Source organism: Lithobates pipiens, unplaced genomic scaffold (assembly GCF_037356315.1).
Source record: "Lithobates pipiens isolate NorthernLeopardFrog02 unplaced genomic scaffold, aLitPip1_a1.2 Scaffold_13, whole genome shotgun sequence".
NCBI classification, from domain to species: Eukaryota; Metazoa; Chordata; class Amphibia; order Anura; family Ranidae; genus Lithobates; species Lithobates pipiens.
Genome location: NW_027507718.1, coordinates 287,968,146 through 288,036,875, shown reverse-complemented (window position 1 = coordinate 288,036,875; position 68,730 = coordinate 287,968,146). Strand labels below are relative to the sequence as shown.

The following is a 68,730-nucleotide window of genomic DNA, read 5'->3' as shown; positions in this document are numbered from 1 at the left end:
TTAACTGTGCCTTACTGTAATGCACCAATGTTAATGGGTCTTTTAGGGGTAAACAGGCTTTCAGTTTTTGTCAAGTGGGCCATATCTCTAGTGCCCCCCTAGCCCCTTGTTCTAAGACTTTATCACCTTTCACCAACCTTGGCTACTAGAATCATAGATCAATAACTGTTCTTAAAAAAGTTCTTTCAAATCATTTGTCTATATCTTTATCTTCACTATCTAATCACATTGTAAACATGGCAATTAACATTTGAAGCAGTATTTATCACTTCACCAATATCTCTGTTTTTTCTGATAGCTGTCAAGCATTGCATGGATGGGGTTGCCATACATTGTATTACTGATGTGCAGGCATGGTTGTGGGCTGGGCTTTGATGGATTAAAAAATGGGATTTTTATATACAGCTTACCTGTAAAATCCTTTTCTTGAGAGTACATCATGGGACACAGGAGCTTCATTACATAGTGGGTTATATAGGCACCTCTGGTGATTGGACACTGGTTGACCCCAATTAAGGAGAATTCCTCCCCTATATAACCCCTCCCATCTGGGAGGCACCTTAGTTTTGTAGCAAAGCAATAAGAAACCATGTAAAAACCCAAGAGGGGCGGGAGCCCTGTGTCCTGTACTCTCAAGAAAAGGATTTTACAGGTAAGCTGTATATAAAAATCCCATTTTCTTGATCATACATCACGGGACACAGGAGCTTCATTACATAGTGGGATGTCCCATAGCAATGCTCAGATTGAGGGGAGGGAGACACAGATCATAAATATAGACCGCCAGGGACCGGAGGACCTAAACTGCAGCCTGCAGTACACTGCGCCCGAAGGCGATATCCTCTTGCCCTCTGACATCCACCTGATAGAATCTGGTGAATGTGTGGACTGATGACCAAGTCGCAGCCTTACAGATCTGAGCCAGGGAGGCCTGGTGATGCACTGCCCAAGAAGCACTAACAGCCCTAGTAGAGTGCGCTTTCACCCGAAAAGGAGGAATCTTCCCCTTTAAACCATAGGCCTGAGAAATAACTTGCCTGATCCACCTAGAGAGAGTGGATTTTGACGCCGCCTGGCCCTTTCTAGGGCCTTCCGGCAGAATAAATAAACAATCAGTTTTCCTTATCTGAGAAGTTGCTTGAAGATAAATACTGATTGCTCTAACCACATCCAAAGTGTGTAAAGATTCTTCTTCTGTGGACTGAGGGTCCGGAAAAAAGGATGGTAGGATTACATCCTGATTCAAATGGAAACCCGAAACCACCTTAGGTAGAAAGGACCTGTTGGGACGCATGACCACCCGGTCCTTATGGATAATTAAATACGGCTCCTTACTGGAAAGAGCTGCCAACTCTGATACTCTTCTAGCCGTAGATATGGCTACTAAGAAGACCAGCTTTTTAGTCAGGAGAACTAAAGAAGCCAGATGCAAAGGTTCAAATGGTTGCCCCTGTAAGGCCGAGAGAACCAAATTCAGATCCCATGGGCATACCGGAGGTTTAACTGGCGGTTTTGTCCGCATAGCCCCCTGGATAAAAGCCCGTACTAGGGAATGTGATGCAAGCGGCTTTTGAAAAAATACTGACAGGGCCGAAATCTGCACTTTGATAGTGCTTATGGCCAAATTCATTTCTAGGCCTGACTGGAGAAAGGCCAAGATTCTGTTAATGACATACTTTCTATGATGCCATTTCCTGAGTTCACACCAGGAAACATATGTCCTCCAGATCTTGTAATAAATAAGCCTGGAGGCCGGCTTTCTGGCATTGACCAGAGTAGAAAGGACTGGCCCCGAAAGGCCACGGTCTCTCAGAATGTGGGTCTCAGCAGCCAAACCGTCAAATTCAGACTGCGTAAAGCAGGATGGTAGATTGGACCCTGTGAGAGCAGATCTGGCCGGAGAGGGAGGGTCCATGGCCTGCCTACTGCCAACTTCATGATTTCTGCGTACCATGGTCGCCTGGGCCAAGCCGAGGCCACCAAAAGGACCGACTTCGTCTCCCTCTTGACTCTTCCCAGGAACCGCGACAGAAGCGGGCTCGGGGGGGGAAGGCATAGATCAGGTTGTACTGATCCCAGGGAACTGTCAGAGCATCTGACCCCTGAGCAAGTGCATCTCTTGTCCTTGATACAAACTTGTCCAGCTTCCTGTTGAACCTGGATGCAAACAGATCTACGTCTGGAGTACCCCACTTGTGACATATGTTCTGAAACACGTCGGGGTGCAGAGCCCATTCTTCTGGGCACAACTGCTGGCGGCTGAGAAAATCCGCCTGCCAATTCTCCACTCCTGGGATGAAGACTGCAGAAAAACACGGAACATGCTTTTCTGCCCAGACAAGTATGCGATTCCCCTCTTTTTTGGGCCACCAGACTTCTGGTACCGCCCTGGTGATTGATATAAGCCACTGTGGTGGCATTGTCGGACTGAACCCGAATCGGGAAACCTCGCAGTCTGTAAGACCACTCTATGAGTGCCATGTAAACTGCCCGGATCTCCAAGATATTTATGGGCAGTAGACTCTCGGTTGCAGACCATTTCCCCTGCGAGCATGTTTCCTCCAATACAGCTCCCCAGCCTGTCAGACTGGCATCTGTTGTGATAATCTTCCATGGGAGAGGAAGAAAAGTTTTGCCCTTCAGCAAATTCTTGGTTTGTAACCACCAGACAAGACTCTTGCGTGTCCCTGGGGATAGACGCATAGGAAGATCCAGAGATTGGGGCTTCCTGTTCCAAGCCGCAAGGATGCATCCTTGCAGAGGCCTTGAGTGGAACTGGGCGAATGGGACGGCCTCGAAAGAGGCGACCATCTTCCCTAACAGTCTCATGCACAACCGAATGGAGGAAGATCTTCTGCCCAGAATCAGGCGCACCAGATCCCCAATGGCCAAGGCTTTAGCCTTGGAAGAAACACCCTGCCCTGAGCGGTGTCGATGATCATACCTAGGTATTCCAACCTGGTAGTCGGTTGTAGGGACGACTTTTCTAGGTTTATGATCCAACCTAGGCGTTCTAGGTGTTCTAGCGTTTTGGTGACCCTGTGACTTAGGAACGCTGCAGTTTTCTCCATGAGAAGCAAGTCGTCTAGATAAGCCATGACGGCTATGCCCTGAGCTCTTAAGATTGCTAAGAGAGGGTCCAGAATCTTCGTGAAGACTCGAGGGGCTGTAGCAAGCCCGAACGGCAAGGCCACAAATTGAAAATGGCGCCGCTCTACCGCGAACCTTAGAAATTTTTGGTGTGCGGGAAAAATTGGCACATGGAGATATGCATCCTTGATATCTATTGATGCCATGAATTCTCCCCCTTGCAGGGAGGAGACCACAGTGCGGATTGACTGCATTCGGAAGGACCGGATGTGTAAAAACCGGTTCAGATCCTTCAGATCCAGGATAGGTCTGACACTTCCATTTGGTTTTGGAACGGTGAAGAGATCTGAGTAAAACCCCGAACCCTGATCTTTCGGGTTCACTTCTACTATCACACCCTGGGATAGTAACTGATCTAAGGCCAGAAATAGCGGTTTTTGCTTTACTGGACCCCTGGGGATCCTTGACCTTAGGAAACGAGAAGGTGGAATCTCCTGAAACTCTAGCCTGTAGCCCAGAGATATCGAAGGGATTACCCACTTGTCCTGGATCTCTTTCCGCCAGGTTCCTGCAAACTGCAGGAGCCTTCCCCCCACTCTGCCGAGCGGGGGCGCCCCTTCACAAGGAAGATCTTGTGCTTTGCTTGGCAGGCTTTCGCCCCCAAATCTTTTCCTGCCCCTGGGCTCTGCCTTGAGCCTTTCTAGTAGAGGAGGGCTGAGAAGGCCATCGCCACTGCTTAGAGCTTGATGCTTCGGGAGAGAGAGCACGCCTGAATGACGGACGTTGGCTCTTTTTGATTGGAAGGAGAGTAGATTTTACCCCCTGAAATATTTTGGACGAATTTATCCAATTTTTCTCCAAACAAACTTTCCCCTTTAAACGGGAACCCAATCAAATGCTTCTTGCATGACAGCTCAGCTGCCCAATTCTTTAGCCATAGGGCCCTTCGCATGTGTACCAACATGAGGGACAAACGTGATGCTTGTTGGACAGAATCCAAAATCGCATCAATCATAAAGCACAGAATATGAGGCAGTTCTGCATAATTTTCTACTTCCTCACTGGGAAGGATCCCAAGCATCTGCTTAACCTGTTCCTTGAGGAACTGACACAACCCCACGGCTGCGACTGTAGGTTGCACCACAGCGCCAGTCATGGAAAAGGAGGCTTTTTAATAAGGTTTCCAGCTTCTTATCAGTTGGATCCTTTAAATACCTGTGCAATATCCAAAGGACAAGTCAGGTTTCATTCACGCAAGAAACAGCCGCATCAACAGATGGGACCCCCCACTTCTTGGTGAAACTTTCCTCCAGAGGATAATGCAAAGAAAACCTTTTTAGGAGGAGCAAACAGTTTATTGGGATGTCCCCAATCCTTATACAACAATTCATCCATTAAGGGATGGATTGGAAAGGAATAGGCAGTCTGTGGGGCTTTCCTGACTCCCAGGGAAGAAACAGAGGATGTAGCGACTTCAGCAGCAGGCATTCTGAATGTGGTACGCACCAATTCAGTATAATACTGCACCTGTTTTCTGAGTGCCTGGGAGGAGGGGACTCTCTCCTCTTCCTCTGATTCATCCGACTGCTCATGATCCCCATCCTAAGATAGGGATCTCTCCTCATTTTCAGAAAAAATCATCTGAGAGAGGAATTTCAGCAGAGGGAGGGGATCTACCCCTTTTCTTGCTATATTTCAGGGAAGCAGAAATAAAAACTCATTATTTTCTCTTCAAAACCCTCCAATGTAGCCCTGAGGGAGTATCTCAGTGACATAAACTGGGGCTGACACATTAGGAGAGGCTGCAAACCTGACAGGTGCACTGACTTGTCTTGAGAGGCTGGCTCCAGTCTTGCGGGGGGGATGGTAACTTACAGGCACTCTTTTAGAACCCCTGGACCTAGGCGGTGATTTACCAGTGCCTTTGCTACCTCCCCCTGAAACCCTCATACGAGGAGACATAGTCCTAAGCTATAAAGCAGAGGTACTAGTACAAGTGCAATCACTGTTGTGCTTAAAGTCTCACAATAATATACATGCTTAAACTGCACAACCTGATGCTGAGTAGGTGTCTAGGTTTGCCTGGATCCAATTCCATGGATACTTACTGCCCACAGCTCCTGTGTCTCCACTTACAGCCCCCTGACGCTCTGGACTTTTTACAAACTGCTGCCTGGCGCCTGTGCATTACAGCGCTGTGCACACTAACGTGCATGGCTCACAACCACACTCCCCCCTCCTCCATTAGGCCGGGAACGCTCCCGGTGCACGTGCACACTCCCGCGCGCGTGCACGAGGACTGCGGGATCCAGGGGGGAAGGAGAACCCCAAACAGGGCTGCGTGGGACCCCCAAACTACGTGGGACCTCTGTTTACCTTGATATGGCAGGGACTGTAATGGAGACGTGAGTCAGCTGGAGAACCAGGCTTCACTGAGCGTGTGTATTGAAAGGCATGTAAGTATGCATCAGGCTGCTCTTACTCCCTCTAGTGGTGGAAACCAGGTAAGACATACAACTACTCACAATGAAGAAATCCATTCATATATTTAAATATACAGGATGACTTCCTTTACCTGTCCTCGCCGCAGGAATTGCTGAACCAGACAAATTCCAGCCTTCACCCATCACGGCGGGTATTGTTAGCCAACCTTCAGGTTTATTTGGGGCTCCTTCTCGGAAGAACCTCCCACCTGGGCCATGTAGAAAGCTCTGCCAGAAACTTTTGTGCGCTCTGTATAAACAGTACACCAAGTCTGGTTCTCCCAGAGCCCAGTCTTCCAATGGAGAGGACTTACAGGCAAAACCTTGCTTCTTCGGCTGACGAGGCCCGGGTACCATACCATTTTGGGAGTCAAATATCGGCCCGAGGTATGGATCCGGTTTGTTGTAGCCCTTCGGCCCTCGCAGGGACCTGCATAGAGCTAAAGTTTTTACGTGACCATCACCATAGACACTGGCGAAAAAACTGAGGTGCCTCCCAGATGGGAGGGGTTATATAGGGGAGGAATTCTCCTTAATTGGGGTCAACCAGTGTCCAATCACCAGAGGTGCCTATATAACCCACTATGTAATGAAGCTCCTGTGTCCCGTGATGTATGATCAAGAAACAAGATTAAATGGTGTCTTGAATTTAGATGTTGGAAGTGCTAAGCTTATTTACTTTAAAGCTGGTACACCTGCTTTAGTCACATTTATCAACATATTTAAAAGATGAAGTAAAAGAAAAGCCGCTATGAATGATACAGTAACAAAGTTCGAAAACATATGTGACCCGTGGGCTAAATATATTGGTATATCCCTTAAATAAAGGGAGCTTCAGGATATTTCAGAAATCTCGGTTAAGATATCCTCTCTTCCATCCCCTTCCCTTCTTCCCCTATTCTCTCTCTCTTTTCCCCCTTTACTTTTATTTTCCTCCTTCTTTAGGGGATCCTGGTAATGGCATGAGGGAGATCCTCATTCCTCCTATTTTAATCTAATATTTTCAATAAATGTGAGATTTCATATTTCATTTTTTTTTTTTTTTTTTTTTGAAATTAAAGCAGGTCCCTTCTCAGAAGTAACTTAGGGACTCTTTATACTCAAATGAGAGAATTTAGTTAGAAGTCCCCCCCCCCCTTTTTTTTTCTCTTTACACCATTTTTTTATGTATTTATGTAACTCCCTTAATTTATATTTACTGCTTTAATACCTAATTTTTTTCCTTGTTCACTTCTCTATATTCAAGTGTAAGTATTTTTTCTAAGCTGGCATTTACCAGGCATTGATACTTGTAATTTATTTCACATTGTACTAAAATGTATCATTTCATTCTTGAAAAAATAAAATACTTTGAAAGTAAAAGAAAAGCAGCTAACTAGTTGAGAAAAAAATCGTAGTACTGTGTGATAACAAAAATGTGGTCTGTACAATACATATCTTAAATTATATTTGTTTCCATGCTTATCCAAACACTACTGTAGGAGAACATAAAGCTTGAGAAGGCAGCTGCTGATTAGGAGACACTTCAGGGGTACTTGTTAGCTATTATGGGAACATGTGGTTCAAACTATTCCTGGTATGCTGTAGGTAAAGGGCATCATTGAATTATTGCAGCTACACAAACAGCAAAGATACAGCATGTGAATTGAGCTGTAAAGTCTGGGAAATTTACACTTCTATGCTAACCAATGGAACATGGTGGCTGTCTGTGAAATGGATTAATCACAGTGTTGTTGCTCACATATTCCAGGAGGGTGAAGAACCCTATAAATCACTGGTGTTCATGCATCAGTACAATTAGGCCGTTTTGTGCTGCAATGCAGCTCCTGGGTCTGTTCTATCTGGCAGTGGTATAACTCAGGGGTGGCAATCTGCTTAGAGGGTGCCCTGTGGCAGCATCAGGTGACCTGTTAATTGAAAATATAGGAATTTACATGGCCTTAGGAAATAACACTGGAGGTGGGTGGGACCAGCAAACTGTGAAAAGTATTGTTATCCTTATTCTGCTAAGAGGTGAACGTTTAATGGTGTGTGTGTGAAGGAGGGTAGTTATTTTTACAGCTTGCCACCAATGCTGGAGGATTAAGGTTACTACCACTAAACACCAATCAAAGTGGGATTATTGTGACCATTTACACCAGTGCTGGGGTTATTATTGTGACCAATTACACCAATGCTGGGTGGTTACTATCATTGCCAATGAGACCATTGCTGGGCTTTATTTACTCCCACACTACAAGCCATACACCTTAAAGCGACACTCAGTTTATTGGCCACACCTTCAGGTGTTGGGTAGGCGGCATGCTCCTAACTTTAAGTTGCATCATGTTGATCAAGTTGTGTTGAATTATGGCTATTTTGTGGTCGTCATGCAGCTACTGATGTAAACAGCAACGAAGAAGAGATATAGCATATGACAAGAACCTATAAACTGCTTCGTGAGATTACTTTGGGAAGTGCTGTATATTTCTTATGTTTTGTACTTTTTACCTAATTTATTTTTATTATTTAAAGAATTCTATAAAGGTTACTTATAATTACTTACATATTACCAGTAGTGAAGATTCCTATGAGGGATTTTACACCAAGCCTATTCAGAGACTGGATATGGCAGCCATGGCATTACCCACAAAGCATGTTTGGCAGTCATTGACCAAAGCATAACACAACAGATTATGCCAACTGAAGCTTCCTATAGGAGAAAAAAAAGGTTTAGCCCTTGTAAAACACATATGATCTCTGACTTGTTGGAATTGTTTTTGGAATTATTCTTCAGAGCCAAATCAATATTCTCTGTCCAGACTACCACTGCCTTCGATAGAGAGGCAAGAGCTAAGGCAAATTTACTGGCCACACTCCCCGAAATGCCTTCTTTTTTTATTTGGAAAACTATTTTTATTCCACATTTTTATAAACTATACACAAGGTACAAATACAACAATCATTCATATACCCCCCCCCCCCCTCCTTTTCCCCGTAGTGCAATGTCCCATAAATTACAGGTAGCCAAACAGGACTAATCACCCTTGCAGCAAAATCTCAGGAACTAGAACTGTGTAAACCAGATGAGAAAATATAATAGTAAACATTTGATCGCATCTAATCATGTCAGGCTATTCTAATATGTGAATATTCCATTCATGCATTACTCAAACCTCTTATTGCAGAGTCTCATTGGCTCAGAGCCAGTGTTTCCATATATTTTTAAACTTTTCAGGACAACCCCTACTCAAGTATGTGGCCTTATAAAAAGACAGCGCCTTATTAACTATGCCCATCCATTAAGCTAAGGTGGGAGCCTCAGGCTTTTTCCAGCAAAGCAAGATAGCCTTCCGTGCATAGAACAAGGAAAGGGATAGCAGGGTCCTTTGAGCCCTGCGGGGTTCCACCTATTCCACCAGACTTGGCAGACAGACTGAAATCGTCAAGGGGACAGGTAGAGAAAGCAGGCCTTGAATGGTTTTAGTGACCCCCCACCTAGAACTCCCGTATCTGCTGCCAATGCCAGAATATATGATTGAAATTGACTGGGACAGTGGTACAGCATCAACAGGCTGCATCACCTGAACCATATATATTGGATATTCTCGCTGGGGTGTAATAAACTCTATGAAGTATCTTAAATTGAATATACCAGTCATGAGCCGACACCAAGGCCCTGAATAGTTGATCCCACATATCATCCCAATCATCCCCCTGAAAATTGGGGACTAATGAGCTCCATATACACTTACACTTGCTGAGTGCCTTTGGCCTTTCAACAAACAGATCTTAATACACTTCTGACAGCGTCTTTTGCATGGATTCATCACACAGCAACTGCTCCAGAGGAGAAGACTGAAACTCCAATGTATCAGAACCAAACTGTGTTATGAATGCATGCCTCAGCTGAACATAACGGAAAAGGTAACAGTTCAGGAGGCTGAGCAGTCTCCCCCCCCCCCCACTATGTTCTTCAATTGTTTGATGCCGACCCAGGCCCATATTATTGGGTCCGGAATTGCACCAAAATGGCATAATCTAGGATTAAACCATAAGGGAGTGTCTGGTGACAATACCTCAGTCTCAGAGCGCATTAGCACCTTTGACCTGTCCCATGCGCTGATAGCAGTGCGTATTGAGCCAGTCAACGGCAACGACTCTTGTGGACCCCTAGATATCACGTAATAAAGACTCTCATAGGATCCCATAGGATCCCATAAGTGCGGCCTCGAGTACTGTTGCTGCATCTCCATCATCTCGCAACAGCCAGCCCCTGGTAACCACCATCTGTCCTGCTAGAAAATACGTGAATAGGTCTGGTAGAGCTAGTCACTGTCCAAGGGGTTCCTGTGGTGTACGAAGACCTATTCTGGGGTGACCTGAAGATCATAGGAAGGAGCTAAACAGGCCATTTGCATACTTAAAGAACGAGCATGGGATCCAAATTGGAGCGTTGTGCAAAAAATACAAAAAAAATGGTAAAATCTTAATTTTAAGGAGGTTCGCCCAACCAATTAAGGAAAGTGGTAAATGTCTCCAGGCATCCAGCTGATTCTTAACTTTGGTGAGAAGCACATTAAATTAAGTAATAGATAATCGCATACTCTGTGAGCTACACGTATACCCAGATATTGAATTCAGATACCAAGCTATGGGGACCAAGTGCCACGCTCAAGCCCAAGCTACATCATCAATAGCCCTGGCATTAGACTTCTCCCAACTGACCTGTAGATCTGAAAAATTAGCAAAAGTGTCCAGAATCTCGAACACCGCCTCTAGAGATGATCCTGGTATATCATCCACATATAGGGCAGTACATTCTCGAATACCTCCCACCTGAAGAGCCTTCACCTTTGTAGACATTTGCAGAGCAATAGCTATGGGATCAATGGCAAGAGGGAATAGGACTGGGGAGAGTGGACACCCCTGACGCATCCCCTACTCTCCACAAACTGCACAGAGACCAATGTGCCTATCTTTATTGTCACCTTGGGCCTACTATAGAGCAGGGAGCTCCAGATGAGAAGCACATTTCCAAATCCCATGTACCATAAAACCATGGGAATATAAAATGTCAGTCCATGGAATCGAAGGCCTTGGCCATATCGAGGGACACTATAGCCCCAGGGTTGGTATGATCAATTTGCAAGTGTGCAAATAGCCTGCAAAGATTGGTGTCTAGATATTTCTGGGGAATGAATCCCGTTTGATCTATGTCTACCAGCATGGTGATTACCTTTGATAATCTTGTGCCCAGTATTTTTGTTAGGATCTTGATATCCTGATTGAGAAGAGCTATTGGTCTATCCAATGAACAGCTCAAGGGGTCCTTGCCCGGTTTGGGCAGCAGAACCACCTGAGCCTCCATGAGAAAATGTGGAAGAATCTTATTTTCTAAACAGAAGTGAAACAGAGTCCTAAGTCTCGGGACAAGAGCTTCTAGATGTAACCTACACCACTCTATTCAGAACCCATATGGACCTGGGGATTTGTGGAGAGGGAATGATCTAATGGCAGTTTCAATTCCCTTCTCTGTGATCTCTACCTCTAAGCTGTTTTTGTCCGTTGCAGAGAGCACTGGAATGCTTAGGTAGGAAAGTAGGGATTCCAAGTCCTGTTCATTATAAGCCGGGATAGGTGCATAAAGTGCTCTATTATATTCTACAAAGGTGTCTAGAATGTCATTCGCATTAGTGAGCAAGGTTCCCTGGGAGTTGGTAACGCAAGGGATATTAGTCTGAATCCTCTGTTCCGTGACCAGAATAGCCAGCAATTTTCCGTTTTTATCTCCTTGTTCAAATAGGGATTCTGCCCTCCACATCCAAGAGGTGTGTTAGCTCAGTGTAATGCAAAGCTAAAAGACGGCGTACTTTCAGCAGTTCAACATACATAAAGTCTGACTGATTGGTTGCATGAGCCAGCTCACACGCTCTCTCTTTAGCCTCAAGTTCCTGTGACAAGACATTAAATTCTTTACATGCTTGCTTGATAGCTAATATATACTGACCTCGCATACACGTCTTAAAGACATCTCAAACTGCAAAGGAGCCGATGGTAGGTTGTCCTTCAAGTAGCCAGAAAAGACTGGTGCCACCTGGGAATCCACAGATTCCACCCATAACCAAACTGGGTTCAACCGCCTTACACCCCCTCTGATCTGTAAAGGTAGACCAATATGTACCGACAGAGGTGTGTGATCTTACAAGCCCTGCAATATAATTATCTCCCCTCACCAACTGCATCACTGAAGCATTTGCGAAGGCTAGATCAATCCAAGAGGAGGACCTATGAGTTTTAGATAACTGTGAAAAACTCCTGGTGGTAGGATTCTTCCACAACTTCCATGAAGGAAGCTGTCTCCGCCAAGGCCAACAATTCTACAGATGCAACTCTCCTTGAATTAGAGGAGTCTAGGTTGGTGCTCAAAATGGCATTAAAATCACCTGCTATAATGAGAGGCAAATGCATGAGGGGAGCCAACTTACTTAATAAGTCATATAGCACCTGTATCTGAAATGGGGGAGGCACATAAACAACAACCAGCACAATTTTATACGTATATATATCAGCTACAGTAATCACATAACGGCCCCCTTGATCTGTTATGACCTGATGAATGGTACAGGGGACAGCTTTACTGATCAAAATAGCCACTCCCCTGGCATACGTGGAGTACGTAGCATGCATGGCATGTTGGATCCAGGAGCGCTGTAAAGTCAAAACTTTATTGCCATCTAAATGTGTCTCCTGTATGAAGACTATATGGGGCTTAAGTGGCTTCAGATATCTGAACATCAGGGCTTGGCGAAATTTATCGTTTAAGCCTCTAATGTTCCAAGACATCAAATTAAACATTGTTCCCACCATTGGTACACATTATAGAAATATATATCTCATAACATAATATTACTAGAGATTCAAGCGACCAATGACCACTTAGGGCCTCAGATAATTTACAGCTCCCATGAGGCCAAGGGTATAGTATGAAACATTGCTCAGACCAACCTACAGTTCTTCACAGTCCCATATAACTCCCTGCTGCTGTGTAAAACATTGGAACAAATACACGCAGCATAGTCACAAAACTGTCAACATTTTTTCCAAAAAACAGTGACCGCAAAAATAGGTCTAAAACATTCTACAGAAATGAGAACACAAAAAAAGAGTCCTCTGGTGATAGAAGGTTCAAAAGAAAAAATGTAAGTTCCTGTGTGATCTCCGTTCCGTACCCCAGGAGTGATGGTTTCTCCGTACTCCAATAATAAAATATCTCCAGCAGGAAAATTACCTTGCAGGTGCCCACCAGGAAGTTATGGTCCTGCAAGCAACACAGTCTAGGAGGATTCTAAAGCTGGGGAGTTAAAGTGCACTGTTAGCCCCCAATAAGAACACCATCATCAACCCTGCAGATATCAGGATCCCCCAAATCTCCAAGACAAACGAGACCCCAGCCTCAGACTCACAGACTATTGATCCACTCACTGGCCTCCTCAGGCGTATCAAAGAATCGGACCGTGCCCTTGTGGGGGATCCGCAGCCGGCTGGGATAAAGTATACTATACTTGATGTTTTTGTCCTGAAGTTGATGTCTCACCTCATTGAAGGATCTGCGGCGCTTTTGGACATCTGCCAAGAAATCCTGGAAATGCATTAACTTGTATTTTTCATATGGCAATTCAGGATGCTTTTGTGCCTCCGCCAAAATCATATCCCTATCCCAGAAATTCAAGAGCCAGACCAGGAATAGTCTAGGAGGTGTACTCTCTTGGTGTTTTGAGTAGGCACCCTGCTGCACCCTTTCAACAACGTACATAGGCGGCATATCAGGCAGGTTCAGCAGTTGTTTGAACAGGGTTTCAGCAAATATAGCAGGGCGCGAGCTCTCCGCTCCTTTCCGGCAAGCCCACTATGCAAATGTTATTACGCCCCTGCCTGTTTTCTGCATCGTCCACTATATTTACAAGGGAACTCACCAGCGATTGCAGCTCCACAATTTGTGAGGTGTGTGAGCTCTGCTGATCCTCCACCATGCCAATCGGATCCTCAGCTTCTGTAATCCCCCCTCTCATTTTGTCCAGATCATGGTAGACCAGGGTGCATTCTGATGCCAAATGATCTAGGCACACCATCATCATTGCATCATTGCTTTAAAGCACTCTATGGCTGCCAGGATTGGCTTAGGTATTGTGTCCAGAGCCGCTTCCAGTAATGTATGAGAGAGAGCCGTCTCCTGTGTAGCAGAGGAGGATGTCATGGCCGAAGGTGAAGCTAAGACTCCCTGGCTATGTGCCTTCCCCTGCCCACTCCATGCTCCAGAAGCAGAGGCTGATATGGCACTGGTGAACTCGTGCCCCGCCCCTTCCCTGGGTGAGTGCTGGGATTTTGGGTCCCTGGTGCCTTTTCCTTGGCCTTTTGCCAACATAATCGCCGCTGTGGGGGGGGGGGGGGGGCTGTCCTAGATGCTTGGGGAAGCAACTGTACATTTTGTACCTGCTTCACATCCGGCCACGCCCCTATAGCTATGCCTTCTTAATGCTTAAATCAGTGTGGCAATTAAGTATATCTTTGCAGTACACAGTGTCCTCTAATTATAAAGATGTGCCTCATGAGGCCTGTGTTGACTAAATTACTCCAGTTGTTGGACATCCTGTTCTTTAAGGCTGGGTTTACATATGCTACAGCCACGTTTCAGGGCATGGGGTCCAGGGCGTCCCTGTTTACGGATTCAGGTGCGATTCAATTCTGAATTTTTGCCTGAATTTGCACCTGAATCCGCACCTGAATTGGAACAAAGTCACACAGGACCCTTTTTAAATGCGCACCACGGCTGCCCTGGAGCTGTGTGAGCCAGCTCAATTGAGAGCCGGTCACACTCTCCTGTAATGCGAATTGGATGCTCATGAATACACAGTGATTAATACCTACGAACTAACCTGCACAGCATCAGGAAAAAATACAAGGAGAGATCAAGTGCTGGACACAAGGACCCGCTACAATATAAACACCCCAACCCACCCCCACCCCTTTACAAAGTACCCTTGTTTCATTGTTAAGGGACAAGGGCCCTTTCCCCACCTCTGTGTCCCCTAAAAAGGTTGTGGGTGTAAGTGGAATCTGAAAGCCACCTCCCAGGGCAATAAGTACAAAGTTATATTAGTACCCCTTATCAACTTACACAGTTAAAAGAATAAAACACCAACAATGCCCTTTATTGATATTAAACAAAAATACATACATATATACTGGCTTTAAAGCCCAACTCTGAGCACAATAAACTTATCAGCATTCAAACAGTTTTACATTTCATTTCTCAAAAATCACTCACTGTACTTTCAGCCCAGTCCTATGTAAGCTCTGCAGGTCTGAAAGACTCCTTATGCCCCGTACACACGAGCGGACTTTTTGACATCCAAACTCCGACGGACTGAGTCCGTCAGACTATCCGATCGTGTGTGGGCTGCAACGGACTTTAGCTTCGCTAAAGTCTGACGGACTTTAGAAATGAAGCATGCTTCAAATTTTCCCGACGGAACTCCGCCGGACCCGGTCCCCTTCGAAAAATTTGCTCGTGTGTGTGCTACTCCGACGGACTAAAACCGACGCTAGGGCAGCTATTGGCTACTGTCTATGAACTTCCTACGTCGAATCCAGTCGTACGTCATCACGTTCGACTCCGTCGGAGTTTGGTGTGATGGTATGTGGTCAAGTCCGTTCGGTCGAAAAGTCCGCCAGAACTCCGTCGGAACACCGTCGGAACTCCGGCGGAACTCCTTTGGAGGTCTGTCAGACTTAATCCCTCTCGTGTGTACGGGGCATTACTCTACCATTTACAAATCACACAGCACCAGGCTTCATTTTGTGAATGGCCAGTTAGAATATATGGGTCAGTTCTCTTCTCTAGACTGTGCTTTTGTAAAACAAAGAGAAAGTAATTTTCTCTGAACATTGTATTTCATATTGAAGGTATACAGTATATTGTACATTCACATTTACTGAATGCTATTTTAGAATAAATGCAAGAACACAGTTCCATTGGTATGTGGATAACAGTTGTGTTATATGATTAGCTTTCCATTGGTATGCAATGCATAGCTTCTAGATGTGAAATCACAAGTTGTATTGGTATGCAACTGCATAGCATTTAGAAATGAAATGGCAAAATACATCATTATGCAGCTGCATAACTTTCAGAAATGACAGAAAGTTACCCTACATAAAAATGTCTTCATTCAGAAACTCATCAAGAGTAAAAGGAGGTAAACAGCATATTTCCAGACTTTGTTGATAAAAAAACACTGAAGCACAATATTGTTAAGAAGGCATGGCAATATTAACAAACTAGATGCCTATGGAAAGGCAAGAGGGACAGAATTCCTATGATAAAACTGATTACTGAAAGGGATGAGGGTAGAAAATTTACCAAACTATATTTGGGACTGGACTACATATTTATAAAGCAGTGACATTCAGGAAACATTCACTGCAAATTAACAAATCAATACATTTATAAAAAAAAAATCACCATAAATAAATATAATAATTTATTATAAATATGTCCTTGGGTGTTTTAAAACCGATGGGTTTACCCCCAAGGGCGCTCCTGATGTATGAGTTCCCTAAGCAATGACCCCTCCTGGCAATGCCACATCCTCTGACTAGGGATGAGCTTGATGTTCGAGTCAAACGTAAGACCACCTGAAATCCACATACATTATTCAGACCAGAGTGTAATATGTTCTCAGTGTTCCCCCTTAGATCAGGGTTCCTAAAGCATCCCTTAGTGTCCCCATCTCCCTTACATCAGTCTGCAGAGTTCCCCTTACAGTGTAAGGAAACTCTGCAAGTTCAGATGTAAAAGGGGAACTCTGTGGATTCAGTCAGTTTAGCATATCTATCTATATCTATCTATATATATCTATATCTCTATATATCTATGGCTATATCTATATCTATATATATATATATATACACTCTGCATTCAGTGTAGCATATATATATATATATATATATATATATATATATATATATAGAGCAATCAGCGGTGTACAGTATATAATACACTTCAGGCGGTGTATCAATATGTATATATACAGTCTAGTATATATATATATATATATATATATATATATATATATATATATATATATGTGTGTATTTATAAAAAGTTCAAAGGGTGAGGTGCACGCGTGCACGTCGGTCACAGCAGTATGTGCAATAGCAATCAAGCCTTCCCAAGGGCTTATATTATAGAATAAATTGAGTGGGACAAAAAAAAGTACAGGCAGTCATGGTAACAGTTTCGGGCTAATACAGATTACACCCTTCTTTAAAACCTCATGCCTATAAATGACCACCCAAACAAAATTGACGTCCCTTTTTCCCACAAATAGAGCTTTCTTTGTGTGGTATTTGATTATCTCTGCATTTTTTTTTTTTTTATATAAACAATATATATAGAAAAAGAGCGACAATTTTGACTAAATAAACACAATATTTTTTACATTTTGCTAAATTAAATATCCCCCGAAAAATATATAAAAAACTATTTTTTTTCCTCAGTTTAGGCCGATATGTATTCTTCTACATATTTTTGGTAAAAATATCGCAAAAAGCGTAAATTTATTGGTTTGCGCAAAAGTTATAGCGTCTACAAAATAAGGGATACTTATGGCATTTTTATTATTCTTTTTTTTAAATTAGTAATGACAGCGATCTGCGATTTTTATCAGGACTGCGTCCTTATGGCGGACACATCGGACATTTTTGACACTATTTTGGGACCATTGTCATTTATACAGTGATCAGTGCTATAAAAATGCATTGATTACTGTGTAAATGACAGTGGCAGTGAAGGGGTTAACCACTAGGGGCGATGAAGGGGTTAAGTGTGTCCTAAGGAGTGATTCTAACTGCGGGGGAGGGGCTTCAACACGCACGACAGTGATCACTGCTCTCTTGATGACAGAGATCAGTGATCTCTGTCCTGTCGCTAGGCAGAATGGGAAATGCTTTGTTTACAAAAGCATCTCCCCCTTCTACCTCTCCGTGACATGATCGCAGGCACCCGGCGGTCATCGAGTGCGAGCCCGCAGCACCGCTTCTTAAAGGGGACGTACCTGTGCACCCTTTTGCCCACCAGTGCCATTCTGCTGACGTAAATTGGTGTGCACTGGTCGGCAAGGGGGTTAAACAATCAAACAATCTGGAATCAATTAATTGGTAGATAATTGTGTGAAACATTTAGAGAATACATAATATAATACAATCTTGGAACGAAAGATCAACAGGTATGATAATAGGCCCACACGTCACAGATTATATCAATCGGGGATCCTATATAGAAAAACAAAAAGAAAAAAGAAAATAAATTCATAATAATAAAAATAAAAATGTATCAAAATAAAACTGTATAAAAATATATAAATTGATAATAAATGTAAAAAAATTAGATTTAATATATACACAAAAACAATAATTGATGAAATGAAATAGAAAAAAAAAAAATTTATATACTGTACATAAAAAAAATATATAGATAAACTGTGATCTGTAAACCTAATTTATATTGTGCATGTCCATGTGATTCATATCAAAACATAAAAAGTATACCATTTTAGAGAAATAAATACAAATCAAAATCTGAATTTAACCCTTTAGGTTGAAGGGTATCAACCCGATGTATCCAATTAACTTCTCTTTTTCTCAACTCCAATTCCCTATTACCACCCCGTCTGTTTTTTGACACACCATCAATGACCATAAATGGTGTTGTAAAACCGTATGGCCTTTTTCTATAAAGTGTCTAGCTAATGGTAATTTGTCCAACTTATCCCTAATGCAATATTTGTGTTTCGCGATACGATCTTTTATTTTCTGTGTGGTCTCCCCCCCCCTTTTCTGTGTGTCTTTAATATTGATTGGGCCCTGGGCAAAAATTCTCATGGGGCCCCCAACACCAAAGCCCAACCCGCCCCCCAATGCAATTTCACTCTCCACCTGCTCTGAGATATACAAAAAATAGCAGCTAGACTCAAAATCGGTTTACTGTATCTGATCAGGCATGAATGAAGGGATTCTACACCAAGCCCCAATGTAATGAGAAGATTTACACTGACCACCAATGTAACTGAGACATTTAGTGTGCGTTCACATTTGTGTGTCAGGAACGCATGCAAAATCTGCAGCTGCCCTTTAGCAGATACACAGCAATGCCATCAATTGTTAATGACACCCTCACACATCTGCTGATATGTGCCTCGGCACCGTGTGATTTTGAAAAAGGGTTAGGGACCTTCTTCCGCATTTCTAGCACAAAGGGCAGCCCATTGAAATTAATGGGCTGCCCCACACGCGACCTACATCTTTATCTACCCTGTCAGTACACATTTGCATCATAAAACCCCTGCTAACCTCTGCACCCCAAACCTCCCCCATCCTCTCCACACCAACCATCCACCCCCTTTAACTCTACCTGCCTACTCTGCTCATCTTTGGACCCACCTATTCGCTTGCCTTTGCAGAACAGGCAGATGTTAGGCTTAATGACCACAGTTGTAGGCAGGACTTTCAAGCATGCCCCTTTACCTCCCAAGTGGGCAGCATTCAGTATAGGTGATGGTGGATTTGACCTGGGGGGGCATGATATACATATGAATGCCGCCACTATTTACATGTAAACACAGGGTTAGCAGGTGAGTCATCTGTACACAACAATAGGGCAGAGCTGGGCAGCATTAGTAGCAGCACTTCACACTGAGATATTGGGACACAGCACGGGACTAAAACTTCAAGGAACAAGGGAATTTAAACCAGGATAGTTGGCAAGTATGTGGCAGCTGCTTTGGACCCCACAACAATGACAGGGCCCAGGGCAGCTGCCCCTTTTGCCCTGCCTTAAAAACGGCCCTGTGTCCCCCACATAGAGGAGGCCACAAGGGCATTTGATGATGTATATGACATAGGAGGATTTAGCCAGGTATAATAGCCTTTTATTGATATATCATAACCTTTTTTGGGATGTGAAAAATGTTTGCCCTTAATCATACTAGTACATTGCATACAGCAAAGGCAAGGGAAAGTAGGGATGGGCGAAAGGTTCGGCCCAAGCATAAGTTGGCTGTTCGGTGAACAGCGAACAATATGCGGTGTTCGGGGCAAATTTGAAAGCCACTTGCCATCCGGGCCATAGCCGAAAGATGGCTATAGCGCCGTCAGCTTATTCTGGGAGGGCGTCCATGGACATGGGCGCGCTCCCGGAAATATCCGTGAACGCCGGTGCATCACGGATTACGGTAAATGGCCGCTGGTAGTGGCCATTTACCACTTGATTGCTCCGTCAAATGATGGAGCAATTACTTGTAAACAAATCGGCGTCATGACACGGTTCCTCCCTCCCCTCTCTGTACCAATCTGTACAGTGCAAGGGGAGAGGGGGAGAGATCATTTGTAGCAGTGCTGTGGGCTGGATCTGTAGTGCCCACAGTGCTGCTCAGTGCCAGTACTCTGCCAATAATCTGCAATACTCTGCCAATACTATACCAATACTCACCAATACTCTGCCAATACTCGCCAATACCCTCCAATACTCTGCCAATACTCTGCAATAAATTTTAACAGAAACAAAGAATTTATTATTGTTTTTACTGAATTTTAATTCTTTTTTGATTTATAGTGCAAAAAAATCCAGTGGTGATTAAATACCACCAAAAGAAAGCTCTATTTGTGCAAAAAAAAAGGACAAAAATTTCATATGGGTACAGTGTTGCTTGAGTAATTGTCATTCCCAGTGTGAGAGCATCGAAAGCTGAAAATTGGTCTGGTTAGGAAGGCGGTTTAGGTGCCCAGTGGTCAAGTGGTTAAAGTCTATGGGACACATAACATGAAAAACCAAAAGTGCTCATTTTAAAGGCTTATATGCAAGTTATTGTCATAAAAAGTGTTTGGAGATCCAGGTCCTGCCCCAGGGGACATGTATCAATGCAAAAAAAGGTTTTAAAAACTGAAGTTTTTTCGGGAGCTGTGATTTTAATAATGCTTAAAGTGAAACAATAAACATGAAATATTCCTTTAAATATCGTGCCTAGGGGTGTCTTTAGTATGCCTGTAAAGTTGCACAGTTTTCCTGTGTTTAGAACAGTACCACAGCAAAATGACATTTCTAAAGGAAAAAAGTCATTTAAAATTGATTGCGACTACCTTTTATTTCAGAATGTAGCAGGCCAGCTGCTTGGTGTGGGACCCAGAAACAAGTTGAAATCACTGGAGTAGCAGTGTCTACCTTAGTAAGTTTTAGCTTCCTGCGGCATTGCCCGCGGTATGGTCTATGCATAGTTATATTGCTTCAAGCTGGACCAGTGTAACTATGTATGAAATATCCATACCTGGAATACTTCTAAATTTTGGTTGCCATTTGAGGAATAACACAGGCAAAAATAGATAGGGTTAGACACCCAAGAGCCAAGGGGGGACTTGGAGGTATAAGGTAAGTGGAGCCTGGGAAGAATGCTGAATAATTCTTGGTCATTTAGTACAAAAATTCAAGAAAAACATTTTATTAACATTTTTGTCTTGTAATTTTTGTGTAAAATAACAAAAAGTGTTGGAATGCATATGCTATAATGCAGGGATATGCAAATAGCGGACCTCCAGCTGTTGTAGAACTATAATTCCCATAAGGCATAGCAAGACTCTTAGAGCCACAAGCATGACAGCCAGAGGCAGAGGCATGATGGGACTTGTAGTTTAGCAACAGCTGGAGGTCCACTAATTGCATATCCCTGTTATAATGAAATACTCACCTCCTACATTTCTCCTGAGGAAGCAGACTTTTGGTCGAAAAATATTAATGGAGAATTTTGAGCCTTCCCATCATTTAGTAAATATAGATACCATAACAGTTTCAAAATTATGTGATGTATTGTGTGATTAATATGGGTGAATGTGTAGGTAGGGACATTTATATTTTATGGATGCTTTTAATTTTGCATGTAGAGGTTGAGCTATTTATATCTGGTGAATAATATTACTACCATTTATGTTCTGTTAATGAGACAGAATAAAAGTAAGTATTTGTAATATGATCTATTTAGTACCTTATAAATTCCCTTTTAGTTTGTGTAGGTATATTTATGGGATGTTGGTACACCCTTAAGAGGATATGACATTTCACATCCATACCATTTATATTTGTAAACTAATATACACATATGTGGATATGTGTGTGGAAAGCCAGCAGACTGTGACCCCACAATCCTTTCAAGAGCACACTTGAAGGTTAAGTAACTTAATCTCATATAATCTGGTATTACTAAATAAGCATACAACTGACTAGTTCCCTTTCTTAGAATGCCACTAGCAAGACTTGGACAATGAAGTCTCAAAATTGGTTGACTTTCCTCTAATCACATAGAAACCATGTTTCTGCTCCTTTATGTTTTAATACAAGTTTTTAGTACACTTGAAGCTTTCTGTCCATCACAATGCACTTGTATTTTCCATGGAAGGAGTGACGGTACTCGGACAAGGTATGTCATGAATGTCATTGTAGATGCCTAGGATTACGCATGAATGTTTAGAAAAGATGCATTCCATATTTATGTATACATTCTTTCTGCAAATTGCTTTTATAGGATTTATGGACAGTTTAAAGAGAGAAACTGTCTAAAATGTTGCATCGTATTTTGTGCAGCAAGACATGATAGTCCATCTGTAGGCTAAATTAAAAAAAAATCTATCTATCATGAACAATGCTGTACACAATTAAATTTGCACCTTTTTTTTCCTCAAATGGTCTAATGCATGACTTCAACATAATTTGCTTTGGTATACCTAATGAACGAAGTTGGTAATGATGAAACTAATGAATACATTACACTTCCACAGCAACCAATGCATAAGCAAAATACACAATTGTTGGGACTACAGTAAACAAATCTATTTCCTTTTTGAACATGGAAAAACACACTTGTCTTTTCCATGGTAACTTCATATCATACTACCATAAATGCATTGGGGTTTATTTACTAAGGTTGGAGAGTGCAAAATCATGTTTACTTGTGCTTAGAAACCAATCAGCTTCTAACCTCAGATTGTTAAATTAAGCTTTGGCAATAAAACCTGGTAGCTGATTGGATTCTTTGCAGTAGGTCTGATTTTGCACTCTCCAGCTTTAGTACATAAACCCCATTGTGTCTATTGCTTTGGATATAATTTCAACTTTCAGATGGGAGTATAGACCTGCCTATGGGGTTGATGAGATGGTGTATTATGTAACATGGCATAGAAGCAAAGCTGTGCTACACTGCTAGCTTAACAAACACCTGACAGGGAGTTCCACTGCAAGAATGTACATACCTGGTAATCTGTAGCCAGTTTTACAAAAATAAGATTAATTATCTGCATAGCTGACAAATGTATAAAACACAATATTTTCCAAAATATTTTCAAAAATCCTTTTCCACAGTAAAGAAAGCTTGCCCAATCATAAAAAAAAAAATAATACAGATTGGGAACCTATTTCCTAGTGTTTAGGGCTCCATAAAACTGTTATAACCACATTATGTGGGTTTAACCAACTTAACATATCGAGAACAGGAGACATTATCCATCAGTTTTATTTTATTGCTTGTGTTATCTTTAGCATTGTAAATTAGTTTCTTATGGGTCTTTGTCTCCTTTATTTTGTATCTGTATGTAATGCAAAAATAGCCTTTATATAGTCAAGGAGTTTTTTTTATGATATATTGAGTGCTACATAGAGGCAACAAGGACTACTAGAAGATATGCACTTATATTTAAAAAGGGGTGGTACAATGAGTAATAATGATGTAATAATGATGTGTTAATGCAGTTACCCATAATAACAGGTTTCTAATGGTCATGGCACATTGCTCTTTGTAGTGATATCCATAGGATAGAAACTAATCGCATGAAAGTGAGAGGATTGTGGTTGTGAGAATGCATGTCACAATAACACCTTTGTATACAGAATGAGAAGAGGAATTGTACTTTATTGTAAAATATCAAAGGTATTGGGCAAGTAAGTAGCCCATTAGACATCCTCAGCTGATGTTATGCAGCCCATGATACATTACTGCTGCAGGGTTGCCCACTAGAATGAGTTCTCATAAGGGCTCCAAATGAAGTGGGTATGTTTCATTATTTATTTATTTATTACTTGTACTTATATAGCGCTGTCAATTTACACAGCACTTTATATATACATTGTACATTTTACATCAGTCCCTGCCCTCAATAAGCTTACAATCTAAGATTACAATGCAACACAGTCCTGCTGCTGTAATCCATTATCATGTCTGTCTTTCATTCTACCATCAGTATGATTATAGCAAACATTTTACATTTGCAGATCAATGTGGATGTAGTTATTGGTCTTCACACACCTCTTCTTCATTAGGTTTCCAATATTTTATTCTGTAAGTCCACATACACTTTTAGCAAACAATACAGAAGACTTTTTAATAAAAAAGTACATAACAGGGAGTAATATGTTAAAACACAAGGACTTCCTGTCCATTTATACCACAGTCGAATACAACAATGTTGTTACCATTCTATCACCAGTAGTAGCTATCAAAGAGTCATAGGTGGCACAGAAAAATGAAGTAAGTATAAAACATTTCAATATTTGGAGCTGTGTATGGCATGCATAGTTTCTTTCCCAGCATATCATTTCACATTTTTTCTGAATTCTTTAAAAATTGTATTGCTACGAAGCCAGAAATCAGATTTTTGTCTGTATCTTACATTGAGAGGGTTCCTTTCACTTAACTCCTAACTAGAAAAAAATAGACATTTCCCCAATAGCCACCCACATTAGACACACCACACATATAGCAAAACAAAACAAAAAAAGGCTTCAACTATTGCCTGCTCTATCCAAAATTACATTTTTTATTAAATTTGCTCTTCTTATTGCTTTAGCTAACCATAACTCCTAACCCAATCCTTCAATATACAGTATAACTTAATCCTCCTAAACCCCAATTCTAAACCTCACCCTAATACATACTCTGGGTCCCACACCAAATTTACCACTTACTGTAGGTATATACGAACATTTATTTTAAGCAGGGAAGGGTTACATTCCCAGTAAGTTTATATTTTCGCTTTCTGTTACCTATTCAGAATGTGAAAAAAATGGGTTATATATACACACTATGGATTTAATTAGTGTTAGGGAGTTAGCTGAAGAACCATACCTACCTTTTAAAGTGAGGTGTCAGCAAGGAAAGGCAACTAACTAATTTTACCTAGTGCTCTAAACACCATCAGGTTAATTGTGTTACTTTAATTTATCTTCCTAGGTCTGTTCTTTGTAATGATCCCGATATGTTTGACATGCCTGTGAATGTTCCTGTTGATACTGTAAAACTTCGGGTTGAAAAGACAGTCATTCGTAGGATTCCCACTGAAGCCTTTTACTACCTTGTCGATCTGAAGTATCTCTGGGTGACCTACAACAGTATTACTAGCATAGACTCAAGTAGTTTTTACAATCTTAAACAGCTGCATGAATTACGTCTGGATGGAAACATGATATCTGTTTTTCCTTGGGAATCTTTACTAGAGATGCCTCGATTGCGCACTTTGGACCTACATAACAACAAGATAGCAAGCATCCCTGCAGAGGCTGCACGCTACTTAAAAAACATTACATACCTGGATGTGTCTAGCAATAAGCTCACCACTTTGCCTTCAGATTTGCTGGATATTTGGCCAGTTTTTTCTGAACCAATATCCAAGAGTACAGACCTGTATGCCCAGAGAATTATACTCGGTAAGTTATGCTAATATCCTCTCTACATACTGTAATAATTAAAAGGGCAAAACTAATATCTTAAAGTAGAACTATAGGCAATTTTTTTCATATTTTTTTCATGTTGGATGAAGTATGTTTTTCTTTTTCGCCATCTGTGTCCCATTGAAGAGATTTCCCTTCACTTCCTGCCCCATAGTCAAACAGAAAGTGAGAGGAAATCCCTGCAAATTAAGGGAATTTCTTGGGGACCCTCAGATCACCAGAACTAGCGTCCCCATTGGAAGATTTCCCCTCTATTATTTTTCTGGGGACAACCCAAAATTTGGGGTTTTCTTTTACTTTCACTTTCAATGATAATGGTAAACAGGACAAATAGAGAGGATGAATTACCTTAACGGGGCTACAGACAGCAATAAAAACTGACAAGCATTCTATTCCCTTAAAACTTAAAAAAAGGTTTTGCCTTAACCACCTTCAGACCGGACCATTTTGCTGGTAAATGACCAGAGGTCTTTTTACAATTTGGCACTGCGCTGCTTTAACTGGTAATTGCGCGGTCATGCAATGTTGTACCCAAACAAAATTTGCGTCCTTTTCTTCCCACAAATAGAGCTTTCTTTTGATGGTATTTGATTGCCTCTGCGATTTTTATTTTTTGCGATATAAACGTAAAAAGACCGCAAATTTTGAAAAAAAATGATATTTTCTACTTTTTGTTATTAGAAAAATCCAATAAACTCAATTTTAGTCATACATTTAGGCCAAAATGTATTCAGCCGCATGTCTTTGGTAAAAAAAAAGTCAATAATTGTATATTTATTGGTTTGCGCAAAAGTTGTCACATCTACAAACTAAGGTACGTTTTCTGGAATTTACGCAGCTTTTAGTTTACGACTGCCTATCTCATTTCTTGAGGTGCTAAAATGGCAGGGCAGTACAAACCCCCCCCCAAATGACCCCATTTTGGAAAGTAGACACCCTAAGGAAATTGATAAGTGGCATGTTGAGCCCATTGAATATTTAATTTTTTTGCCTCAAGCGATTGAATAATGACAAAAAATAATTTTTTTTTTTTTTTTACACAAAGTTGTCACTAAATGATATATTGCTCACACATGCTATGGGCATATGTGAAATGACACCCCAAAATAAATTCTGCTGCTTCTCCTGAGTACGGGGATACCACATATGTGGGACTTTTTGGGAGCCTAGCCGCGTACGGGGCCCCGAAAGCCAAGCACCGCCTTCAGGCTTTCTAAGGGCGTAAATTTTTGATTTCACTTCTCACTACCTATTACAGTTTTGAAGGCCATAAAATGCCAAGATGGCACAAAACCCCCACAAATGACCCCATTTTAGAAAGTAGACACCCCAAGCTATTTGCTGAGAGGCATTTTGAGTCCATGGAATATTTTATATTTTGCCACAAGTTGCGGGAAAATTACAAACTTTAATTTTTTTTTATTTTTTTTTCACAAAGTTGTCACTAAATGATATATTGCTCACACATGCTATGGGCATATGTGAAATGACACCCCAAAATAAATTCTGCTGCTTCTCCTGAGTACGGGGATACCGCATATGTGGGACTTTTTGGGAGCCTAGCCGCGTACGGGGCCCCGAAAACCAAGAACCGCCTTCAGGTTTTCTAAGGGCGTAAATATTTGACTTCACTCCTCACTACCTATTACAGTTTTGAAGGCCATAAAATGCCAAGATGGCACAAAACCCCCACAAATGACCCCATTTTAGAAAGTAGACACCCCAAGCTATTTGCTGAGAGGCATGTTGAGTCCATGGAATATTTTATATTTTGCTACAAGTTGCGGGAAAATTACAAACTTTTTTTTTTTTTTCACAAAGTTGTCACTAAATGATATATTGCTCACGCATGCCATGGGCATATGTGACATGACACCCCAAAATAAATTCTGCTGCTTCTCCTGAGTACGGGGATACCACATATGTGGGACTTTTTGGGAGCCTAGCCGCGTACGGGGCCCCGAAAACCAAGCACCGCCTTCAGGCTTTCTAAGGGCGTTACAGTTTTGAAGGCCATAAAATGCCAAGATGGCACAAACCCCCCCAAATGACCCCATTTTGGAAAGTAGACACCCCTAAATTTAGGGGTACACTAGTGAGACTAGGTAATAAATGGCGGGTGCCCTGAAACTATAAAAAAAATAACTAACCAACCAGCGTCACCTGTAACAGTTATATGGTGATCACTGGTGAAAGGGTTAACTAGGGGGCAATCAGGGGGCTTTATGCGGTAGTATATGGGGGTCCCTGGCGCTATAAAAAGCTGCGGCGAACCTAAATACCTACCTGCCTAACTAGCGTCACCTGTGACACTAATACAGTGATCAGAAAAACGATCGCTTATTAGGCTGGGTTCACACTGGAGCGATGCGGGAACGCCACGAATCCACGGCGGGTTCCCGCATCACATGCCTCCCGGCGGCAGTTCACACTGCCCTATGCGAACTGCTGGGAGTGTCAGTGAAATGTTAATGACACCCCCAGATCAGTTCGCATATCGCAGTGCGATCTGCAAACTCGGATCGCATGGTGTGAACACCCATGCGATCCGATTCTGCTGCGGACCAAAAAAAGGGTCCCGTGCGAGTTTGCGGCGGGTGCGGCGGGTGCGACACGAATTCAGCCATACTATCTGTATGGCTGAACTCGAATCGCACAGAGATCGGATGTGATTTGCACTGCAGTGCGGTGCGAATCACATACGTTCTCATAAACCGCTGCAATGTGAACCCAGCCTTAGTGACACTGGCGACGGGGGGTGATCACGGGGTTAAACCTTTATTGGGGGGGTTAGGGGGGTACCTTAGAACTAAAGGGGGCTAACCCTAACTGCCCTAACAGTTATTACAGTCACAAATGACACCCGCCGGGTGATCAGGGGGTTAAACCTTTATTAGGTAATAAATGGCGGGTGCCCTGAAACTATAAAAAAATAACTAACCAACCAGCGTCACCTGTAACAGTTATATGGTGATCACTGGTGAAAGGGTTAACTAGGGGGCAATCAGGGGGCTTTATGCGGTAGTATATGGGGGTCCCTGGCGCTATAAAAAGCTGCGGCGAACCTAAATACCTACCTGCCTAACTAGCGTCACCTGTGACACTAATACAGCGATCAGAAAAACTATTGCTTATTAGGCTGGGTTCACATTGGAGCGATGCGGGAACGCCATGAATCCGCGGCGGGTTCCCGCATCGCATGCCTCCCGGCGGCAGTTCACACTGCCCTATGCGAACTGCTGGGAGTGTCAGTGAAATGTTAATGACACCCCCAGATCAGTTCGCATATCGCAGTGCGATCTGCAAACTCGGATCGCATGGTGTGAACACCCATACGATCCGATTCTGCTGCGGGCCAAAAAAAGGGTCCCGTGCGAATTTGCGGCGGGTGCGGCGGGTGCGACACGAATTCAGCCATACTATCTGTATGGCTGAACTCGAATTGCACAGAGATCGGATGTGATTTGCACTGCAGTGCGGTGCGAATCACATTCGTTCTCATAAACCGCTGCAATGTGAACCCAGCCTTAGTGACACTGGCGACGGGGGGTGATCACGGGGTTAAACCTTTATTGGGGGGGTTAGGGGGGCACATTAGAACTAAAGGGGGCTAACCCTAACTGCCCTAACAGTTATTACAGTCACAAATGACACCAATGCAAAAAAAAAAAAAAAAAGCAATTGGTGTCACTGTGACTGGGGGGGCAGGGGTAATTGGGGGGTGATCGGGGGGTAAAGGGGGGGTGTGAGTGTGCCTGGCATGTTCTACTGTATGTGTGGTGTGTTGGTGCAACTCACCGAACCTCTCTCCTCGGTGCCGGAACGAAAAATACTGACACGGAGGAGAGAATACATCACTTCCTCTCCTGTGTTTACATTACAGGAGAGGAAATGATGTCACGGGACATTTTCATTCGTCGGGAGCGATCGCGAGGGGGTGGCCATGAATGAATGGCCGTCCCCTCGTCTGGGATCGCTCCCGAACGAATACCGACCGCTGCAGGCACCGGGCAGGGGCCCGATCGGGCCCCCGACCGGCGGGCAGGCAAGGACGTACATGTAAGCCCTTATGCCTGCCCGTGCCATTCTGTCGACGTACATCGTCGTGCGGCGGTCGGGAAGTGGTTAAGTTATACTTTAAAGTGACTGTAAAGTCTTATTTTTTTTTCTATAAAAATAACAAACATGTTATATTTACCTGCTCTGTGCAGTGATTTTGCACAGGGCAGCCCAGATCCTCCTTTTCTCGGGTCCCTCTTTGGTGCTTCTGGCTTCAACCTCCTGCCGAGTTCCCACACAGAAAGCAGCTTGCTATGGGGGCACCCAACCTGAGCAGCAGCTCCGTATATCCATTCAGACAAGGAACAGGGGTTTGGCCCCGCCCATCTCTCTCCTCATTGGCTAACCAACTTTGATTGACAGCAGCGGTAGCCAATGGCACTGCTGCTGTGTCTCAGCCAATCAGGAGGGAGAGTCCTGGACAGCTGAGGCACTCGTGGACATCAATGGCTCTTGATGGGCTCAGGTAAGTATTAGGGGGTGCTGAGGGGGCTGCTGCACACAGAAGGTTTTTTATCTCAATGCATAGAATGCATTAAGATAAAAAACTCTTCTGCCTGTACAACCACTTTAAGAAAACGATTTGTCAGTCTTACTACATTTAAATCAGTGTAGGCATACCTACAGTATTTGACATCTGAGGTGGATCATTTCTTTAATGCCCCTTGCCTTTACATCACAAAATAATTTGTAATAATGGTTAATGAAATCCAAATAATAATAAAATTAACTATAAAAGCAACTCAGTGGAAACTGGAGTGTGTACTTACCAGAGGAGGCATTTGCCCCCATCCAAATTTGGCAGGTACCTACTCCCACTTCCTCTCTGACTGCCTAAGCGATCAGAAGCAAAAATTCTCCTGCCCCACTACCTCCCGCAGTCTTCTGGGACACATGACAAGTCCCAGAAGACTGCGGGACTATTCACAGTGCACAGCGCCACTCGTGCATGCACAGCGGGCACCTGGCTGTGAACCGGCAAGCTGTCACAGCCGGGTGCCTATAGTAAAGATGCCGGCTCCGGGGAGAGAGGGCACAGGGTGAAAATGGCTGGGCCAAGCACATCACTGGATCGTGGGACAGGTGAGTGTCTGTTTATTAAAAGTCAGCAGCTTCAGTTTTTGTAGCTGCTGACTATTTTTACATAGGAGACTGAAGCTCTTCTTTAAGTACTTTTAAATCACAAAATTATAACAGGCATGCCTGTCAGACTTCCTTATTTCTATACTTTTTCCAGGGCAGCTACTCAGACAGCATTGATTCCAAAGCAACCATATGATAGTTAGGGTGGTGCATGTCAAGCCAAAACATTTTTTTTTGTATTAAATAAATGGGGAAGGGTCACGACCTCTGATTGAGTTGTATTGCTATTCTGAGAACCCTTGGAGATATCTCCCCTACTTGTCGTTCAGGCAATGTCTTACCAGACAGGAAGTGAGGTTAACTCCTTAACAACAATAAAGAGGAAAATACATTTTTAAGTAGAAGTGGTATCTTCCATCATACTTAATGTGATTGTAGCCGTATTAGTTTAATTGTGACAGAGAAAATTGAGTACTGTCCGTGATAGTTTTTTTATTTGCACTAACATACAATTTTTCAGGACAATCTTTCGGGGTATGTCCCCTTCTTCAAGGTCCAAGCAGTACTGCTGCTTGGACCTTGAAGAAGGGGACATACGACGAAAGCTTGTCCTGAAAAATTGTATGTTAGTGCAAATAAAAAAACTATCACGGACAGTACTCAATTTTCTAAGTAGAAGTGGGAAAGACTAGAATGCATGTTAATATTGCATTTCTGTCTGCGTAACTGTTGCTACTTTCTCCCTATTGCTGTCTGGTAAAACCATTGTCAGTGGGATATAAAGTGAGGGAAAACTATTTTAGTGGAGACGATAACAAACCCTGACAGAGATTTTGTTCTAAAACAAAAAAAGTCAATATATCTGTAATACGGCACTTGATGTGTGACTTCTTCTACAGCCTGTTTAAACTTTATTGGCTGGAAATGAGTCACGTCTGCACCCCAGGGTGTTGCTTGTTGTAACACTTTTTAAAGCCTTGGTTTTTCAGGGTTAACAGAGAGCTTTCCAATGTGGCTGGAGGTGACACAGTTCATCAACAGCAGTAAAGGTCAGCCCTCTGATCTTTCTAAAGAGTAAGCGGATAAAAGATCTCCATGTAGCAGGCACCTGGGCTCCCCCATCCCAAGAAACATGGCATTGCTAGCCATGCTCCCATGTTGGTTTGTAGGTTTGCCTGCTCTGCAGAACTGAGGCAAGGAGGAAAAGCACATTACCTCCTTGTGTAGCAAAAGGCCTTGCAATATAAGAAAGCTTTTTAAACCATTTGGTTAGTTGAAAGATTGTGATATTGGTTACAAGTAAGAAAAAAAGTTGCAGTTAAGATAGTGGATGTTTAGAAATTAACTATTTTTATGGGGATTCAATTAATCACTTATGCATCATAAAAGGTCACCAAACTGAGGTAATGTGGGCAACAACACAAGGAAAGGGTTGGCAAAAGCTGAGGAGAGGTCAATGGTGTAGAGTCCCTCAGGGTCTAGGGAGACACAGAGAAACAAAAGAGAATTTAAGGAGAAATTTGACCAGATCTGTTCATCTTCTTTGAATAAAATAAAGTTTTCCCCCCTGTGATGCCTAGGCTGGCCATCCGTTTTACAATTTTCTTGTAAAATTTTCTTTTAGATCTACCAAAACCATATAATATGAGGTCAAATTTTAACACTTTCAATTTGTATGCAACCAGGAAGGCCCTTGCACTACACAGTTGAAGGTAAATCTAAAGGAAATTAAATCAGAAAATTGTATTATGTATGGCCAGCCTTAAGCCTCGTACACACACCACTATTTTTTTAGAGTGTTCTATTGTGTTCTGACAGGGGGATGACCCCTCCCCACCAGAACAACTGGTCAACGATCTCAGTCACATGATCCTAACGTCGACCGGTTTCTATTGAACTGGCTGACCTACATTCGGCCTGTGTGTACTAGTGTGTGACTTTAGTTACCTTTCACACTTGAGTGTAGCGTATGTAGGCAGTTTTCTCTGCATGTTTTAGCAAATTTTTTCCAAGTATTTTTAATCATTAAATGCCATTTAGGTGCTTCCTTAAGGCAGGATTGTGTAATTTTGGTCCCACAGACCAAAATGATGGGAGCACCTAAAGAAGGAGATTAACACCTCAATGGGGGTGTGTTTTTACATGTCCTTCCATTGAAGTGAGTGGAGCCAAGATACCCTGTCCTGCCTCAAAAGTAGCTCATGTACCTTTCCAGCTTCAGGTGCTGAGGTATAGGCGCCAATGCTCAAATATGAAAAGAGACAATTGAAAAGCATAGGATTTGACTTTTTAAGTGTTCTGGAGCGTTAAGCTGCAAAATGCTCAGGTGTGAAAAGGGATTAAAGAAAAAGATGGGATTTGACTGCTCTCTACAGCTGAAGCGACACTAGTGTAGCACTAGTGACCTGATCTAGTCTGAGCCATCATGAACCTAAGAGGCAAAGAATGGGAGGTGATCAGCCTGAAACCTAGTATGAGTCCTGCCCATTGATGGAGAGAAAAGCATTCAGGTTGGGGCACACTTAGGCTGCAGTCCTGCCTTAGTAAATCTGCCTCACATTGAAGTGGGCATCCTCTGAATTTCTGAACCCCATGCCCATATTATCCAAGTTACATAAAAAAAACAAAAAAAAAACACTCATTGCAATGCCAATACGAGGATCAGCCCACTTTTAGCTACTCAAGGAGGTAATAATGAATACCTCTGATGTCTTTTAATGCCGTGTACGTTTTCGACAGCAATGGTCTGACGGAACAAATCCGTCGGACAATTAGACCGTATGTGGGCTTCATCAGACCTTTGCTGTCGAAAATTCAGACAGTCTTTAGATTTAGAACATGTTTCAAATCTTTCTCGAGTCCAGTCGAAAAATTAATTAGTCTGTATGCTAGTTCGATGGACGAAAACCAATGCTAGGGCAGCTATTGGCTACTGGCTATGAACTTCTTTATTCTAGTCCGATCATACGTCATCACGGTCGAATCCGTTGGACTTTGGTGTGATTGTGTGTGGCCAAGTCAGTTTGTTCAGAAAGTCCATCGGAAGTCCGCTGAAAGTCCGTCGGGAAGACCGTCGGACCTAGTCTGCTGGAAAGTCCGGTCGTGTGTACACGGCATTACTGTTTCTGAGCATGTTTGAGTAGTTTCTTCTCTTGTAACTTGCCAACAGCTAATGTGTCAAAAGCTATAGTCTTCAACAGGTGATTTTTAGGAGAATTTCATTCAAGACATAATAATTAGTAAACTTGCATATCAGGTATTATTCAGTGTGTATATATTTTTTATAACTGTAAGCTTTGGAAATGTAATATTCTATGGAGGTTCTACTTTTAGTAAATAGTTTGGCTCAGAAACCACTATGTCACAACCAGGCCCTTAGGGAAAAGGTAGAGTGAAATTTTAGGTGGATTTTCTGCTAAACCAAACATTTAAAACAAAATTCAAACTGTGGTAACCCATACTTATACTTATTGAAAGCAATGAGGGGTTGTCTATAGCTTTTTTACCTTAGAAAATGAAGGGATTTTCTTAGCAATGTGAAAACTAATTGTATTACACTTCTTAAGAGATGTGTGGTGGTGAGTATGTACTTAACCACTTCGCATCCAGGCCATTTCTGACATTTCTCTCCTACATGTAAAATTGATATTTTTTTTTCTATAAAACGACATAGAACCCCCAAACATTATATATGTTTTTAAGCAAAGACCCTAGAAAATACAATGGCGGTCGTTGCAACTTTTTATCTTGCATGGTATTTGCGCAGCAATTTTTCAAACACATTTTTTTCAGAAAAAAAAAAAAAAACGCTTCATGCTTTAAAAAAAAAAACAGTACAGTTAGCCCAATTTTTTTGCATAATGTGAAAGATTAAGATACGCCAAGTAAATAGATACCCAACATGGCACGCTTCAAAATTGCATGCGCTTGTGGAATGGCGGCAAACTTTGGTATTCAAAAATCCCCATAGGTGACGTTTTAAATTTTTTTACTGGTTACATGTTTTGAGTTACAGAGGAGGTCTAGGGCTAAAATTATTGCTCTCACTCTAACGTTCGTGGCAATACCTCACATGTGTGGTTTAAACACCGTTTTCATATGTGAGCGGGACTTACGTATGCGTTCGCTTCTGCGTACGAGCTCACGGGGACAGGAACGCTTTAAATGTATTTATTTTTTTTATTGTTAATTTTACTTAAATTTTTTTAGTTTGACACTTTAAAAAAAAAAATTGATTACTTTTATTCTTATTACAAGGAATGTAAACATCCCTTGTAATAGGAATATAGCATGATCGGACCTATTTAAGTGAGATATAGGGCCAATAAGTCCCCACATCTCACCTCTAGGCTGGGAACCCTGAAATAAAAACAAAAAACAAAAAAAAAACGATCATGGCTTCCCAGCCGAGGCGGCGCTGTTATTTGAATGCAGAGGCCGGGCATGATGTCATAACATTGCGCCCGGCCTCCGAACGACCATAGAGACTCTATGATCACCATCCGGGGGCCGGCGGATCCTGTGTCCGACTCACCGATGGAAGTGGTGAATCGGTAGAAGCACTGGAGGGCGGCGGTAGGGGGGGGGGGGCGTCTCCATAAGAACGATCCAGCAGTGGAACAGCCGCTATGATCATCCTTATGATGCAGGGTATCGCCGGCTGAAAATGCCGATATCTGAATGATGTCTGTAACCTCAGGTGTCATTGAGATATAACCCCGGAAAGTCAAGGTCGTCATATGATGTACCTTGGGTGCCGAGTGGTTTTAAAGAGTGCTGGAAATCAGCAATGGACAGACTGGCTCATCTGCTGCTTTTTGGCTGAAATAAAATAGGAAGCTGTCATTAGACATAAGAACACATAAGATATTATGTTTGTGTTTGTCTGAACTCCAGGCAACCTAAATACTTTAAATATATAGGAGATGATAAAATAATTTTAATTATGTTCAACCACTCTGAAGATGTTGAACAGTTAAAGTGGGGTGCCCCCTAAACAAAAAAAAAATTAAAAGTCAGAAGCTACAAATATTGCAGCTGCTAACTTTTAATAATCGGACACTTACCTGTCCCAGGGTCCAGCGATGCGGGGGAACGAAGCCCCCCCTCGTTCCCCGCTCTGCTCGCAGCGCCGGCTTTCTTACTGTGGGCACTCGGCTGTGGCTTCACAGCCGGGCACCCACTGCGTATGCGCGAGCGTCGCCGGGCGCTGTGCTATGCCGCACAGTCATCTGGGACACGTGACAGGTCCCAGATGACTGTGCGGCGTGAGGGGAAGTGATGTCACCAGCCCGAGCAATGAAGAAGGCAGACTATGAAGGACCCCCTAGGAACAGGCATCTAGCAACAGGCATTTAGAGGTGAGTAAAAAAAAAAAAATTAAATTTTTTTTTTTTTTTTAATGAATTTTGAGCTTTTTTTTTGTGGCAACACCACTTTAAGTGTATCTAAACCCCAAAAATGTGATATATTGCAGTTTACCTGTCCTTAATGTGCTGGCTGTACTACCTTTCTTTTTTGGGGACTTTTCCTTTTATTATCAGCTGGGCATCCTCCCATTAACACACTTCTTGTCCTAGGGTGAGAACACTCACTACTGTGTCTATGAAGCAACTGCACTGTCACCCTATGGCAGGACCTGTGTTAGGACTACAGAAAATCTCCCTCTCTCCTCATCTCCATAACATTAGTGTCAGGTTTACAGAAGTAAACTGGACAGGGTTAATATTAACTCACTGGATTTATGGCAGAATCAATTGCTATTTCTATTTAGTTGGAGAAAATGTGCTTAGCCTTAAAAAAAAATAAAAATAAAAAACAATGCAGCTAATTCATCTAAGGACCAGCAAGCTGCAGTGCATACAATTTTTGTTCATGGGTATAGATACACATTAACTGCCTGACAAACAGTGAGCGATATATATTTATTTTATCTATTGCAGTGCTATTGGTACTGCCACTTGTAAGCAGGTGCAGTTGGTTTGTCTGCCAGTAGGTAGCTCCTTCCCATAATAGTGCGGTAATAGGGAATTATGTATTTGGGTGTTAGGTCCCCTTTTAGACCAAGCCTTCCTGTAGTGATGTCATGGGTGGAGTTAGTGCCCACATAAATGCCAGGAAGGGAAAAGCCGAGGTAGATTGGGCATGGGAGCCAAACACCCCAGAGGCGTACATATGTAATCAGCTACTGCAAAGGCCCTACAAAGTGCTGAAGCCCCAGGAGAAGTGTACATGATTTAGTAGGCGCAGCTGCAGACCTCCTGACTCTGCTAGGAAGTGAGTCGTGAGCAGAATGCATAGAGCCTCATGGGCCAAGTCACAGCCCTCTGAAGTGAGTACTAATGGGTGAAAAAGAAAAAAACATCAGGGAATGTGCCCAGCTGGGTAAAGCTATGGAGCAGGACCTGGAGAGAGAAAAAAGTCTGGTATAATACAGCGAGTGCCTTGTTAATCTCGGCTGAAAGAGCAGGATCTTTCACCTTGTTAATTTTAGTTTGAATAGACCAGAATGCTACAGAATCTAGTATATAAGGAAATGGGTCCCAACAATGTGGGGCTCCCAAAGAGTGGAGAGGAGGTACAAGTAGGGTTGCCACCTGTCCGGGACTCACCCGGGCAGTGCGGGTTTTGTGGGTGAGCAAGATCCTCCCAGCTGGGCTTCTTTATACTTTGGGAGGGAGGGGAGTTCCTATTTTCCTGGATGGGGTCCCCTATTATTACCCCCCTGGAATCCTCCAAGCTGGGGATCTCCTATAACTGGAGGGGAAAGAGAGAGAAATTTCTATATTTCTGGATTGAAGTCCCTTTTAATCACCCTCTGCAGTCCTCACAGCTGGGGGTCTTTAACTAGAGGGGAGTTCCCTATAGGTGGAAGGGGGTCCCTTCTACACATCCCCATACACTCCTCCTCTTTTTCATTCCCAGGGGCCAGTACACCTGGAAGTATGTGGGGGGGGGGTCCCTGACTCCTTTGGCACTATTTTAGCACATGCCATAACCATACCATATGTTGCAGCTTGGCACTGCATGCACTTTTATTAACCCTGCCTACTACTCCTCCTGGGGGGGGGGGGGGTGCATTTTGACATCTTTTTCCCTGGGCACCAGCTGTCTCGGGACTGGCCACAGTGGGATTTGGGAGATCAGTGCTATATTTAGATGGAGAGCAGAAGGGGGGGGGGGGGGGAGCTGGTAAACATGTATTTTCCTTCCGGAATGAATATAGTGAGCAATCAGTACCTATCACTCTTGTGTACATTCATCACTGAAGCATAGTAAACTATGTTTACTATGCTTTGGCTTGTGAATGAATAGAAAATGACAGTGGGGGATTATACTTGGGGACAAATTGACCTGGGAGGGGGAAGGTTTATACTGAGTTACAGACTACCTGTGGGGAATAATGTACTAAGCTACAGACTGATCGGGGGGGGGGGGGGGATTATACTGCAGGACAAACTGACTTGGGGGCAGAATTATCCTGGGGGACAGACTGACCTGGGGGATATACTGGAGGACAGACTGACCTGGGGGGATGTACTGGAGGACAGACTGACCTGGGGGGATATACTGGAGGACAGACTGACCTGGGGGGATATACTGGAGGACAGACTGACCTAGGGGGTATACTGGAGGACAGACTGACCTGGGGGGCTATACTGGTGGACAGGCTGACCTGGGAGGGATATACTGGAGGACAGACTGACCTGGGAGGGATATACTGGAGGACAGACTGACCTGGGGGGATAAACTGAGGCACAGACTGACCTGAGGGGATATAATGGAGGACAGACTGACCTGGGGGATATACTGGAGGACAGACTGACCGGGGGGGGGGCAAAATTATCCTGGGGACAGACTGACCTGGGGGGATATACTGGAGGACAGACTGACCTGGGTGATATACTGGAGGACAGACTGACCTGGGGGGCAAAATTATCCTGGGGACAGACTGACCTGGGGGGATATACTGGAGGACTGACTGACCTGGAGGGTTTTACTGGGGGACAGACTGACCTGAGGGGATATACTGGGGGGCAGACTGACCTGGGGGGATATACTGGGGGTCAGACTGACCTGGGAGGCAGAATTATCCTGGGGAACAGACTGACCTAGGGGATATACTGGAGGATATACTGACTTGTGGGGATATCCTGGGGGACAGACTGACCTGGAGGGGATATACTGGGGGACAGACTGACCTGGGGGATATATTGGGAGACAGACTGAAAAGGGGGGATATACTGGGGGACAGACTGACCTGGGGGGGATATACTGGGGGACAGACTGACATGGGGGATGGAATTACACTGGAGGACACACTGACCTGGGGATTAACTGGAGGACAGACTGACCTGGGGGGCAGAATTATGCTGGGGGACATACTGACGTGGGGGTATATACTGGGGGACAGACTGACCTGGGAGGATATACTGGAGGACAGACTGAGCTGGGGGGATATACTGGAGGACAGACTGACCTGGGGGGATATACCAGGGGACAGACTGACCTGGGGGGATATACCGGAGGACAGAATGACCTGGGGGGGATATACTGGGGGACAGACTGACATGGGGGATGGAATTATACTGGGGGACACACTGACCTTTCGGCCACACAAACTGTTCATCATGGCGCTACATTACTACTCTTCTTGGTGCACCCAGAAGGGTGTCCCATGTCTTTTACAATTCTATAATGCATACTGCAAAAAAATAAAAATAAAAAATTGCCGTGTTTGGGTTTGGCTTGACGAAAAAGTGGCAACCCTAGGTACAAGTGGAAGATAGCTTTTAGGGATGTGTTGATGTTCCACTCACAAATCACTGCTACAGTACGTCCACTGTTGTGTATGGCATTCTGTGCCAAAGACACCTGTTAGTATGTCACTTGGTGTTGTATGTCATGGCCATTCTTTGAAGAGGAACATTAAATTGTAGAAAAATACATCTTTGGTGTGGACATTCCTTTCTTTTGAATAAAAAGGCTCATGGCCAGGGATATCATGGGTAGGCTTATAGAAAGGAGTTGGACGCAATATGGCAAAGAATTCTAGCTACCAGCAGTGGGGCACTGTCCTAACCAAGAAGAAGCAAGGAGGGGGCTTGTAAATTTTTGCACCAACATCTGGTCAATCAAAAGTCCCCTTGCATGCTATCTATGTTCGATGGTGTGCCCCCCTCTGATCATCACTACAGAGCACAAGAGTAACATAGCAACTGGCAAGTGAAGCTACAGTGCCTAGCTGGGGAAGCACTGTCCAACATACCTGGAGGCATTGAATATCAGTGGCGCTTGCAGCTGTATAAGAGAGCAATTATTTGACTTGCTCCAAAGAGGTACGTATTATACATCTTTTATTACAGGTTCCTTCTTCCTGAGTTGTTTTATCATACCACTTTTAAAAAATGTCTGCCAGACAGAATAGCAGGGTGGGTAACCACAATTTTATCCACTACATTTAGGCAATTCAGCTTTGTCACTAGCCTGCCCCAGCATGCTGATTGGTTAATTGAGGCAAAGCATACTGATAAGGTACCCCCTCTGTTCTCCTTCCCTGTAAGCAAGTTCAGGAGACTGACAACACTCCAATACCTGAGGCTAAATGTTCTCAGAGTGTTAGCCCTCCCTTTGCCAGTCCTGTTGTACAGAAGATTACATGAGGTTGACACTTTCACTAATTATATGTAAAAACATATTGAATGGGTTTTAATGAGTTCATAACCAGATACGAATATATTTTGTACATCTACCTGCAATTCAGCTTTTATTTCTCTACCTAATGGAGTAAGACTAATGCCCTGTACACACGACCGATTTTCCTGTGGGAATAGACTCTGAAGGTTTTCCCAACGGAGTTCCGATGGAATTCCGCTGAAACTGTCTTGCGTACACACGATCACACTAAAGTCCGATCGTCAAGAACACAGTGACGTACAACACGTACGACGTGACTAGAAAAAGGAAGTTCAATAGCCAGTAGCCAATTGCTTCCATCTCGTACTTGCTTCAGCGCATGCGTCTTTTTTGGTCCATTGGAACAGCATACAGACAAATGGTTTTCCCGATAGGAATTGGTTCCGTCGGAAATATTTAGAACATGTTCTATTTCTAGGTCCGTCAGAGTAAATAAAATAAAAAAAGTCCAATGAGGCATACACACGATTGGAATATACGATGAAAAGATTCCATTTGACTTTTTCTGTCAGACATTCCACTCGTGTGTACTGGGCATTACAGAGTTACTAGACCCATGGCCCTGTATTCACTATATCTGGTCTCCTACAGTACACAGAACATGCAGATGCATTTATTTTAGTAAATATAGTGTTGAAAATATTTTTATTGAACATTTCAAATGAAAACAATAAGACAGTAACCATGATGAGGCAAAAACAAACAGGAACAGTAACAGGATTAGAGTCACGGGTGTCCGGCTAATGACTATCAGCCACAGTCGGTCCCTATTTTAGTAAATATAAACTGCTAAATAACTTTTCTCATCAGCAGTGTATAGCAGTTTTGTGACTTCTATCAGTGTCCGGCCAAGCACTGGTTAAAGATTGTAGGAGGAGTTTTCATTCTCTTCTGACGGTCCTATGAGCCCTGCCCTTCTGTCTGGACAGTGCTGATTGACCCAGTGCTGATCACATGCACCCTCCCAAAGAAAAAGAAAAACTCTCTAGCAATACACACCAAACTGAGCATGTGCAAAGTGCCCCAAGGCTCTGCTCTAACAGCAGATTGATTGGGGACAGTAAAAGAAGGGGAGGATCAGAGAAGATAGGATCAAACAGCCTTTTTACACGATGCAGAAGATGAACCCCTTAGGTTCCACAGTGGGTATAACAAGCATGCTTTACTGCATATACAGACTGATTTTACTGTTGGGGGTTTAGTAACACTTTAATGTATCTGTTTGTTATACAGTTGGGTGTTATTGTAATCACCAGTTAATTTTTTCTATAAAACAAAGTATGTGGAATATGGTATTATCTTCATATACTTCAAAAATGTTACCTCCATGAAGCCAAATTACAAAGTTGTCTGCATTGTAGAACTGTACAGAGTTAACTAGGCTATGAGAGTCAGGATTAGTAGGGATTTCCCAATTAGTAGTCTTGTACTTCAGAAATCATTTAATCTCAGTCATGTGTTTAATGCAGACACTCATCACTTCAAACAACGTGGATCTTAATGCTCCATCCTTATTTCACCTTGTTTTAAACCTTTTAATTAATGAAATGTGCCACTCTGCAATCATTTGTACTATACTTCAGGGGCCTAAATCCAAATCCATTAAACAGACATGCCAGAGAAAAACGTGACCCACACGCTAAGCGTGTATGCATATGCAGTACAGTTTAAAGCCCTCTACAAATATCCAGTCCATCAATGTTTCATTTTTTCTACAGTGGTTAATAGCAACCTAAGACCCAGGTGCCATGGTGGGCATGCAAACACATTTGAAGTGGCTCCTGGAAGATTTAACGTTACAGATCTATAAAAGTCTTTGATTTTTACCATTAAAACATGACACGACTAAAATATACATGAACAGGTGAACATTTTTTAGTAAAAAATGCAATAATATGTTCAGATAGTAAAGAGAAGGCATGGGTGGAGTTTCTATGATGGGTGAAGGGTGTTTGGCACTTGTGGCATGTGTGTAGGTGATGAGGAACACAAATCAGTAGGGTCAAGGTATGAGGGAGGGGGAGGATGGAGATAAGGATGTTGGGGCGAAGGGTAATAGAGGAAAATGTGGAGGTGGAGAAAAAAAAAAAGAGTACAAAACAGAGGAAAGATGAAGAAAAGGGGAACAGGGGAAGATGAGAAAAGAGAAAGATTAGAAAAGAGAAAAAGAAAAGAAAAAAAAAATGGAAAGGGATGTAGGGGTGTGATGTAAGGGGAAGAGGGATATGGGTAGTGTACAGAGGCCAGGAAGTCCGCAAAACTAATATTTAACATTTAGTAAAGAACAGTCAAAAGTAGCTGTAAGGTAAAGCATGACCCAGGGATGATGTTATGTGACTTCACCAGTGTGTCACATTGGATATCAGTCCATTTTCGTATTGGCATGCACTGATGCATATGTGAACTGAATTCCTCTATAGGAGTGGTCTCCAAACTGTGACCTGTAGGCCAGATGCAGCCCTTTGCTTGCCGTTTTCTGTCCCTTGGAGAACTGTTCCTTCCACTTTTACAAGGCTTTATCACCTCACATATCACCTTATTTACCTACTCAAATCAATGATGAGCCATCATTTCTTTCACTGAAATGAGCATTGAGAAATAATGCCTCAAACTGACACCAATGACGAGGCACTATTCCTCCCACTTACACCAATGATGGAACATTATTTCTCCCACTGACACCAACAATGAGCCACTATCCCTCTTCCTACTGACCACAGGTGCTGTGTATTTTTTTTTATTCCCACTGGCCACCAAGTCAAAAGGACAGTAAAATGGCCCTTTTTTTTTAGAAAGCTTGGAGACCTCTAGTCTATAGGGATGCAGGATGTTTTTCAGGGCTTCAAGATGGTCTGTTTGAATAACAGAGTTATCAAGCGGGTTTAAAGTCTGGTGCAGGAAGATTTTTTCAGGAGGGCTCCCCAGGGGTTTATGACAAGGTGATGATTTAGCATGGTAGAGATAATGCAGTATAGAGAACTCCAAAAATTGCTTACCATCCAAGTCCACTAGACATGAAAATAGGCGCTATTTTATCAAAAGCCCATAAAAACAATGAGGGGAGTAGACAGTAGCTACTGGGAGAGGCTTTCACTAGCCAAATGTCCTCCCACTCTTCCAGTGTAAAAGCATGATGAAATGCACCTTCTCATTTTTGGTGTAGAGGGTGTAGAGGTGTGAGTCAGTGTTTTGGAGCAAGTGCAGAATGTAATTTTTCACTTGCAAACATTTAACTCCATGAAAAGATAATGGGTCATAGACCTTATGAAGGCGAAGGACTGTGGGGAGTAAAAACTTGGATAGAAGGTAGGGTTACCACATGGCATAGAAAGGGGCAAATGGAGTGGCAATAATTTGCAGAAGTATTTGTTATCACCTCCAGATCTTCAAGGAATGGTTCATGATGGGGTTGAGAAGATGTGGTCTGTGGTAAGGTGGGAGCTAGAGAAGTGGAGTAGGTCTCTAAATCCACATAGTCGGTATGCTAAATGTGGCCTAAAGGTGAGGGAGTTGCTCTATCTGGGCTGTACAATAGTAGCTACTTAGGCCACACTTAGGTATGGGGCACTAAACCTCTTCTTCAGGGCCACTGATAGGGAAGTTCCCATCTCCTCAAATTTCAGGTTGTTCCCCAGGACTCCTCAACATATCCTTGGGGCCTTGTGTCCCTTGGGGACAGAGGCCAGATGGCACTTAACAGATTCTTCCTGGGCAGCTGGATGTCAGGGGTGTGGTCAGGTGGTCGCTTCATTCTGAAAAAATCAACAGTTGGCCATAAAGCAGTAATGCAAGTCTTCTATCTCCAGCCATGGCTGATAAGGAGAGGCTTTTCCAGAAGAAAGTCTGTCCATATGTCCCACTCTGGGCCCTGTCTTAACTGCTATACTGCACAGAGACAGATGGCTGGAGATCTTCCCTTGCATCATAATCTGAGCTGACTGTCCTGCCCTACCGTACATACTGTTACTGACTAATCACTCACTTCTTACTGCTCACTGAGTGACCTGTCACTACACACTGCTCTCTTCCCTGCTATTTATATACTGCTCACTGAACACCCTACCACTACATACTGCTTACTTACTGTCCTGCCACTACATACTGCCCAACCCTGTGACTGATTACATACTGCTGACTGCCCTGCCACTACAAACTGCCCTATCCTGTAACTACATACTGCTCATTGATTGTCCTGCTGCTACATACTGCCCTACCCTACCACTATATACTGATGGCTGATTGCCCTGCCACTGCATGCTGCTCACTAACTGTTATGCCACTACTTACTGCTCACTGACTGCCCTTCCACGACACACAGCTCTCTGTTCTGCTACTACATTCTGATCACCGACTGCTCTTCCACTACATACTGCTCACTGACCACCCTGTCACTACATACTGGTCACTGACTGCCTTGTCACTACATACTGGTCACTGACTGCCTTGGCACTACATACTGGTCACTGACTGCCTTGTCACTACATACTGCTCACTGACTGCCTTGTCACTACATACTGCTCACTGACTGCTCTGCACTTTCCTGCTGCTACATGCCATACACTCCACAGCCCTGCATTGCCATTTCTTACTGCCCTGCTCTGCATACTGCTAACTGCACTTTTCTATGTACTTCTCTGGACTTTGGGACTCTTATTTGACTTTCATGTTTTGGTTTGAACTTTATGCCTATAATATAATACGTCAGGGCATTGGGAGCCCTGAAAAGATATAACAGTTTGGGGAGAAAAGTTGTGTCTGAAGGGATTGTTTAAATTGGGACTGAAGTGAAAGATATTCCACTTTAAGCTAGAAAATTGTTCTCTGTGGCTATTTTCTTCCACTGCAAAGCTAGTTGGATAAAGCAACTAATCATGACCCGATTAGCCTTTCAGAGCATAAAGCTGGCTTCAAATTACAGTAGTAAACTTTCATTCACATTTTTTTTTTTTTAAAGAAGATTTGAATTTCTAATGGTTAGTGGGATCATATCAACATTCGTTTTTGACCATAATGAGGAGAAATTTCAAAGAAACAAGATGTCAATTTTTTCTCAAACGTGTTTCTAGTGCCGTGTACACACGATTGGACATTCCAACAACAAAATCCATGGGACGGATGTTGGATCAAACTTGTCTTGCATACACACGGTCACACAATGTTGTCGGAAATTCCAAATGTCAAGAACGCGGTGTTGTATGATGAGCTGGGAAAATTGAAGTTCAATATACAGTGCGGCTCTTCTGCTTGATCCCGAGCATGCGTAGAACTTTGTGCTTCGGAATTGTGTACACACGATCGGAATTTCCGAAAACGGATTTTGTTGTCAGAAAATTTGAGATCCAGATCTCAAATTGTGTGTCGGAAATTCCGATGAAAAATGTCCGATGGAGCCTACACACGGTCAGAATTTCCGACAAAAAGCTCCCATCGAACATTTTTCGTCGGAAAACTCAACAGTGTGTACGGGGAATAACAGTGTATGGGGTTTTCTTTTGTTCTAAAATCAAATGTAAAGCAAATGAAATTTTGAACGTTGAAAGTTTTCAAATGGCAGTTTTTAAGCCGTCAAATGTAATTTTTGTAAAAAATTTTGTTCAAAAACCTACTAGTGTATAGCCAGCTTAGGTTGAGATTCGACCTTGCTAAAGTTAAGAATGAATAATTCTCATAGAGCTACATGCAAAGGAAAGCAGGAGTAAAAGTTACTTAACAGGGAGTCAATGTAAACAAGGAGCCTTGTTTTATGAGGTGTCAATCTATCATGGAAACCAGATCATGATCCATCTATGAAATAGGATGTATCCCGGCCGAAGAGCTGGAAGGGAAGGGAAAGGAAGGGAAGAGGATGAAAATGTGATCTATTCTGCTGGGGGTGTTAAAAGTGACTTGTGGTGCCTTGTCTTGTGGTATGCAGTTCCTGATTGACACTGTCAAATCATGCTGAGATAAAAGCATGCAGAAGCATTTGGAAGGAGCATCATTATAGATTGGTATGACAGTAGGGATTTGGCCATTTTATCCAAGGGGTGGTGTGAGGTAAGGTTGGAGTCAACACATAGGATTGCAGTGAAGAGGACTTCAAAGAATGTATAAAAAAGAAATTAGGGTTGATCCAAATTTGGAGGATTAAACATACTGTACAGTAGCAATTGTGACTAGTGTGTTGTGAATTGTTAAAGTTAGAATAATTTATCTTCCTGAGGGGGCCGCAAAGTAGTTTATGACACGTGAATTAATTTATTTGAAAGTGATCAACACTGTACTGAGGATTGGGAATAGCGGGGTCATTCAGAGACACTATCTGGAGTATAATGGCAGTAGGGAAAGAAGGGCGGAGGAGGAAGGGGTTAGATAGGGATGGGGGAGAAAAAGAGGAAGGAATAAAAAAAGGGGGAATGGAAAGAGAGGAGAGGAGTAAAGGGTTAGGAGGGGGATAGAATGGTGTAAAAGAAAGGAGAACATCTATGGAAAGAAGTGGCGGCTGGTGTTTTTCCTTTTTTGGGGGGTGTCAAACAAAAAAGCCTCCCCGCCTGCTCTAGGTTGGTCAGACGGCCATCCAGCCTGCCACTTACCCGATCTAGGTAGCGGGTGGATAGCGCTCTTATGGGCTATGGGCAGCGGCTCCTGTGTCCCCTCCTCTTCTGTGTCACAGCGGCTTCCACCATGCATCTCCTCCCTCCTTCTCCTAGGTGTCCAATAGGATCGCCTGTCCTTTTTAGCCAATCGGGTGATGGGTCTCTAGGCGCCCATGCGCCCCTAATGGATGGTCCGCCACTGATGGAAAGCCTGTAGGCACAAGAGGCAAATGAGAAACCAAGGCTACAAAGATACAAGGCATTAAATTGGTGTTAAACCTAAAAGCACACATTTATTAAACTATATTGCAGCTTACCAATTCTTAAATGTGAGGACTGTATTAATTTTCTTTTTTGGGCTTTCTTTACTGTATTTTCACCTGGTGACCCTGCCAGTAAGCCTGTTATTTTTCAACAGAACAAGCTGTCCTACAGATGGAGCAGTTAGGTTAGGTTGTCACTACCGCATTTTGGGAACCTGTACACAATCATGGGCGTTCCTGACATACGAGCGAAACATTCTACTCTTAATCAGATGTGCGGGCGTGCCATCTGCAAAATGCCGACTTTTTCACATGTATGAAACTGCATGGTGCGGCAGCACCATGTGACTCAGTGCAGCTTGATATTCAGAAAGTGTCTCAGGGTTTTTTCCTTGCATTCCTGTGGGTAGAGGAGCCCCTTGAAATGAATTGGCTATTAAAATTTCTGTCATATAAATATGCAAAGTATTGATATTGGTTTTTACAATGATGAAAGCTATTGAAAAGTTGTATTTGTAATTAAAGTCCTGCTGTGAAAAGTCTATTTTGTCCCTTATATCTATCCACCATCCTAATACCCACTCACCTTTAAAAATCAATATTAAACCCAAAAACACTTAGCCTATACAGTTTGTGTTATAAGATGTCCTCTTTCCCAAAGATCCTTATATCTTGTGCATAATCTGTTTTAGAGTGTGTTGGCACTAGCATACTTTCCTGTTTTCTGAGATGAGAAAGGGGGGCACTTTTCTGGTCCTCATATCATGCCCCTAATTTATAAGGGGTGTGCTGGCATCTTTCTTGTTTAACAAGGAGCGGTTACTTTCATAATTTCATGTTTCTCCTTTCTACGTTTGAAGTCTCATTCCAAAGCACATGGGCATCAGATTAGGGAACTTCAGATTGGCATGCTGAGTATCATGAAGTGCACAGTACTGAACTCTTCACACCAGAATATCACATTCAAATAAAAAAAAAAAAAGACAATGGAGCTATATAGTTTTCAAAAAGTATTTTATTGATGCAAGGTCTACTTTAATGCAAAAAGAAAAATGGTGACATCTAGTGGTAAAATGTTCAAGAGCCTTTTGGCACGCAATGATGTATTAAAAGTTAAGCAGTAAAAGCATTGTATTTTAAAGCTATGAGTATGAATGTTATGGCTTGGTCACACCAGGTGTGTTGCCACTGTTGATCAATGTTGTCAATGCTAGTTCAATGCAAACACACAGAGAAAATAATTGTTTTCTATTTGCCCAGTTCACACCATACTGGAGTGTTGCATAAAAATGCAACATGTCTGCATTTTTATACAGCGCAATGCACAATAACGCTATATATATATGTAATTAGCGGACCTCCAGCTGTTGCAGAACTACAAGTCCCATGAGGCATAGCAAGACAGTGACAACCACAAGTATGACACCCAGAAGCAGAAGCATGATGGGACTTGTCGTTTTGCAACAGCTGGAGGTCCGCTAATTGCATATCCCTGCAGTCTATACGATGCACTGCTGAGCCATTGTTGTGCATAGAGTTGTTTGATCTGTCAAGTTAGGTAAAAAAAAAAAAGTAAACAGTGTGATGCATTGTAACAACACATTTCACCACCCCTACACATCACACACCAGCAGGCGTGTGTTATTGTATCAAACCTGCCCATAGTACTCCTAATTTCATATTATTAAAAAATAGGTAGGTAACACCCAGGCACTGATGGGACTTGAAGGGCAACTTAGGTCAGAAGCAGATAAACTGTATTGTTTAAAATGTATAGCTTTTATTTGTACATACATAAAAAAGTGTATACATCACCAGCATATATAATAAAAACAAGTCATCAATTATGAAACAGTTGACTTAAAAGAATGTGAGCAGTATAGTGACACTGTCTTCACTGTATAACTGATGTGTTTCAGGAAGGTGTTTTTTTTTTTAGAGAAGGTCACATAAAGTATTGCATTCTATAACAGAGCATAGTGATTATCAAAAATGGGACAAGGAACTAACATCATATTAATACAGATTAACTGCCAAGATAGTTTGTAATGACATACCATCTCTATGAACAACACGTATGAATCATCGAAGATGTATAAAGAAGTTTCGCTGTGCCACAACTTAAGTGTTTCAGGTGCCCCCAAATGGATAGCCGGGGCCCTAAATATTCCACACAGGGATCCCCCCTATGAACCAAATGGCGTAGTCGTGGATGAACCACATAGCGTAGTCGTGGACGGCCTGTGCGGGGAAAGACGAGGAAAGGAGAGAGACCCACAAATCCGAGGAAGGGATTAAAAGGAAAAGAAAAACACCATATATGTCTGTATCTGACACTGCAGTACAAAATCATCACATATGTAGTTTTGGGTATGAAAACAAATTTGGATATCCTAAAATCAGGGCTTTTTTTTTCTCAGAGAATAGGTGCAGGTACTCTGCCCTTCTGAGTCACCCCTTGTCTCTGCCCCCTATACATCTCTGTGCACCATCTCTTGGTATCAACCCCCTACCCACCACCCAGTACTGCCCCTTTTAGAGAATACACAACCAAGTATTATAGTGGTGATAAGTCATTTGTATGGAATATGTTAATAACAAGAAAAGCAGTAAAGCATCTCCTGCAGTCAGCAATAAAGGAAGTAAATGCATTACTTCTCTGCTGACAGGACAGGGCTCTGCCCTGTTTACATAGGCAGGGCTTCATCCTGTGTGTCTTCCCGGGTGACAGATAGGCTGCTCACTTTTCAAGGGAAGCTGTACTTTGCAATATCATTTTCTCCAGAGCTTAGTGAATACAATGAAATTTCACTTTGCAATGAATACTCAATCTCGTATAAGGAACATGATTGGATGATGGAAGTCAGAAGAACTTCACTTTGTTCACTAAGCTCTAGGGAATATCCCCTTGCAAAAAAGGGCAACTTCCCTTACAGAGTGAAAAATCTATGTGCCTTCACAAAATCAAATGCTATAGAGAAGTGATGGTTAACCTTGGCACCCCAGATGTTTTGAAACTAAATTTCCCATGATGCTCATGCATTCTGCAGTGTAGTTGAGCATCATGGGAAATGTAGTTCCAAAACATCTGGAGTGCCAAGGTTCACCATCACTGCTATAGAGTAAAACAGAGGAAAGGAATGAGGGAAGGGGTAGCCATCCAGTGGGATAAAAGAAAAAAATAATTTAAATTTAGATAAATAAATGAAAATATATTGCACATACAATGTATTAATGACCACCTCTTAAATCCAGCATTCACATTAAATGTCACTATAAAACATGCGTGCTTAACCACTTCAATACAGGGCACTTAAACACCTTCCTGCCCAGACCAATTTTGAGCCTTCAGTGCTGTCGCACTTTGAATGACAATTGCGCGGTCATGCAACACTGTACCCAAATGAAATTTTTATCATTTTTTTCCCACAAATAGAGCTTTCTTTTGGTGGTATTTGATCACCTCTACGGTTTTTATTTTTTGCGCTACAAATAAAAAAATACCGAAAATTTTGAAAAAAAAAATGTTTTTTTTTGTTTCAGTTTCAAAACTTTGTAAATAAGTACGTTTTCTCCTTCACTGATGGGCACTGATGGGGCTACACTGATGGGCACTGATAAGGTGGCACTGATGGGCACCAATGTGGCACCAATGAAGTGGCACTGATAGGCGGCACTGATGAGCGACACGGATGAGCGACACGGATGGGCGACACGGATGGGCGACACGGACGGACACTGATAGGTGGCACAAATTGGCACTGATAGCTGGCACGGATGGGCGGCACGGATGGGCATGGATAGGCGGCACAGGTGGGCATGGATAGGCGGCACAGGTGGGCATAGATAGGCGGCACAGGTGGGCATAGATAGGTGGCACAGATGGGCATGGATAGGCGGCACAGGTGGGCACTCATAGGCGGCACAGGTGGGCACTCATAGGCGGCACAGGTGGGCACTCAGGCGGCACAGGTGGGCACTCATAGGCGGCACAGGTGGGCACTCATAGGCGGCATCGGTGTTATAGTAATGGATGCCAATCAGTGCCAAACAATAATGCATGCCAATCAGTGATGCCCATTGTGGCCACTGATTGGCATCCATTATGGGCACTGATTGGCACCCATTGTGCTGACTGGCACCCTGGTGGTCTAGGGAGGATTATGGATTTTTATTACCTTTTCCCTGGTGGTCTAGTGGCGTCCCTGGTGGTCCAGTGTGGGCATCCTCGGGGGGGCTGTGCTGATAATCGATCAGCACAGACCCCCCCCTGTCAGAGGAGCAGCCGATCGGCTCTCCTCTACTCGCGTCTGACAGACGCGAGTGAGGGAAAGCCGATCACCGGCTCTTCCCATTTACACTGTGATCAGCCGTGATTGGACACGGCTGATCACATGGTAAAGAGTCTCCGTCGGAGACTCTTTACCGAGATCGTAGTTGCAGGGTGTCAGACTGACACCCCGCAACAACGATCGCCGCGATGCGCGCCCCCGGGGGCGCGCAGCGGCTCATTATCCTAATCACGTCATATGACGTCAGGTTAGGATAATGAAACCACTTTGCCGCCGTCAATTTGTAATAGGGCGGGCGGCAAGTGGTTAAACAAGATTGTGCAAAACAATAATCAAAACAAAGTAGAGACTAGGTATTGGAGTGGGATCCAGAAGTTAATAAAAAGGAAGGATCTCGTAATCCGCCCTGCGGATAAATGGGGAGGGATTGTAGTCCTTTCTAAGGAACAGTATAACCTTAGTATGGACCTTCTCTTACAAGACGAAAACACCTACAGTCATCTATTAGGTAATCCAATGTATAAGTGCAGAAAAGCACTGGAACAAGTAGTCCATTTGGGCTTAAAAAGACACATTCTGAATAAAAAAGAAGCAAAATATCTCATACCTGGATCACACCGTACTCCCATTATCTATTCCGTTCCAAAAATCCATAAAGATCAAAACAATCCCCCACCAAGACCTATAGTGAATGGGATTGATTCATTAACAGCACGAATGGGACAATATATCGACTTTTACCTACAACCCGCAGTTCAAAAAACACAGGCATATTTAAGGGATACAAAACAAATGTTACAATTACTGGACAACTTCCCTAGAAGGGAAAAACCATGGCTGTTAGCCACGGCAGACGTATCCTCCTTATATACAGTGATTTTGCATCATCAGGCATGTGAAGCAGTTAAATGGGGTTTAAGGAAATATACATCCCTCCCCTGTAGTCAGAGGAAATATATTATCAAATGTCTCGATTTCTGTTTAAAAAATAGTTATTTTTGCTACAGTTGGAATTATTATTTTCAAAAAACTGGAGTGGCAATGGGAGCTAAATTTGCCCCTAGTGTGGCTGGCCTGTTCATGGTGCAATGGGAGGAAGAGGAAGTATTTAAGAATATCCCAGAAGGCCTCCATATGTACAGAAGATACATTGATGACATTGTTATAATATGGAAGGGCGATAAAGAACAACAAAAGTTTCCTGGAAGGATTAATCACTAATGATAGAAACATCCATCTTACCTGGGAAATAAGTGATAAGCACATCAACTTCCTAGATCTTGAAATCACGCAGAACAGCAACACACTCTCCTCCAGAACACACTTTAAAGAGGTAGATAGAAACAGCTACCTACCACTGGAAAGCTGCCACCATAGAAATTTGGTATTTAACATACCAAAAGGACAACTAATGCGTATACGGAGAAACTGTACCGATAAGGAATCATTCAATTTATAAGCAGAGACTCTGAAGTCTAAATTCCTAGAGAAATGATATTGAATTTATCAACAAGAAAATTACAGAAGTCGCAGACATAGATCGAAATAATTATTAAAAGATAAACCTAAACATGAGCCCCCAATCGATTCAGTACCCATTATCCTTTTTTTTTTTTTTTAAATCTTTTTATTAATTTTCCAGAAACAAAAACATACAACAGTGGACGTGTCCGTCCAGACACACTGTCCACATACAGTCTATCTAACAAAGACCATCTAACTACAACATCCCCTCCCTCCCCCCCCCCTACCCACCCCTACTAGTCACATCTCGTTATGGGAGTCATCCCAACCTATCACATTTGGAGTCACATGTTTCCAAATCTATTACCCAGAACCTCATGTATTGCTGATAATCCCAAGATGCCTCAAATGATGCGATTCAGAAGTATGGCAATGTGATACAAATCAGAACTCCGTGTCCTGTACCTTCAAGACCATACCCCCCCCCCCACCCCACCGTATCCCTGGAGTTACACCAGGAGTGCCATACTTTGTCAAACTTTTTCCCACAGCCTTTACTCTCATAAGTAGCCTTGTAGTAAGGTAACATTGAATTCACCAGACCCTTCCAGGCTGTAACGCTTGGAGCCTCCGTCTTCTTCCAGGCCAGCAGGATAGCTTTCCTCCCATAGAAACAAAGGATAGTTAGCATCGTACGCATGGCCCGTGTAGGTACTTCGTCATCCACTAGTCCCAAAAAGCACACTTTGATGGTCAATGGTACCTGAACTGAAATCAGCTCCGAAACACAAGCCACTACATCAGTCCAAAATCTCTGTATAGGAGGACAATGCCAAAAAATGTGCCCGTCGTCAGCGGGAGCATGGCGACATCGCCAGCCAGTACCCATTATCCTTGATTACAAAACCCAATATAAGGACATAGAAAAAAATAATTAAACAGAATTGGAATATCCTGCTGGCAGACAGACAACTACAACAAATACTTCCCCCAAAGCCTAAATTTGTGTATAGGAGAGCTCCGACTATCCGAGATAGTGAAAAACATTCCGGATCCCCCTAAAAATAATTTCACATTTTATTCTGGGAAAGGTTTCTTTCCCTGCAAACGATGCTTTGCTTGCACAAGAACTAGATGTCAAAATGTAAAAAGAAAAAATTTCACTTCCACGACCACAGGAAATACATATGAGAACAAAGACTTTATTTGTTGCAATACCGAGGGAGCAGTCTATGCTTTAGAATGTAGCTGCGGCCTCCAATATGTAGGCCGCACAAAGAGACCCCTGAGAATACGATTAAAAGAACACGTACAGAACATCATAAAGGAATTTGATAAGCATAGTGTGTTGAGACACTTTGCGACTTTCCATAATAAAGATCCTTCCCAGTTAAAGTTCTGGGGTATAGAACCCTACGTGAGACATTGGCGTGGAGGTCACAAAGTGAGAACATTAAGCCAACGTGAATCCAAATGGATTTTTACTCTGGACACTTTCGCACCACAAGGTTTAAATATAGACTTTGATCTAAATTGCTTTATCAATGATTTTTAACAATCTTCACTTGCACCTGCTACTTATGATTTATTATATATCCCTTTAAAAGATGCTCTCATACTCTCCTCTATGACCCACATCTCTGTTAGATATCTGTGAATTTATAGATGATTATTGACATTATATATTCATATTATCTTTTAGATTAGTTATTGCCCTGGAGAAGGGGGCTGTGTGTATTCTTTTTTTTTTTTTGTTGGTTTTAACACACACTTCCCTCCCTTCTACTGCTCACCTTGCCTTGTTTTATCTTCTAGTTGTTCATATCAAGGTTAAGAATCTAATTTGGTATAAATATAGTCCGTTTTTAATTTTTTATTTTTTAAATATAATATATTTTAGCAATATAAATATAATGTGCGTGTAACAATGTGATTATATACACTTCCGGTGTCACCAACCCTCTGACTGTTCCGTAGCAAATTTATTTGCAATAAACCACCATAATAATGTTCACCAACCAATTTCCAGCGACAAATACACAAAAAAATTTCCGCAATTGGATTTCCGGTGATCGGACTACAATAAAATGGCCGCTATAGTAATTAGGCTTAGGTATATAAGGACACTTCCTTCTCTCTATCTTATCCCTGATGAAGTCACGTGACGGTGACGAACACGCGTCGGAAAGAGAGAGAGACAACGCAAGTGACGTCTGAGTCTACTGCTCGTTTTATGTATACACTGCCGTTTATTTGTGCTCCTAAATGTGAGTACCCTGTTACTACTAAATAAATAAATAAATCTAAGTACAAAACTACTACACTATCAAGTACTGTTTTTTGCTCCCTGTGAGGTATACCCGCCCTGGGACATCCCATTTGGGGACGCAAGGAGACCCTTATCATTATTGTGATTATGCTGTAACCTTACAGCTGTAAGGTAAGGGGACACCCACCCACCCACCGAACGGAGGGAAAGAAAGGACCTCTATGTTTGTATGATCCATAAAGCACCAACACTCAATCTTGGAATGATTTGCTTTTGAATGTTGCACTGGCAGCATTTGCACATCCATTTTCATGGACTGTCTAATCTTATGATTATTTAGAGCACTGGCGCTTTACTCTTCGATATTTTGTTGCTTGCAGTGTTTGCACAATGAACTATATGGATTGCACAGTTAATTAATTTATGCTTGTTATATTGGCTGCTATATACCTTTATATGTTTTTTTTCTTTCTTTTTCCTTTTTTTACAATACCTGCACAAATAAGGTTTGACACTTGGTACTCTCCTGGTATAGGCTATTTTATATATATGTTCTCCTGCAATAGTTGCACAAATAAGTTTTTGCACTTGTCACTTCCTTTGCAGTGTTGGAGCATCACATATTTCTACACTATACAGGATAGAAAGTTTTATGGTACACATGTACCTAGTCTCTACTTTGTTTTGGTTATTGTTTGGCACAATCAATTTTTTTTGGGTAGGATAGCATGCAGCGTTCTTTTCACTCTTTTTATCTAGTTGGTTGGCGCAGAGGTACCTCACACATTACATATCACAACGGAGAGAAGTGAAGAGAGGCAACTCTAAGTGTAGCAATATGGTTACATTTAATGAAGGTACAACATTTCGCAACATATTTTTACACTTAGGCCCCTTTCACACGAGGCGTACTCCGCTTTCACAGAGTCCGCCTCGGTCCGCCGGCTCAGCGGGAGATCTCTCCCTTGATCTCCGCTGAGCCGGCGGATGACAGGTCCCTCTCTGCTCACTGAGTGGGGAGGGGCTTGTCCAGCGCCGCAGGTCCCTAGCATGTCCATTTTCATCAGATCTCACCCGATTCGATCCCCCAGCGACGATCCGGATGTAGGGCCATCCGTCTGCTTTTGGCTGATCGGACCGGGTCGGATGTCAGCGGACATGTCTCTGCTGACATCCGTCGCTCCATAGACCAGCATGGAGCACCCGCTCAGGTCCGCCGTCAAAACTCTACAGGTGGACCGGAACGGTCCGTCAGTGTGAAAGGGACCTTAGAGGCACCTCTCTTCTCTTTAATACTCTTTAGCTCCTGATGGATTTTTCTTCTAATCCCCTTGTGGAGGCTTTCATTTATGGATGGACATTTTATGGTTGCACAACCTATGACATCGCTATAATCTTTTTATATGGACTATCAACTGAAGGGCCTATGAATAAATGGTCGTGGAACGAATCATTTGAGTTTACATTATTTCTTATGGGGAAATTTGCTTTGATATAAAAGTGCTTTGGATTACAAGCATGTTCCCAGAACAAATTATGCTCGCAATCCAAGGTTTTACTGTTTATCAAATGCCTTGCATACTTTTCATGTACATGAATGTAGATTCCATCTTATTCCATAGATAATTCAAGTATTATGGCTGAAACCCAACTAACACTGTGACATGCCAGGTTGTGGGAGGAAGATCTTCCTGCCAAGGTCTTGGTCAGATGTAAAGTACTTTGGGGTATTAGCAACTGCCTGCTTTACCCAAAAAAAGAAAATCATGACTAATAAACTGGTAATTATACAATGTAACTATATGTTTGTCTAGCTTGCCATTGCAACATTTACTATGTGTGGTTTTTGATTTTGCATTACATATTATAGTGTATGTTTATAATTGTGCAATTGTAGAGATTTGCATCTATTTCTTGTGAAAAAAAAGAGATTGGTACCTAACTATTCTAGTTGGAAAATACTATTGTTTTTCTTTCTTTGCTTTATTTTAAAGGTTTACAAGATAATCCTTGGTTTTGTGACTGTCGGATTTCAAAGCTGATTGAACTTTCAAAGGTTGTGGATCCACATGTGATATTCCTGGACCCTTTAGTTGTATGTAGTGGACCTGAATCTTTGACTGGAATTTTATTTCAAAAAGCTGAACTGGAGCAATGTCTCAAACCTTCTGTCATGACATCAGCTACTAAAATATCATCACCATTGGGCAGCAACGTTCTTTTAAGATGTGATGCCACTGGTTATCCCACGCCACAGTTAATATGGAGCAGAGTAAACAACACAAATACAAATTACACAGGTAAGGGTGGTTCACTCATTTTATGTTACTATTGAGTCCTAGAGGTTGTGTAAAACATTAGGCATGCCTGTATCTTCCCCCCATGTGTGCCCCAATACTCTTGCTGGCAGTTACACTGTAACATTTACTACTTCTTTTGCCACTAACTAACCATATTTGACTTCTCTCCATAACACCATGCTTAGATTCTATAAGTACAGTTTCATAATAGGAAGCTCTGATTAGGACAGATTTCTTTGAGCGTGTTTTACAATCTTGGTGATTTTTAAAGCTATGTTGGAGGCAGTTATATGTGCATATTACCAAAATAGGGATACTAATTTGGACAAATTCACTTGAGAGTGCTGATTAGTTGTGCTAACTTTTCTAAAAAATCCCATGTTACCTCCCCTTTGAGGGTTGGGCTTGGACACCTTGGTGTTGATTTACTAAAGTTAAATACACTGAGGTTAGATAACCAAACAACCAAATAATGCAGTGCTACCAACTATTAGTACAATAAAGATATGTGCTAAAGTACAATCTATGCATCAACAACTATACAAGGCATACATTCTGTGAAAAAAATGTTATATATCAATAAAGTGCATTGCACAAAACATGAGAGTCCCAAAAATTACAACAATGGTGAATGTCACATCAACAGTTATATGTTGATATCATAGTAAAGTCCCAATGCAAGTTACAAATAGTGATGACAACTCTTCTTGCAAAACTCCAACTGTTAAATGTGCAATCTACCCTACCCACACCTAACAACTGTATTTTAATTTTCTCCATCAGCTCACCCCCCCACAGTTATTACCTTTTGTTTCCACTTGACCCTCCTTTCTAGATTGTAAGCTCTAATGAGCAGGGCCCTCTGATCCTTCCTGTATTGATTTGTATTGTAAGTGTACTGTCTGCCCTCATGTTGTAAAGTGGTGCGCAAACTGCTGGAGCTATATAAATTGTATTATAATAATAATAATAATAATTAGCGCATGCTAATTAGGTTTCTGTTTGCAGTTTGTATTGTCATCCTGGTGTACATATTTGTGTGAGATCTCAAAATAAACAGTCCATGTTCAAGCTGTGTAACTAAGCTAGTCTCGTCTGGATCTTGGTTACAATATTCAGCTGAAAAATCTGATATCTGATATCTGAAAGCCAAGTGTACTGATGGAAGCACTGAACCGGGGTGCGACAGAGTTCCGTTACATTTGTGGCTAGCAGTGGGATGCTTCCTGCAGTCTGGGATATCCAAACCTCCACCTGGATCCAAGGTCTGGATATCAGGAGAGGAGAGGTACAGAAACCAGCTGCCATGAAAGAGGAATTTGGAAGGAGGTTGGGAGAGATGCAGATACAGCACAGAGGACCAGTATCAGAGCAGGTCCTGCTGGGATGGTATGATTCTATCCACTGCGATCTCCGGAAGGAAACACTAACCTGTGAGCAGCGCCACCAGGGAAAAATTCTTCCCTCCATCCAGGAAAGGTACTGGTTGCAGTATGGATTGTGGGTGCTGTTTTTGTGAGAAAAACTGCATAAGGAGCAGACAGCTGAGCTAAGCAGGCTGGACTGGGCAGAGATGCGGCTGGATGAGAACTACAGAGCCCTCCAGTGGCATGTATCCCAAGCATGCCCTTGGATAGTAGATGACAGCCAAATGGAAGGCTTTGGCTATGGCGGCCTGGGATTGTTGTACATGAAACTGACAGGGGACCCTAACTTTGGGAGCAATTTGGAGTGGTGGTTGGATGAAATCATGGATTTCAGAGAAGAGATACTGAATGTCTCAGAAGTGCACTGGGCACTGGAAGATATAGTTTTTGGCCATTCAGGAATGGGAGCTGGAGATTGCCTACATACGGCTGCTAGACTCTGCTCAGTGCCAGGGCTGGGCTCCCTTTGCCTGGGACTTTCAGGAAGTACAAGCAGACAGCTTGGAAATCTTGGCTGAAGAGTCAGCAATGGATTTGATTGACTGTTCATCAGAGGAGGTTATGGATGATAATTCACCTGCCAAACAGTTGGCACTGGGCCCAAGGGCCACTAGATCATGCCCTGGACTTTTAGCAATTACAGAGACTGAGGATTTAATAGACATTTATGTAGAGGAGGAACCACCTAACAAACCTCCAGCAGAAGTGCTGGCAGCAGGACAGAGTACTGCAGACCCCTGTTCCTCACCCATAGCAGTTTCAGAGGCCCGAGGTGAGGAGGTGGTGTTTCTTCTTCCCCAGTGGGTTGTAGAGATGCAGGGAGGAGAAGCTGCCATTCCTCTGCCCCACACCTGTGGCAGTTCTGGTGGCCCAGGGTGAGGAGGTGGCGGTCACTCCCGAGCTGCAGATCAGGATCCAAGGAGAGAATGCAGTCGGCACCTCACAACTGCAGCTTGATCTGGTGTCGGTGGATGGGCCTGCAGTCTCCACTAACAGAAAACCAGCAGGAGTGCTGGCAACAGGGCAGAGTGCTACCAACCCCTGCCCAGCACCAGCAACCACTGCGGAGTTCCAGGGAGCCAGGGCAGTCAGCCTCCCTCTCCAACAGTTAGCAGGAGCAGATGATGTAGTGAAGCTCCTATGCCTAGCTGAACCGCTGGCAACAGGACAGAGTGCTGCTGGCATCTGCACTCCACTAACAAAGGATGGATTTCATGTGAAAGCGGATAGGACTACGGTCTCCACTTGTATACCCCAGGGAGACTGGGCAGTCGGCCCAGATCCCCAACAGCATGACGGACTGAGCCCAGCTACCTTGTCTTCTCTCCAGCAGCTGAAGGAACTCCAGGGAGAACGACCAGCGGGTATGTTCTACGAAGGAGGCAGAGGGGCTGGTTGAGTAATGCTCTGTTTGGAACAATTTGTTTGAGGTACTGTGTGGGTACAGGCATTGGGGGACTGGAACTATGGGCTAACTTCAGTGTCAACCCGCCTGGGGTATACTCCTGTGTTAGTCTTCTGCCGAAAGGGGAGAGATTTGATGAGAGGGCCCATGGAACCAAGAATCCCTTGGAGAGGTTGGGAAACCCTTGCGCCCCCTATGTCTAAGTCATCCTGTATTCATAAGGGGCACAGGGTAACTGAGAAAATGTGGCTTAGATTACTTAAAATGTTACAGTAATATTTATCCACAATATCTCCCAGGATATATATAAAGACCATTCTTGCTTTGTTTGATTCTGAACTTGACATGTTAATTGAAAGAGCTGATCACATTGGCCTCTGTAGAATGTAGGAGATGCGCCGACTTCTACTGGAGCTCCTGCTATTGTGAGAAGGTGTCCTGTGTTTATATTTATGATAATGTTGATTGTGTCTTTTGAGCTAACAGACGGCAAGTCTGTCTTGAAAGGTCATGCCTCTGAATCACCTAGGCTGTCTAAACGATTAGTTAATTAGCTCATGTTAATAAGGTTTCTGGTTACAGTTTGTATTGTCATCCTGGTGTATATATTTGTGTGAGATCTCAAAATGAAATAACTGAGCTAGTCTCGTCTGGATCTTGGCTACAATATTCAATTGAAAAATCTGATATCTGAAGGCCTAGATTGGAGGAAGCAGTATACTGATGGAAGCACTCAAGCGGAGTGTGATGGGGTTCCATTACAGTTACCTTTTAATAGGCATTCAAACCCCTTTGTGTCAACTGGTGTGCATGTTATCAGGCCAAAATCACCAGGGTATGTAAACTTTTGATCAGGGTCATTTGAGTACTTTCTGTTGCCATTATGATTTAAAAAGAGTAAATACAGTTGATTGATAATAAATGGCTTCAGCTAACACTAACCATGAGTAAAATAATTGTTTTTGTGTTATCATTCATATTCTCTGAAAAATGGCCAAGAAATTATAAATTCTGCCAGGGTATGTAAATGTATGAGCACAACTGTAAATCTATCTATCTATCTATCTATCTATCTATCTATCTATCTATCTATCTATCTATCTATCTATCTATCTATCTATCTATCTATCATCTCACAAAAGTGAGAACACCCCTCACATTTTTGTAAATATATTATTATATCTTTTCATGTGACAACATTGAAGAAATTACAATTGAAAAGTACTAATGCGCTTCACCTCACTAATAAAAGTGTAGACCAACAAACTAAAAGATGTAAAAAATGTGTAGAATCTATATATGTAAGTAAATAAAAATGTGGAAGCAGCCGGCAAGAAATAGTGATCTCAACACTAAAAATAATACAAGTGATAAATAAACGTTATAAATAGACGTTACTCGCTGGTTTCTGCTTATATGTAAGTGACCATTTACTTTATTAAATCGCTGTAATTAAATACTACACATGAGAGCCCCCCTGTCCTTTATTCCATACTTTATGTACCGCACACTATAATGAGAGATATGTGAAGAACCTGGGAAAGGAATGTACAGGTGTATACTATCTGCTGGACGGATGATGATGGACTAGCTTCTGCTCATATACAGTGTCTGTATACTAAACATTTGAGGTGAGAGGCTGGGGGAAACTGGTGGTGCACCTGTTTGGCACTGAAGTTATTCGCTGGATTATCACATATTTGGAAGTCACTTTTTTTGTGCATGGACTTTGATTTATGTTCACAAAGGAATTGCATGGACTTGAATTAAGGAACACTACTTTTTTGTTTATTGCATTGTTTGCACATTCCATTTCAATCACTATTTTTGATTGTGTTATATACATTTTTGCATGATTGTTTATTTATGCACATTCATTAGATACTACACTATATTGCCCTATATTGCACATTTGATCATTTTGTGAGGTGGATTCACTTTTGTTTCACCTTATATGTTTAGAGATAATATATTTTTTTCATTTTTTAGTTTATTCTGCTGGCAGCGCCGCAATTTATTTATCAATTGAAGAAATTACACTTTGCTACAATGTAAAGTAGTGAGTGTACATCTTGTATAACAGTGTAAATTTGCTGTCCCCTCAAAATAACTCAACACACAGCCATTAATGTCTAAACCGCTGACAACAAAAGTGACAACACCCCTAAAGGAAAATTTCCAAATTGGGCCCAAAGTGTCAATATGTTGTGTGGCCACCATTATTTTCCAGCACTACCTTAACCCTCCTTGGCATGGAGTTCACCATAGCTTCACAGGTTGCCACTGGAGTCCTCTTCTACTCCTCCATGACAACATCACAGTGGATGTTAGAGACCTTGTGCTCCTCCACCTTCCATTTGAAGAAGCCACACAGATGCTCAATAGGGTTTAGTTCTGGAAACATGCTTGGCCAGTCCATTACCTTTACTCTCAGCTTCTTTAGCAAGGCAGTGGTCATTTTGGAAGTGTGTTGGGGTTGTTATCATATAGGAATACTGCCCTGCAGTCCAGTCTCCGAAGAGAGGGGATTATGCTCTGCTTCAGTATGTCACAGTACATGTTGGCATTCATGGTTCCCTTAATGAACTGTAGCTTCTCAGTGCCGGCAGCACTTATGCAGCCCCAGACCATGAAACTCCCACCACCATGTATGATTCTATAACATACCCAATCTAATATCAGACAAGTCAGTGATAAAGGTATTGGCATGTCTAGGCCAAGGGATAGACCCTGAACTGCTCACTGTTGTTGGTTGAGAGATTTGTCAATTTATGGCAAATTCATTAAAATGACAGGTGGCCCCCATTACTTATGTAACACCCTCTAGTGTTCTAGAGTAGAATTTTTGTTAGAGTAGGTAAGCTGTTAGGCTAGCCTGTGTTTTATCTGGGTCAGGAGAGTGACTCAGGGGGGCTGATATGACTTACAGGCAGCATCTCTAATACCTCCCTCTACTTGCAGATTCTAGAAGAATGGGAGTGGAGGGGAGGGGGAGCTGCCTGGAGAATTCTGAGGGCCCTGACCAATCCCTAACAGATGGGTTGGCAGTGGGCAGGGCCCCTCAAAGACTCTGGCTCAGCCCAGCTGGGGGCAGTGCAGTTCGGGAGGAAACGGGTGATGGAGTGTTAGGCTGTCGTGGCCCTTGAGGATAGCTTCCTAGTCTGGGGGGGGGGGTGACCTCAGGCCTGGGCTCGGGTGTGGAAAGGACCCTCTTCACGACACATAGAGAGGTGTCCTGACCAGAGGCACAGGAGCAGGAGAAGATCAGCAGGAGTACACTGCTGGGCAAATCTCCAGGGAGGAAGACAGCCAGGTGGGTGTTATGGTTGGGAGAAGACTGAGAGGCAAGCCAGAGAGGATTGGGGCTGCACATTAATGTATAACTTTAAATCTATTTTTCAGATTCTTGGATAATGGCAGTTGTCAATAGTTCTGAGTAAAAAGTAGTAAACTTCAAAAGAAATGTGCGCCCCTTGATGCAGACAGTTTGAGTCTGTCCTTCATTGCAGGTGATCTCCCCATTTGCAGTTACATGTGAACAGCTGTGGGCAATGTCAGCCTATTTTTGATTTGTACAGGCTTTCTGTCTACAGCTGACTGGAAACAACCATGCCCACCTCAGAAATGCTGATCTGGGAATGCCACCAATCGGCTATGTGCATGACACCCTGCAAGTAACATTTAAGACCCCTTTCATACTGAACGCCTCTGCCGTTAGCACTAAAGCGCAGCTCGTTTTTTTTGCCAGCTAGCGGGCGCTTTTATCCCCAAAAAAAGGGTTAAAAACTCCAGTTTTGGGGCGCATTCAAAGAGCTTTTCAGGCTCTTTGAAAGCACTACCCATTCATTCCAATGGGCAGGGCATTTTGGGAGCGTTAAATACGGCGCTTCCAACCTGCCCCAAAGATGCTGCTTGCAGGACTTGATGGGTTGTCCAGCAAGTGCACCGCCCGAGTGTGAAAAGTCACACAGGAATCATTGGGGGGCACCGGAAAAATGCCCCAGTGTGAAAGGGGTCTAAAACACTTGATTGTTCTGTGCTTTTACCTGCAATTTTGTGACAGTATCTCTTTAGCAATATACTTTGTATACTTACCAAGAGGTTTATGACAAAATAAACAAAGCAAAGTACAACTGAAGAATCTGTGACTGGTAAAGGGCGAGACAGCTATCAGAAGTCATCACAAGATGTTTAGAGATTCCAAAGGTCACTGTTAGGTTCAGGAAAAGGCAATAAATTGGCAAGATATTACATCAGAATCCAGAGAAATATTCCTGCACAAGGGTAAGTCAGGGCAGCCACCTGACAAGGAAGGTTAAAACCACAGAATATATTATTTGGTTGAATCCTCCTATTAATATCTCTCACAGCGACATCTCCAATGTATTCAACTTAAAGAATAACTCAAATTTTGTTCAGAAAAAATATTGCCCTCTGGGTGATCTATGTACATTGCAAAGATTTTAACAAAATTTGTTGCAGAGTACTACCTTTTTGTTATTCTGGAGAAGTAGGTGTCTGTTTGTTAGTGTGTTCATGTGATGAGTGCATCTGTATGGGAGTGGTTTTATAATTATCAGTCAGCTGCTGCACCTGCAGGGCTCTAATGAGGAAACTTGCAGGGTCTGCATCCCTTTACACGTGATTTCCTTTGGGGGCATCTCACCAAAAAATGCAATTTTCATTGGAGGGCATGCTTAAAATTGAATTTGTATTTTAATGCAGACTTCTGTGAAAATCAGCGAGCCAATCACACAAACAGGAAATTACACATTGGAGGGGGGGGGGGGGGGGGGGGTTGGGGCGTTCTGTACACAATCTGTGTACAGAACGTCTCCAGGTACCCATATTGCATTTTACAGAGAATTATACAGCTGCAGTTTGAAAAGGAAAGGTCGTTTTTTAATAACATTCCATTACAATATGACTATTGTATACACTATATTATTATTATTTTTTTTATTTGTCAATTTGTTTTCCCACGAAAGTGGAGTTACCCTTTAACATCCTATCATGCCAAACGCCCCAAAAAAACCTTGGTGGAGGATGGAGTAAAAGGACTTTAAATGTGCCACAACAAAGACATATAAAAAGTATAGTTTTATTATAACATCAAAATTCCATTAACATCATCAGCATTACAGTTGCCATAACTAGTACATCACAGATAGTATTCGTTTTTAGTCCCAAAATAATGTGGTGTATACACGTGATGTACTTTTTATATGTCTGTGTATACACGTGATGTACTTTTTATATGTCTGTGTATACATGTGATGTACTTTTTATATGTCTGTGTTGTGGCAAATATAAAGTCCCTTTACTTCATCTTCCATCAAGGTATTTTTTGGTGGGGTTGGAGCAATGCGATGTTAAAACCAGAGAATATATCCACGGATAAAGAAAGACAAGCATCTTAAAGAAATGTGAACATCACAAGAATTCTATTCTAAACTTACAATTTACATAAACAATGGCAGAATGCTTTGATTCAGGCTGCTTTCACACTGCAGCGGGAGCGGCGTCGGCGGTAAAGTGCCGCTATTTTTAGCGGCGCTTTACCGTTGTTTTAGCGGCGGTCTGCGGGCGCTAGCGGGGTGGTTTTAACCCCCGCTAGCGGCCGAAAAGGGGTTAAACCCGCCCGCAAAGCGCCGCTGCAGCGGCGCTTTGCCGGCGGTATTGCCGCGGTGTCCCATTGATTTCAATGGGTAGGAGCGGTTTAGGAGCGGTGAATACACCGCTCCTTCACCGCTGCAAAGATGCGGCTAGCAGGACTTTTTTCACCGTCCTGCCAGCGCATCGCTCCAGTGTGAAAGCCCTCCGGCTTTCACACTGGAGTTAAAGGGGCCGGTTTTTTTCAGGCGTTACACAGGCGCTATTTTTAGCGCTGTAACGCCTGAATACCGCCCCAGTGTGAAAGCAGCCTAAGTGAGTACCAGTTGACAGTTACCTTCCAAAATGTCACCACTGCCAGTTCATCAATGTGCTGAAGATTAAAGTGGTTGTAAACCCTTACAACACACTTTGACCTACAGGTAAGCCTAGATTAAGGCTTACCTGTAGGTCCAAGAAATATCTCCTAAACCTACACGGGTTAGGAGATATTTGCCGAAAGACAGGCACTGCTGTCCATGGCGCATGCGCCGTAGACAGCGGCGCACAGGCGCGTGGGAGTGACGTCATCGCGGCTTCGCCGAATGACAGTGACGGAACAGCGAGACCCACCGAGAATATGGATGCAGCAGACAGCGGTGACTTCGCTGGCTCCTGTGTCAGGTAAGTGACACATAATGGACTACTATGCGATGCATAGTTGTCCATTATGCTTTACCTTTGCAGGGAATGAAAGAGGAAGTAAACGCATCAGGGTTTACTTCCTCTTTAAGTAGTTACATCTCTAACAGTTATTTTGGAAGTTCTCCAAAGTATGCATCTAGCATGCCCCAATCTGGTGGTACACCTCCCATAACCCTATCGTTTTGTTACCACCCAAATTTTTTTATGAAAAATGTTCATACACCCCAAGCCAGAATCCACAATACAAAATAAATCAGAATATCGTTTAGAATGCCATTGGTGCCGCTAAGCCATGCATATAAATCTGCAATACTATGCATCAACTTCCTAGTAAAATTTACTTATTAGAGCACCCTGAGTTCAAGAGTTTTTGAGACACTCCTGACGATAACCAAGGCTATGTGGGTGCCTGCACTAACCTGCAATTAATATTTTACAGTAATTAAATGGGTACAGATGCTGTTTTTCACCAGTGTTAAATTTCTGCATGTGGACTATTTTTATTCAAGGGTGCAGAAGTCCTATGCCAAATGGGGTACTAAATCATAATATAATTTGCATCTGAATGTGACTTGGATTTTCTTCTTAATTTTACAGTTATCCAAGAGTCTCCCACAGATGGAGTGAGATGGTCAATCCTAAGCATGAATGGCATTTCATATAAAGATGCAGGAGAATATCGATGCAAGGCTAAAAATTTGGCAGGCATATCTGAAGCATCAATAACTGTCATAGTAGTTGGTGTTGTCACTACAACATTAACCCCTCAACGTTTTGGAAGGAGACCAGAAGCAGACCAGGTAAATAATATTCAACCAGAGGAAAAGGAAGAAACAGTTACAATAAGCACAATCTGGTCTCCAGAAACATTAACACCCACATCACCAGTAACAGACACAACAGTGGAACCCACCACAGCGCCAACTACTGTTACATCAACCACAGTAAGAGTTCTAGAAAGGAAACCACAGAAAACAAAAGTGCAAAGCCAAGCTGCAAACAAAAAGTCTCAGGTTCCAAATTCTGCCAACAAGGAAGGAGACGTACTTAAAAACATTTCAGATGGCAAAGAAACACATCAACAACCAAACACTGTTGTTCGTAATCTGAAGGTGACTAGTGAGACAGAGGATAGAGTCACATTAACATGGAAAACACTCAACACCACCAACAGCTCAAGTTTGACTGTGCTTTATTCCAAATATGGTGAAGAAGAAATGTTGAGATTGAGTACAGACCCTAGTAAAAATAAAGTAACAATTGATGGTTTACAGCCTGGAACAAAATACATGGCCTGTGTATGCCCAAAAGCAGCACCGCCAAAGAAAGAACAATGTATTGTGTTTTCTACAGACTCCTTGCTTAAGAATGAAGAAGAGAGCAGTTTCCAGATGACCATCTTAATAGTGGGCGGCAGTATAGCTTGTGTCTTTGTCCTGCCCATCATCTTCTTTTTGATTTACAAAGTTATGAAACTGCAACGTAAACCCCTGTCTCCTAATGCAGAGGATCTTTTAAAAGAAACTTATGTCAAGTTTGAAACTTTGTCGCTCAGGCCACGATCCATACATGCTGGAGGTGAACTATGGACACGTAGAGACACAACTGAATCAGAAAGGCTTCTTTTATGTTCTAGGTCAAGTATGGACTCACAAGGAACTTTTAAAAGTGAGGGATCAAGGCCTGAATACTACTGCTAGTGTTTATGCTACATTTTACATCATTCTGTCTTGTACTACAACTGTTAATTGCTATATTTTTCTGGATTTTAATAAACTACATTTTAAATTTGGAGTCTTTTTTTTGTAAAGTAAATGTTATATACCATATTTATCAGCATATAACACGCACCCCAAGTTTAGGAGGGAAGTTTGAGGAAAAAAACTTACATTTTAAATGCCCATAATGCAGCCTTATCAGTGTCCATCTGCAGCCTTGCCCATCAATGCAGAATGATCAGTGTCCATCTGCAGCCTTGCCCAACAGTGTCCATCTGCAGCCTTGCCCAAAATTGCAGTATGATCAGTTTTAAATTGTTACTGGTAATTTAAAAGGGAACGTGGGCGTGACTGCGAGCAGAGCCGAGCCTAGCCGAGTACACAGTACACTCGGCTCTGTCTATTTCGGGGCCCTCATTCCCCTCCGAGGCAGCGGTTCGGCGTAAAACACGCACACGCGATTTTCCCCCGATTTTAAGGGGAAAAAAGTGCATGTTATACGCCG

The 68,730-nt window shown here is 42.7% G+C and overlaps 1 protein-coding gene across 1 annotated transcript; it reads left to right on the top strand.

Annotated features, from left to right (window-relative positions):
- Nucleotides 1-21,895: 21,895 nt before the first annotated feature.
- Nucleotides 21,896-68,295, top strand: LRIT3 (leucine rich repeat, Ig-like and transmembrane domains 3). Its single transcript, XM_077476719.1, has 4 exons — nucleotides 21,896-22,078; nucleotides 24,881-25,353; nucleotides 57,073-57,378; nucleotides 67,105-68,295. Exons 1-4 carry the CDS (start codon nucleotides 21,969-21,971, stop codon nucleotides 68,205-68,207), a joined length of 1,992 nt encoding a protein of 663 aa, XP_077332845.1. The 5' UTR covers nucleotides 21,896-21,968; the 3' UTR covers nucleotides 68,208-68,295.
- Nucleotides 68,296-68,730: the final 435 nt, after the last annotated feature.

Excerpts from the sequence above, each read along its gene's own strand:
- LRIT3 (XM_077476719.1), top strand. The coding sequence starts at position 21,969 with ATGTTTCTGCTCCTTTATGTTTTAATACAAGTTTTTAGTACACTTGAA. Across the intron at positions 25,354-57,072 it reads TGCCCAGAGAATTATACTCG|GTTTACAAGATAATCCTTGG; the intron begins GTAAGTTATGCT and ends TTTATTTTAAAG. Across the intron at positions 57,379-67,104 it reads CACAAATACAAATTACACAG|TTATCCAAGAGTCTCCCACA; the intron begins GTAAGGGTGGTT and ends TTAATTTTACAG.